Source organism: Lipotes vexillifer, unplaced genomic scaffold (genome assembly GCF_000442215.2).
Source record: "Lipotes vexillifer unplaced genomic scaffold, Lipotes_vexillifer_v1.1 scaffold593, whole genome shotgun sequence".
NCBI classification, from domain to species: Eukaryota; Metazoa; Chordata; class Mammalia; order Artiodactyla; family Lipotidae; genus Lipotes; species Lipotes vexillifer.
In genome coordinates, this window is record NW_006773778.1 from 1,503,051 (window position 1) to 1,575,139 (window position 72,089).

General features: G+C 39.1%; 2 protein-coding genes across 2 annotated transcripts; both read right to left on the minus strand.

Annotated features, from left to right (window-relative positions):
- Nucleotides 1-6,832: 6,832 nt before the first annotated feature.
- MMP27 (matrix metallopeptidase 27) lies at nucleotides 6,833-25,457 on the minus strand. The gene is made up of 10 exons (XM_007448556.1): nucleotides 25,336-25,457; nucleotides 24,276-24,514; nucleotides 23,028-23,176; nucleotides 22,806-22,934; nucleotides 18,518-18,679; nucleotides 18,222-18,342; nucleotides 16,695-16,825; nucleotides 15,710-15,869; nucleotides 8,101-8,204; nucleotides 6,833-7,154 (listed from the first exon to the last, which is right to left on the minus strand). The coding sequence occupies exons 1-10, from the start codon at nucleotides 25,432-25,434 to the stop codon at nucleotides 6,913-6,915; spliced, it is 1,536 nt and encodes a 511-aa protein (XP_007448618.1). The 5' UTR covers nucleotides 25,435-25,457; the 3' UTR covers nucleotides 6,833-6,912.
- Nucleotides 25,458-30,667: 5,210 nt separating this feature from the next.
- MMP8 (matrix metallopeptidase 8) lies at nucleotides 30,668-40,928 on the minus strand. Its single transcript, XM_007448557.1, has 10 exons — nucleotides 40,818-40,928; nucleotides 38,906-39,150; nucleotides 38,071-38,219; nucleotides 37,858-37,983; nucleotides 34,992-35,153; nucleotides 33,376-33,493; nucleotides 32,480-32,613; nucleotides 31,757-31,910; nucleotides 30,933-31,036; nucleotides 30,668-30,771 (listed from the first exon to the last, which is right to left on the minus strand). The coding sequence occupies exons 1-10, from the start codon at nucleotides 40,926-40,928 to the stop codon at nucleotides 30,668-30,670; spliced, it is 1,407 nt and encodes a 468-aa protein (XP_007448619.1).
- Nucleotides 40,929-72,089: the final 31,161 nt, after the last annotated feature.

The following is a 72,089-nucleotide window of genomic DNA, read 5'->3' on the forward strand; positions in this document are numbered from 1 at the left end:
TCTATCCTGTTCCATTCATCTATATTTCTGTTTTTGTGCCAGTACCATACTGTCTTGATTACTGTAGCTTATAGTATAGTCTAAAGTCAGGGAGCCTGATGCCTCCAGCTCTGTTTAGCTTTCTCAAGATTGCTTTTGCTATTCGGGTTCTTTTGTGTTTCCATGCAAATTGTGAAGTTTTTTGTTCTAGTTCTGTGAAAAATGCCACTGGTAGTTTGATAGGGATTGCATTGAACCTGTAGATTGCTTTTGGTAGTATAATCATTTTCACAATATTGATTCTTCCAATCCAAGAACATGGTATATCTCTCCATCTGTTTTCTTTCATCAGTGTCTTATAGTTTTCTGCATACAGGTCTTTTGTCTCCTTAGGTAGGTTTACTCCTAGGTATTTTATTCTTTTTGTTGCAATGGTAAATGGGAGTGTTTCCTTCATTTCACTTTCCTATTTTTCATCCTTAGTGTATAGGAATTCAAGAGATTACTGTGCATTAATTTTGTATCCAGCTACTTTACCAAATTCATTGATTAGCTCTAGTAGTTTACTGGTAGCATCTGTAGGATTCTCTATGTATAGTATCATGGCATCTGCAAACAATGACCATTTTATATCTTCATTTCCAATTTGTGTTCCTTTTATTTCTTTTTCTTCTCTGATTGCTGTGGCTAAAACTTCCAAAACAATGTTGAATAATAGTGGTGAGAGTGGGCAACCTTGTCTTGTTCCTGATCTTAGTGGAAATGGTTTCAGCTTTTTACAATTGAGGACAATGTTGGCTGTGGGTTTGTCATATACGGCCTTTATTATGTTGAGGTCAGTTACCTCTATGCCTACTTACTGGAGGGTTTTATCATAATTGGGTGTTGAATTTTGTTAAAAAGTTTTTTCTACATCTATTGAGATGATCATATGGTTTTTATTCTTCAATTGTTAATATGGTGTATCACATTGATTGATTTGCATATGTTGAAGAATCATTGTGTTCCTGGGCTAAACCCCACTTGATCATGGTGTATGATCCTTTTAATGTGCTCTTGGATTCTGTTTGCAAGTATTTTGTTGAGAATTTTTGCATCTATGTTCATCAGTGATATTGGCCTGTAGTTTTCTTTCCTTGTGACATCTTTGTCTAATTTTGGTATCAGGCTGATGGTGGCCTCATAGAATGAACTTGGGAGTGCTGCTTCTCTGCTACTTAGAAGAGTTAGAGAGGATAGGTGTCAGTTCTTCTCTAAATGTTTGATAGGATTCACCTATGAAGCCATCTGGTCCTGGGATTTTGTTTGTTGGAAGATTTTTAGTCACAGTCTCAACTTCAGTGTCTGTGATTGGTCTGTTCATATGTTCTATTTATTCCTGGTTCAGTCTCAGAAGGTTGTGCTTTTCTAAGAATTTGTCCATTTCTTCCAGGTTGTCCATTTTATTGGCATAGAGTTGCTTGTAGTAATCTCTCATGATCCTTTGTATTTCTGCAGTGTCAGTTGTTACTCCTCCTTTCTCATTTCTACTTCTATTGATTTTAGTCTTCTCTCTTTTTTTCTAGATGAGTCTGGTTTATCAATTTTGTTTATCTTCTCAAAGAACCAACTTTTAGTTTTATTGATCTTTGTTATCATTTCCTTCATTTCTTTTTCTTTTATTTCTGACTGATCTTTATGATTTCTTTCCTTCTGCTAACTTTGGGGTATTTTTGTTCTTCTTTCTCTAATTGCTTTAGTTTTAAAGTTAGGTTGTTCATTTGAGATGTTTCTTGTATCTTAAGGTAGGATTGTATTGCTATAAACTTCCCTCTTAGAACTGCTTTTGCTGCATCCCATAGGTTTTTGGGTTGTGTTTTCACTGTCATTTGTTTCTAGGTATTTTTTGATTTCCTCTTTGATTTCTTCAATGATCTCTTGGTTATTAGGTAGTGTATTGTTTAGCCTCCATGTGTTTGTATTTTTTACAGATTTTTTTTCCTGTAATGGATATCTAGTCTCATAGCGTTGTGGTCAGAAAAGATACTTGATATGATTTCAATTTTCTTAAATTTACCAAGGCTTGATTTGTGACCCAAGATATGATTTATCCTGGAGGATGTTCCATGAGCACTTGAGAAGAAAGTGTATTCTTTTATTTTTGGATGGAATGTCCTATAAATATCAATTAAGTCTATCTTGTTTAATGTATCATTTAAAGCTTAAGTTTCCTTGTTTATTTCATTTTGGTTGATGTGTCCATTGGTGAAAATTGAGTGTTGAAATCCTCTACTATTTATTACTGTCAATTTCCCCTTTGAAGGCTGTTAGAATTTGCCTTATGTATTGAGTTGCTCCTATACTGGATGCATAAATATTTACAATTATTATATCTTCTTCTTGGATTTATCCCTTGATCATTATGTAGTGTCCTTCTTTTTCTCTTGTAATAGACTTTGTTTTAAAGTCTATTTTGTCTGATATGAGAGTTGCTGTTCCAGCTTTATTTTGATTTCCATTTGCATGGAATATATTTTTCCATCCCTTCAATTTCAGTCTGTATGTGTCTCTTGGTCTGAAGTGGGTCTTTTGTAGACAGTGTATATACAGGTCTTGTTTTTGTATCCATTCAGCTAATCTCTGTCTTTTGGTTGGAGCATTTAAACCATTTACATTTAAGGTAATTTTCTATATGTATGTTCCTATTACCATCTTTGTAATTGTTTTGGATTTGTTATTGTAGGTCTTTTCCTTCTCTGTGTTTCCTGCCTAGAGAGATTCCTTTAGCATTTGTTGTAAAGCTGGTTTGGTGGTGCTGAATTCTCTTAGCTTTTGCTTGTCTGTAAAGGTTTTAGTTTCTCCATCAAATCTGAATGAGATCCTTGCTGGGTAGTGTAATCTTGGTTGTAGGTTTTTCCCTTTCATCACTTTAAATATGTCCTGGCATTCCCTTCTGGCTTGCAGAGTTTCTGCTGAAAGACCAGCTGTTAACCTTATGGGGATTCCCTTGTATGTTATTTTCTGTTTTCCCCTTGCTGCTTTTAATATTTTTTCTTTGTATTTTATTTTTGATTGTTTGATTAATATGTGTCCTGGTGTGTTTCTCCTTGGATTTATCCTGTATGGGACTCTCTGTATTTCTTGGACTTGATTGACTATTTCCTTTCCCATATTAGGGAAATTTTTAACTATAATCTCTTCAAATATTTTCTCAGTGCCTTTTTTCTCTCTTCTTCTTCTGGGACCCCTATAATTGGAATGTTGGTGCATTTAGTGTGTCCCAGAGGTCTCTGAGACTGTCCTCAATTCTTTTCACTCTTTTTCTTTATTCTTCTCTGCAGTAGTGATTTCCACTGTTTTATCTTCCAGGTCACTTATCCATTCTTCTGTCTCAGTTATTCTGCTACTGATTTTTTCTAGAGAATTTTTAATTTCATTTATTGTGTTGTTCCTCATTTTTATTTTTTTTTGCTCTTTAGTTCTTCTAGGTCCTTGTTAAACGTTTCTTGTATTTTCTCCATTCTATTTCCTAGATTTTGTATAATCTGTACCATTATTGCTCTGAATTCTTTTTCAGATAGACATCCTATTTCCTCTTCATTTGTTTGGTCTGGTGGGTTTTTACTTTGCTCCTTCATCTGCTGTGTGTTTCTCTGTCTTCTCATTTTGCTTAACTTACTGTGTTTGGTGTCTCCTTTTTTCAGGCTGCAGGTTCGTAGTTCCCGTTGTTTTTGGTGTCTGCCCCCAGTGGCTAAGGTTGTTTCAGTGGGTTGTGTAGGCTTCCTGGTTGAGGGGAATAGTGCTGGTCTTCTGCTGGATGAGGCTGGATCTTGTCTTTCTGGTGGGCAGGTCTGCATCTGGTGGTGTGTTTTGGGTTGTCTGTGACCTTATTTTAGGCAGCCTTTCTGCTTGTGGGTGGGGTTGTGTTCCTGTCTTGCTCATTGTTTGGCATAGGGTGTCCAGCAATGTAGCTTGCTGGTCTTTGAATGGAGCTGGGTCTTAACGTTGAGATGGAGATCTCTGGGAGATTTTTGCCATTTGATATTACTTGGAGCTGGGAGGTCTCTGGTGAACCAATGTCCTGAACTCAGCTCTCCACCTCAGAGGCACAGGCCTGACACCTGGTTGGAACACCATGACCCTGTCATCCACATGGCTCAGACTGAAAGGGAGAAAGAAAGAAAGAAAGAGAGAAAAAATAAAATAAAATGAAGTTATTAAAATAAAAAATAAAATTATTAAAAATTTTAAAAATTTAAAAGTAATAAAAAAAGAAAGAAAGAAGAGAGCAACCAAACCAAAAAACAAATCCACCAATGATAACAAGCACTAAAAACTATACTGAAACAAACAAACAAAAACAACAACAACAATAACAAAAATAAATACAAAACAAAAAAAAGACAGAACCCTAGGACAGATGGTAAAAGCTAAGCTATACAGACAAAGCATACACATACACACTCACTGATAGAAAAAAAGGAATATATATATATATATATATATATATATATATATAGTTGCTCCCAAAGTCCTCCACCTCATTTTGGGATGATTAATTGTCTATTCAGGTATTCCACAGATGCAGGGTACATCAAGTTGATTGTTCCACAGATCAGGGTACATCAAGTTGATTGTGGAGATTTAATCCACTACTCCTGAGGCTGCTGGGAGAAATTTCCCTTTCTCTTCTTTGTTCACACAGCTCCTGGTGTTCAGCTTTGGATTTGGCCTCGCCTCTGCATGTAGGTCGCCTGAGGACATCTGTTCCCACTCAGACAGGATGGGGTTATAGTAGCAGTTGATTAGGGTGCTCTGGCTCACTCAAGCTGGGGGGATGGAGGGGTATGGAATGTGGGGTGAGCCTGCAGTGGCAGGGGCCAGTGTGAAGTTGCAACAGCCTAAGGTGTGCTGTTTGTTCTCCCGTGGAAGTTGTACCTGGATTATGGGACCCTGGACGTGGCAGGCTGCCTAGGCTCCCAGGAGGGGATGTGTAGATAGTGATCTGTGCTTGCTCACATGCTTCTTGGTGGTGCAGCAGCAGCCTTAGCGTCTCATGCCCGTCTCTGGGGTCTGTGCTGATAGCCGCGGCTCACACCCATCTCTGGAGCTTGTTTAGATGACACTTTTAATCCCCTCTCCTTGCACACCATGAAACAAAGAGGCAAGAAAAAGTCTTGCCTCTCAGGCAGTTCCAGACTTTTCCCTGGACTCCCTCCCAGCTAGCTGTGGCGCACTAGTCCCTTTCAAGCTGTGTTCACGCAGCCAACCCCAGTTATCTCCCTGGGATCTGACCTCCGAAACCGGAGCCTCAGCTCCCAGCCCCACCTGCCCTTGTGCGTGAGCAGACAAGCCTCTCGGGCTGGTGAGTGCTGGTCGGCACCGACCCTCTGTGCGGGAATCTCACTGCTTTGCCCTCTGCAGCCCTGTTGCTGTGCTCTCCTCTGTGGCTCCGAAGCTTCCCCCTCCTCCATCTCCAGCTGTGGAGGGGTTTCCTAGTGTGTGGAAACCTTTCCTCCTTCACAGCTCCCTCCCACTGGTGCCGCTCCCATCCCGAGTCTTTTGTCTCTGTTTTTTCTTTTACCCTACCCAGGTACGTGGGGAGTTTCTTGCCTTTTGGGAGGTCTGAGTTCTTCTGCCAGGATTCAGTAGGTGTTCTGTAGGAGTTGTTCCACATATAGATGTATTTCTGATGTATTTGTGGGGAGGAAGATGATGTCCACTTCTTACTCTTCCTCCATCTTAAAGCTCCTCCTATATCCCTTTCTTTTAGGAATCTGGTAATACTTAACCCAAGGAAAAAAATGTGTGATTTGGAGGACTAGCTGTAGGAATTCCTGAGATATTCTGTGCTTATTTTCTATCAGTTGACACTACTCAATCCATCACCTAGTCAGAATCAAGTTCAACTGACAACCTCCCATCTTTTGGGTAGAGCTTTGCTAAGCATTTAGCTTTGAGGGTGTAAAGGTAAAACTTAACCAACAGATACATTGTTGGGTTTCTAAACATACAACAGATACATATAAAGATGACAGGAAATTTCTACCAATAGGTTTAAGCCCAGTTGACCCATATACACAGGAAACACAAGAAATCTCTACATTTCTTTTATACGAGATCAGTGTGCACACAACTTGCTTTTAAACTTTCTAAGGAATGGTTCATTGTATTGGTCTATGCTTGGGGTGGGGTTGGGAGGGTTGGAAGGAAGACTACTTTCCTACTCCTGCTAGTTTCTTAACTGTTGGGGGATCATCTTTAGTGTAACACTTCCTGCATCTCTCTAGGCTCTCACTCCTCTCTTTGGTAGGTAGAATAACTTATTTGAATGGTGAATTTGGGAGCAGAAACTAGGCACATGTAGTTCCATCCTTGTTTCTTTCTCTTTGGGCTCCACGTAGTCTGTAGGCAGCTCACTTTTTCTTGGGGAGGCATGGTGCTTTCCAGTTCTTCTCATGACTTATAAGTATAGCTCACTCTAGGATTTGATATTAGGAAGCTTGCTTGTCCACAGATACATTCTCCAATATAAGCTTTTCAGTAATAAAGGTGGTATTTTACTCTCCCAACTGTATGTTATTTCTCAGTGGGTTCAGAACATGCGTAGGGATGAGGTATGCAGTTTATCAAGCTTCTCCAACTCCGAAGGTCCAGACAAAATAGAATGCTAAAGATTGGTTTAATAAATGTCTTCAGTATTTTGTTATTATAACAAACATCTTACTTCTTCAAGTCTACAAAGCATAAAATATATTTAAAGTCCAGTGAGAGTTTTGTTTATACATAACTTCCTGTAAAAAGAATCAGGAAGCTCAAAAAGCTATTTGACGCTTAACTAGATAGATATTTAGAACTAGGACTGGCAACTTGATGTTAAAGAATAGTTCTATTCTCCTTTGAAGCAGAGTTCAGATTAAAAGACCCCTTGAGGTTTATTTTAGGTCTATGAATTTATTGATAACTGTAGTTTTTCAGCACATGAACAATACTGAAAATAAGCAAGTTTAAATTCTTATGATAAAACATCTCCACTCCCCCTGAATGTACGTTTTCCTCGCTGATAGTAAAATCAGGTGATGAATTTAACGGTTCTCTGCATTGAAACCAAGTATTGGTTTTCATTATTCTGGTAACGTTCTTTGCCTTAGGGTCATATTCAAATTGCTTTGATCTACGGAAGAAATAGAAGAATCCTAGAGAGAGAGAATCATGATGAGTTACTTTGCACCACTATACAATGATTCCACACTTTAAAATTTTATGAATATAGAATAAAATAACTGAACATTATATGGAGAGAAAAGAAATGTGTAACTATATAGATACATTTTACTCTGCTCAGTCACATGAGAAATATTATTTTTATTTCCCTGAAAAAAAAGCCAAGGTATGAAACATGAGTTTCAAGGGCTTACTACCTTTCTAGTCAGACTGTCGTTTATGCCTGAGGTTCTTAAACTAGGTTTCAAAAAAGTGTCTCAGAGAGGGGGAGAAAGAGGCACCTGTGAGTATGGCCTTGGTCCCTACATCCTCATTTTCCTAGTGTTGCTCTGGTTAATCTGTTTTAGTTTTTGAGGTTCCATGTTAGATTTCACTAGAATAACAGATGGTGTTACTCAAAAACATGTTTAGCCTCCTGCTTACTGCATGGTCTTGTTTGTTGTCTCTGAAGATATAGAAGCTGAACTGATGCATTAAATTGCTTGAGTTTCTTTTAAAACTATAGATTCCTGGATCTTACTCACAATCCTACTGCCTCAGAAACTCTAAGGAACTTGTAGTTTCATAACCCCAAGCTGTGTATATTAAACTATGTACATTAAGATTGAGAATCACTGCTCACTTCACGTGCTTAGTCATTTTTCACACTTAAACCTCTTCGGGGGTATCTTTAGAAGGTATCTTGGATCAGTGATAGTTAATTTTGGTACTTTTTGCAGTTTTGAAATAGTATGACAGAGAATATAATTCAGAACTTACTATTCCGTTTTTGATAAGGCCCTCAGGTTAAAGTTTATTATTATTTACATGTACTCTAGAGTAATAAAATGATGTTGAAATGGAAACATTTAAGATTTCATGCTGTCTTATTTCACAGTCAGCTAAGTCTTCCAAGTATCCTTATAGTCAGGCACTTACCTTTATGTTGGAAAGCAGCATCCACTTGGAGACCAATTCCTGGAAAGTATTTTACCACCCTGTGTGGATACCCTTTGTCCATGGTTTGGGTAACTTCATCATACCTGGAGACATGGATTTGAAAGGTTTTCAGGGGATCTTAGTTTTGGAAGGGAGGGCTTAATTTTTTACTGCCTCCTTGGAGTCAAACAAAGATGTAGGGAAGGAGGGGGAAAGATGGCGGAGTAAGACGCGGAGATCACCTTCCTCCCCACTGATACACCAGAAATACATCTACATGTGGAACAACTCCTACAGAACACCTACTGAATGCTGGCAGAAGACCTCAGACCTCCCAAAAGGCAAGAAACTCCCCACGTACCTGGGTAGGGCAAAAGAAAAAAAAATTAAAAACAGAGACAAAAGAATAGGGACGGCACCTGCACCAGTGGGAGGGAGCTGTGAAGGAGGAAAGGTCTCCACACACTCGGAAGCCCCTTCGCGGGCAGAGATTGCGGGAGGCGGAGCGGGGAGCTTCGGAGCCGCGGAGGAGAGCGCAGCCACAGGGGTGCGGAGGGCAAAGCGGAGAGATTCCCGCACAGAGGATCGGTGCCGACCGGCGCTCACCAGCCCGAGAGGCTTGTCTGCTCACCCGCCGGGGCGGGCGGGGCTGGGAGCTGAGGCTCGGGCTTCGGTCGGAGCGCAGGGAGAGGACTGGGGTTGGCGGCGTGAACACAGCCTGCAGGGGGTTAGTGCGCCACGGCTGGCCGGGAGGGAGTCCGGGGAAAAGTCTGGACCTGCCCAAGAGGCAAGAGACTTTTTCTTGCCTCTGTGTTTCCTGGTGCGCGAGGAGAGGGGTTTTAAGAGCGCTGCCTAAAGGAGCTCCAGAGACGGGCGCGAGCCGCGGCTAAAAGCTCGGAAACCAGAGACGGGCGGGAGACGCTAAGGCTGCTGCTGCCGCCACCAAGGGGCCTGTGTGCGAGCACAGGTCACTGCCCCCACCCCTCTTCCGGGGAGCCTGTGCAGCCCGCCACTGCCAGGTTCCCGGGATCCAGGGACAACTTCTCAGGGAGAACACACGGCGGGCCTCAGGCTGGTGCAACGTCACGCCGGCCTCTGCCACCGCAGGCCTGCCCCGCACTCCGTGCCCCTCCCTCCCCCCGGCCAGAGTGTTCCAGAGCCCCCGAGTCAGTGGCTCCTTTAACCCCGTCCTGCCTGAGCAAAAAACAGACGCCCTCCAGTGACCTACATGCAGAGGCAGGGCCAAATCGAAAGCTGAGCCCCTGTGAGCTGTGAGAACAAAGAAGAAAAAGGGAAATCTCTCCCAGCAGCCTCAGAAACAGCGAATTAAAGCTCCACAATCAACTTGATGTACCCTGCATCTGTGGAATACATGAATAGGCAGCGAATCATCCCAAATTGAGGAGGTGGACTTCTAGAGCAAGATCTATGATTTTTTCCCCTTTTCCTCTTTTTGTGAATGTGTATGTGTATGCTTCTGTGTGAGATCTTGTCTGTATAGGTTTGCTTCCACCATTTGTCCTAGCGTTCTATCCGTCCATTGTTTTTTTTTTTTAAATTTTTTTCTTAATAATTAATTTTAATTTAAATAACTCTATTATACTTTACCTTCTTTCTATCTTTCTTTCCTTCCTTCCCTACTTTAGACAACGAATCATCCCAAATTGAGGAGGTGGACTTGGAGAGCAAGTTGTATGATTTTTCCCCCTTTACCTCTTTTTGTGAGGGTGTATGTGTATGCTTCAATGTAAGATTTTATCTGTATAGCTTTGCTTCCACCATTTGTCCTAAGGTTCTATCCGTCCCTTTTCTTTTCTCTAAATAATTATTTTTCTAATTCAATAACTTTATTATACTTTATTTTATTTTACTGTATCTTCCCTCTTTCTGTATTTTTTCCTTCCTTCCCTCCTTCCTTCCTTCCTCCCTCCCTCCCTCCCTCATTTCTTTCCTTCTTGCCTTCTTTCCTTCTTTTCTTCTTCCTTTCTTTCTTTCTTCCTTCCACCCTTCCGTCCTTCTTCCTTCCCTCCTTTCTTTCTTTCTTTCTTTCTTTCTTTCTTTCTTTCTTTCTTTCTTTCTCTTTCTTTCTTTCTTCTACTAATTCTCTCTACTTTCTCTCCCTTTTATTCTGAGCTGAGTGGATGAAAGGTTCTTGCTGCTCCAGCCAGGAGTCAGGACTCTGCCTCTGAGGTGGGAGAGCCAACTTCAGGACACTGGTCAGTAAGAGACCTCCCAGCCCCACATAATATCAAACGGCGAAAATCTCCCAGAGATCTCCATCTCAACACCAGCACCCAGCTTCACTCAACGACCAGCAAGCTACACTGCTGGACAACCTATGCCAACCAAATAGCAAGACAGGAACACAACCCCACCCACTAGCAGAGAGGCTGCCTAAAATCATAATAAGTCCACAGACACCCCAAAACACACCACCAGACGTGGACCTGCCCACTAGAGAGACAAGATCTAGCCTCATACACCACAACACAGGCACTAGTCCCCTCCACCAGGAAGCCTACACAACCCACTGAACCAACCTTAGCCACTGGAGACAGACATCAAAAACAACGGGAGCTACGAACTTGCAGCCTGCAAAAAGGTGAACCCAATCACAGTAAGATAAGCAAAATGAGAAGACAGAAAAACACACAGCAGATGAAGGAGCAAGATAAAAACCCACCAGACCTAACAAATGAAGAGGAAATAGGCAGTCTACCTGAAAAAGAGTTCAGAATAATGATAGTAAAGATGATCCAAAATCTTGGAAATAGAATGGACAAAATGCAAGAAGCAGTTAACAAGGACCTAGAAGAAATAAAGATGAAACAGACAATGATGAACAACACAATAAATGAAATGAAAAATACTCTAGATGGGATCAATAGCAGAATAAATGAGGCAGAAGAACGGATAAGTGACCTGGAAGATAAAATAGTGGAAATAACTACTGCAGAGCAGAATAAAGAAAAAAGAATGAAAAGAACTGAGGACAGTCTCAGAGACCTCTGGGACAACATTAAACGCACCAACATTCGAATTATAGGGGTTCCAGAAGAAGAAGAGAAAAAGAAAGGGACTGAGAAAATATTTGAAGAGATTATAGTTGAAAACTTCCCTAGTATGGGAAAGGAAATAGTTAATGAAGTCCAGGAAGCACACAGAGTCCCATACAGGATAAATTCAAGGAGAAATATGCCAAGACACATATTAATCAAACTCTCAAAAACTAAATACAAAGAAAGCATATTAAGAGCAGCAAGGGGAAAACAACAAATAACACACAAGGGAATCCCCATAAGGTTAACAGCTGATCTCTCAGCAGAAACTCTACAAGCCAGAAGGGAGTGGCAGGACATACTGAAAGTGATGAAGGAGAAAAACCTGCAACCAAAATTACTCTACCCAGCAAGGATCTCATTCAGATTTGATGGAGAAATTAAAACCTTTACAGACAAGCAAAAGCTGAGAGAGTTCAGCACCACCAAACCAGCTTTACAAAAAATGCTAAAGGAACTTCTCTAGACAAAAACACAAGAGAAGGAAAATTCCTATTATAACAAACCCAAAACAATTTAGAAAATGGGAATAGGAACATACATCTCGATAATTACCTTAAATGTAAATGGACTAATGCTCCCACCAAAAGACACAGATTGGCTGAATGGATACAAAAACAAGATCCATATATATGCTGTCTACAAGAGACCCACTTCAGACCTAGAGACACATACAGACTGAAAGTAAGGGGATGGAAAAAGATATTCCATGAAAATGGAAACCAAAAGAAAGCTGGAGTAGCAATTCTCATATCAGACAAAATAGACTTTAAAATAAAGACTATCAGAAGAGATAAAGAAGGACACTACATAATAATCAAGGGATCGATCCAAGAGGAAGATATAACAACTGTAGATATTTATGCACCCAACATAGGAGCACCTCAATACATAAGGCAGAAATTGGCAGCCATTAAGGGGAAATTGACAGTAACACATTCATAGCAGGGGACTTCAACACCCCACTTTCACCAATGGACAGATCATCCAAAATGAAAATAAATAAGGAAACACAAGCTTTAAATGATACATTAAACAGGATGGACTTAATTGATATTTATAGGACACTCCATCCAAAAACAACAGAATACACATTTTTCTCAAGTGCTCATGGAACATTCTCCAGGATAGATCATATCTTGGGTCACAAATCAAGCCTTGGTAAATTTAAGAAAATTGAAATTGTATCAAGTATCTTTTCTGACCACAACGCCATGAGACTAGATATCAATTATAGGAAAGGATCTGTAAAAAATACAAACACATGGAGGCTAAACAATACACTACTTAATAACGAAGTGATCACTGAGGAAATCAAAGAGGAAATTTTAAAAAACCTAGAAACAAACGACAATGGAGACACAACGACCCAAAACCTATGGGATGCAGCAAAAGCAGTTCTAAGAGGGAAGTTTATAGCAATACAAGCCCACCTTAAGAAGCAGGAAACATCTCGAATAAACAACCTAACCTTGCACCTCAAGCAATTAGAGAAAGAAGAACAAAAAAACCCCAGAGTTAGCAGAAGGAAAGAAATCATAAAAATCAGATCAGAAATAAATGAAAAAGAAATGAAGGAAACAATAGCAAAGATCAATAAAACTAAAAGCTGGTTCTTTGAGAAGATAAACAAAATAGATAAACCATTAGCCAGACTCATCAAGAAAAAAAGGGAGAAGACTCAAATCAATAGAATCAGAAATGAAAAAGGAGAAGTAACAACTGACACTGCAGAAATACAAAAAATCATGAGGGATTACTACAAGCAACTCTATGCCAATAAAATGGACAATCTGGAAGAAATGGACAAATTCTTAGAAATGCACAAACTGCCAAGACTGAATCAGGAAGAAATAGAAAATATGAACAGACCAATCACAAACACTGAAATTGAAACTGTGATTAAAAATCTTCCAACAAACAAAAGCCCAGGACCAGATGGCTTCACAGGCGAATTCTATCAAACATTTAGAGAAGAGCTAACACCTATCCTTCTCAAACTCTTCCAAAATATAGCAGAGGGAGGAACACTCCCAAACTCATTCTACGAGGCCACCATCACCTTGATACCAAAACCAGACAAGGATGTCACAAAGAAAGAAAACTACAGGCCAATATCACTGATGAACATAGATGCAAAAATCCTCAACAAAATACTAGCAAACAGAATCCAACAGCACATTAAAAGGATCATACACCATGATCAAGTGGGGTTTATTCCAGGAATGCAAGGATTCTTCAATATACGCAAATCTATCAATGTGATTAACCATATTAACAAATTGAAGGAGAAAAACCATATGATCATCTCAATAGATGCAGAGAAAGCTTTTGACAAAATTCAACACCCATTTATGATAAAAACCCTGCAGAAAGTAGGTGTAGAGGGAACTTTCCTCAATATAATAAAGGCCGTATATGACAAGCCCACAGCCAACATCATCCTCAATGGCGAAAAACTGAAAGCATTTCCACTAAGGTCAGGAACAAGACAAGGTTGCCCACTCTCACCACTCTTATTCAACATAGTTTTGGAAGTTTTAGCCACAGCAATCAGAGAAGAAAAGGAAATAAAAGGAATCCAAATCGGAAAAGAAGAAGTAAAGCTGTCACTGTTTGCAGATGACATGATACTATACATAGAGAATCCTAAAGATGCTACCAGAAAACTACTAGAGCTAATCAATGAATTTGGTAAAGTAGCAGGATACAAAATTAATGCACAGAAATCTCTGGCATTCCTATATACTAACGATGAAAAATCTGAAAGTGAAATCAAGAAAACACTCCCATTTACCATTGCAACAAAAAGAATAAAATATCTAGGAATAAACCTACCTAAGGAGACAAAAGACCTGTATGCAGAAAATTATAAGACACTGATGAAAGAAATTAAAGATGATACAAACAGATGGAGAGATATACCATGTTCTTGGATTGGAAGAATCAACATTGTGAAAATGACTCTACTCCCCAAAGCAATCTATAGATTCAATGCAATCCCTATCAAACTACCACTGGCATTTTTCACAGAACTAGAACAAAAAATTTCACAATTTGTATGGAAACACAAAAGACCCCGAATAGCCAAAGCAATCTTGAGAACAAAAAATGGAGCTGGAGGAATCAGGCTGCCTGACTTCAGACTATACTACAAAGCTACAGTAATCAAGACAGTATGGTACTGGCACAAAAACAGAAAGATAGATCAATGGAATAGGATAGAAAGCCCAGAGATAAACCCATGCACATATGGTCACCTTATCTTTGATAAAGGTGGCAGGAATATACAGTGGAGAAAGGACAGCCCCTTCAATAAGTGGTGCTGGGAAAACTGGACAGGTACATGTAAAAGTATGAGATTAGATCACTCCCTAACACCATACACAAAAATAAGCTCAAAATGGATTAAAGACCTAAATGTAAGGCCAGAAACTATCAAACTCTTAGAGGAAAACATAGGCAGAACACTCTATGACATAAATCACAGCAAGATCCTTCTTGACCCATCTCCTAGAGTAATGGAGATAAAAACAAAAATAAACAAATGGGACCTAATGAAACTTCAAAGCTTTTGCACAGCAAAGGAAACCATAAACAAGACCAAAAGACAGCCCTCAGAATGGGAGAAAATATTTGCAAATGAATCAACTGACAAAGGATTAATCTCTAAAATTTACAGGCAGCTCATGCAGCTCAATAACAAAAAAATAAACAACCCAATCCAAAAATGGGCAGAAGACCTAAATAGACATTTCTCCAAAGAAGATATACAGACTGCCAACAAACACATGAAAGAATGCTCAACATCATTAATCATTAGAGAAATGCAAATCAAAACTACAATGAGATATCATCTCACACCAGTCAGAATGGCCATCATCAAAAAATCTAGAAACAATAAATGCTGGAGAGGGTGTGGAGAAAAGGGAACACTCTTGCACTGCTGGTGGGAATGTGAATTGGTTCAGCCACTATGGAGAACAGTATGGAGGTTCCTTAAAAAACTACAAATAGAACTACCATATGACCCAGCAATCCCACTACTAGGTAAAATAAAATTAAATTAAAAAAAAAGATTTAGGGAAAAAAAAGTAGTCCTACTGGAAGAAAACAATTTGGATCAATAATAAAATAAAAATGGCAAGGATTATGTTTGGTTAAATCACTTATAATGTCTTGAAAGCAAGGAATTATGAGGGGAAAAAGCCACATAATTTGCCAGATTGATGCTATTCTGTGGAACTGTTAAATCAAAGTAAGAGCTCATCCTGGAGTTTCAAAGATTTTGACTAGATATGTTTGTCATTGGTGGTTTGGTTGGCATCACCAGCTTTATAATTTTATCTTTATTTTTTTTAACTTGGGGAAAGATCTTTGAACTGATTGAAACATTCTTTTGTTTGGCGAATGCCATCCACCTGAGATTGCCTTCGAGATAACATTTTAGGAAGACTGTAGGTTAATTTTATTTTTGCCCATGTTAAAGTGAAGTTATCTGGATATTTTTTTCCAGAGTAAAACAAAGAGTCAATTGTCTGTAGACTTGCCTCCAGCACCAAATGCCCACAAAGAAGTAGGTTTTTCTTGTGTTTCGATCACAGACAGCTGCATCAATTTTCTTCACACGTCTTGGAAAGCCAAGTATATGGATGGATTTGGGATAATCTGGCAAGACAGCATATCCTCTGATCATCCAGAAGTTTTCATCTAGGAAGAGAGAAAGTGATTATCTTCTGATTTATTTCCTAAAGGGAGAAATAGCTGTCTTAAGAAGTTTGAAAGTAATTAGATGCTTAGCTCCTTTCAGGTTCAATACTTAGAGATTTAGTAATCTTATGTCTCCATTTATTCTTACTGCTTTCTTTAGCTGCTTATGTCATTAACATTACACAAATAATATATACCTATAGTTAGTAGTGTGCATACCCATGTCAATTGAATTCGTTGTATTAATTCTTTCCAACTCTGACAAAACAGTCAAGTATATTTGGACATGTTCTCCTAAATTTCAGCACCCAAGTGTTCTCAAAGGCAAGTAATCTGGTGAAACCCATATAAAAAGTAGGTTGCTAATTTGAATATTAGATACTAATTGAATCTGAATTTCAAATAAACAATGACTAATTTTTGGTGTAAGTATATCCAAAATATTGCAAAGGACATACTTATACTAAAAAATTATTTTGTTGTTTGTCCAAAATTCAAAGCATCTTTTATTTTTATTTGCCACATCTAGCAACCCTAGTAAAAAGGGAACATAGAAGAGAAATGGGTTACCTTTATTTTTCAGAAAAAAACACTTTTTAGTTTTTGTTGTACAGTTTTATTTTCTCCTGTGCTGTTGGGATGGTGTTTATCTTCACAACCACCAAGAATCCTTGGATAGTTATTCTTTATGATAGGAACATAAGGTCAGGGCAGAAGCCCTGTCTATTTTGCTCATTCATGAAGATTATATTCCTTGCACTAAAATACCCACTGAACAGTTCAGGCATCCAGAGGGAGAAGAGGAATAATGATGGGTAAAATTACCTTTAAAAACCAGAATCTTGTCTTTGGGGTTCTCATATGCAGCTTGAATATCAGCTGGCAGAGATGGCCAGAATGAAGAGATTAATTCAAATTCAACGTCAGTGATATCATAGTAGATCCTCCATAGATGCCTGTGTTAGACAGAAAACCATACTGTATACACAGTGTGTATATATATATATATATATATATATATATATATATATATATATGTATGTATGTATATTTCAATGAAAATGCTGCAAACTGACACTTGTCCCTTATCTATATATATATATATATATATATATATATATATATATATATATGTATGTATGTATATTTCAATGAAAATGCTGCAAACTGACACTTGTCCCTTATCTAATTGGTTGATATTTTCCTCAAACAATTTATGGCATTAATACAAATTTCCTCAGCAAATTTAGGCAGTTATGAGTTCAATTCTACCCTTTGGAATACCAAGGTCAGGACATGACTTTGTGCCCACTCTTTTGGGAACGTAGAGTAGCAAAATACCCATGGAAATCTCATAAATAGTTCTCAGTGTGCTCAATCACCTCATGTTTGCCAAAGCAGCAATTCCCAACATTCTAAACCAATACCAAGCAATCTAAGAAGAATTTTTTGGTGCTGATGTTTGCTAGAATAAAGAAATGTTATTATTTGCATGGCTAAATATTTCCTTAGATTTCCCTTCTGGCTGTAAAGTTCTGAGCCTATGAGGAGGACTTGAAAAGTCCATATAGTCTATTTTCCTTCCCATGCTGGCTACCCATCCCTGACAAGTGGTCTCTCAGCCTCGACTATTAAGAGCATGGTAGTGACAGCATGTAATTACAGTGCTACATAGTTGTGGGTGGCAGGAGTCTGATTTCAGATATTCTTTTCTTTTGCCCCTATATCCTTGTCAGATGGTGTATGTCTTGATACTTTGTTCTGAAAATATGGTCATGGTATACGTAATTGATACATCATGTTGCAAGTTAAGTGCAGTAAATTATACAGAGTGAGAGAAGAGATTTCCTACCAAAGCTAACACTGTTGATTCAGCTTCAAGGAAAGCTCTGCCGATGTGTAACAATTGGCTCTCCAGGTAGGAAAAAACACTAATTTTTATAATTTTATGATTTCCAGGGTGTAAATACTCCAACCATGTCCAGTTTCAAGCTACCAAAGTGATGTGAACTAGTTTACAAAATTCTTGAAAATTTAACAGTTGGATCCTGAAATGGTATAAGCCAGCTCCAACACACCACCAGGAGTGGTGTGTTATTTTAGCTAAGAAGTCACTGAAAGTAGACTCTGTTTCAATGGCAATTTAAAAATTTGCTTAAAAACATTTAAAAATTAATTTATCAAACAAGTAAGAGATATGTGCACAGAATAAAACATACAAACAATATGGGCAGTTATAAAAAGAAAAGTAAAGGCACATATTCTTACTACCCCCACAGCTCTCTCATCCCCAAATCTCTTGGAAAGAAAAATCTTCATAGGAAGTTGAGGTGTTTAAGGGAATGGGTTTACCTGCCTTTAAAGAACATTACTTCTCTGCGGAAAGTGGTGATAGCATCAAAAGTCAAATCAGGGTCACAGGCATGGGGTACAGTGGGTCCCTTTGGCTTAGCAGGTGTCTTAGGTGGACTTCCTTTGATGAGAAAAGAAATACCTTAGTGAATTAAGAAGGCATGTAGAAATACCTACAGAAGCATCTTACCCAAGAGAATATTTTCTTCATGATAATATTTCAAGAAGTGATTTTCTCAACTTCCTTCCTGGAAGGCTTTCAATCCAGTTCACATATATTCAGATTTGTTGCTCACCATAGATGGATTGTATTCCATTGATATCGTCCTGAGAAAGTGGGTATTTTCTAGGATCCAGGGAAACATAATTTGGGAACATCAAAGCTGTTTGATCATTGGTGTGAGAGAGCCCCAGTGAATGACCAAATTCATGAGCAGCCACAAGAAACAAGTTGAATCCTTAACAAAAACAGGGAAAACATGAGTACATTAGTCATTCAGGAGAATGATTGCATCTGAGATTAGGAAGTAACTGAGGGGAATGAAGAAAAGGCTTGCCAAAGAGCAGATAATTCTTATAACATATTCACCATCATTTATCTGGGAAATATTTCAAGACTGATAATTGGTATTAGTCACATCATGGAGAAATATAACCCAGATGGCAGGAAACAGGTGTCTCAGAAATGGATAGTAGTAAAAAAAAGAGAGAGAGAGAGAGAGAGAGAGAGAGAGAGAGAGAGAGAGAAGCCGCCAGTCTTTGGTTGTTTTTAGGCTGCTGAATGTGATCATGTTTCTCCTACCTATATTATTCAGAGGTTCTCCATTGGCTGTAGGATCAAGTCCAAATACCTAAACATGGCCTTCCATGAACTAATCCCTGCTTTTTTTCCCAGCCTCATATTTTATTTTCACGTTCCATGAGCTAGCCACATTGAATCATTTGCATTTCTCATCTATGCCATGTTCTTTCTAATCTCTGTGTCTCCATATCTCCATCCCTTCTGCCCAGCGTATTACTTTCTCACCCCCATTTCTCCCCGCTATCCTATGTATTCCTCAGGAATCCCCCTAGAGCCATCTACCTCATGAGGCTTCTCTTATTCCCCAGCGTCTATTCAGGCTGACTTAATTGCACCTCTCTCGGCTTCTGTAGACTCAGTGCTTAATTCTGCCTTTGCAGATAAGTACTGCATTGTCTATTTCTTTCACCAAGCTGTGTACCCTTTCAGTACAAGGACCACGTCTTAATCATATTTTATTCCTGGTGACTGAGAAACTGCTTAGTGATGGTTGCTGGATATCAAGGTTTTTATGTGGATAATAGAATGGTTAGCTGTGCCTCCTATACAAGACCATAGTACTCTGTACTTTACCACACCAGAAGTCGTACCATTCATGGTTGGACTTGCCTTTTTATTTCTCTGTCTCTCCCACAGTCTGTAAGTTTCTAAGTATATAAAAGACTGTCCTTGGACTTGCAACTAAGCCTATGGACACGAAGGAAAAGGCTGAGCCTTGTGTGATGGAGTTTTGTCCAGTGATGTTTACACAAAACAAACATGTAATGGCAAAAAATTATTTCATGGACTTTCATATTTTTCTGCTCTGGCTTTTGCTGCTGGCAATATCACTGCATGTGCTTTTGGACAGGGATGGGACAAGTGACTCTTTAAAAAAATAATTCAAACTCAGATCATCTGAATGAAGTCCAAACATTTATCGTGGCTTTCAAGACCTTCTATATAGGATTCTAATCTGAATCCTATTCACCATTTTAGCCTTCTGTTCCACCACAATTCTAATACTTGGGTTGGTTGGGTTGTTCTGTCTAGAACTGTTTACTCCACTTTGTCTTCAGAGTTCCTGCGGAGCCTTCTGGTCTCAGGTTTGGCATCACTTCCTCCCTGACCTCTGTATATGGATTGGAGTTTATCTTATGTGTTCCTATTACATTGCCATAGTTCTCTTTATCCCACTGTTGATCATACTAATTTTAACTGCCATTTGATAAAGTGTGTCCTCTAGACTGTAAACCCCTGGAGCGCAGGGTCTGTGTCTTGTACACTATTGTATATTCCATTTCTATCACAGAGAGTGGGTCAGAGTAGATGTTGAGTAAAGGATTGTTGTGTGACTTCATTTATCAAATATTTGTAGAGTATCTCTCATGTGCTGACAATATTATAGGCTGTATGATACTGTAGAAAAAAAAGACAACATTGCTGCCCTCTTGGAGATGTGACTAAATAGATAAATATGTACATAATACATCAGTACCTTTGTGAATAGTTTTTCCTTCTCCTAGAAATCACTCTATCTAATCATCATCATTATCATTAATACTAATAATAACCAACATAATCATCAGTGTCAAACACTTTCCGAATGTTTGCTAAAGGCAAGTGCTTTGCAAGGTGTTTTCACCTTTATTACAGATAACATGTGTCATCTTCCTGCAAGTAAGGTCTGCCAAGCCACAGACCACTGCTCTTCTCCATCCCAGCATTGCATCTGTAGCAGTCTCTGAGGTCTGTTTCAGTTGTTTAGTGCATATGTGTGCGTAGAACATTTACATTCACATACAGCCTTGACACTGACCTCACTTTGGGAGATTCTCAGGAAAGCCTCTCTACGTGCACAAATTCCTCTGACATCACCACGCAGTGACTGTCCTCCCCTTAGGAAACAGTGGGATTGCAGATGACGGTTGTCTATTGCTTTTAAGGAAGTTACACTAAGACTTTTGTGCCCTTTCCATAGAGAGAGCTTACATATACGTAAAGAAGGTAATCATATATTATACATTATTGCCAAATTTTCTATTTAAAAAATCTGATTGGAGGTCATGTATGCTTGAGATTTTATGTTTTTATTAGAGAACAGGAAGGCATTTTCCCTTCTACGTCAGTGAGGTAAGAGTTATATGATTGGGCATCCCCCAGGGCCAAACATTTCAAAGCTGAGGGAATGTAGCAAAGTAGTTAGAAGATAACCCATTTTAGTATTATTGCCTGGCTATCCACCCAGAACTTGGTGGAGGGCTATATTTATCCTCTGCTTTGCTCAAGCAAGTTTTGCCAACTTGGGGCCCAGATCATATTGGACTTTTTTGTAATCGACCCCACCCATCCCCTTTGGCAAGGGGCCTGTTGCAGAATGCATAATAGTAATTTTACTACTAAGTATTGGAATTAATAGGGGTAAAATGACAGTGAAACTTTCATATCTACCTCTAGATATGAAAGTAAATCCTGGCTGACAAAGTGGAGTCATTCTGACTTTGGTGAGCACTAAGATATTTCCTATAACTGCCTGATTGGACATATCCGCACTGCCTTTAGGCCAAATCCAGAGAAATATTGGGACATGTTTCAGCAGGAGATACAGACATGGTCCATTCAACTACTCTGTTGTTTGGGTCATGGTGTCACCCTACATCTTTCATTTTCTTGTCTTTGATGTAACTCACGTGGCAGTGGCAGCAACCAATCCCAGACTTCCCCTGTACCTGAAGTTCAGCCAGCACTGAGTTCTTTACCCTCTTTGTTTCCTAGCTCTTGGAAAAACAATTACATCACATGATCAGACTTAGCAAGGAGTGGCCACGCATCATTTTGAGTCACTGGCTTTCAGTTTTGCAGAAACTGTAAAACTGACCCACAGACTGTCTGGAGTTACGTGGTCAGGACTGAATTGTGGCCTTGTGTACCATCCACCAGAGAGACACAGCCTCCACTTTCCTGGGACCTGGGAAACCAGATGCCAGACCCGAGATGACTGTAGTCAATGATAGAAAAAAAGAGTGGGAGAACCCGAGAGTCTACTCAATCTGCTCCTTCATTTGAGGCACATATTTTTACTATAGTAAAGTTTTGTTTTTTGTTTGAAAAGTAATAAAATATCTCTTATTTTACTGCCAGGGAGGCCCATGAAGAGAAATAAAATCAACCCACTTAGTCTGAAGAAATGTCAAATATAAAGACCAGGGTCTAATACCTTGGCAGAAAGGCAAGAGCTAGAATAGGTTCATGCATATAAATGGACTTCCTATGGGCCATGAACCCACGCAGCATCCTTCAATTACTAACTTAGAATCACCACCTCCCCAGAGTCTTCTTTCAATCCACAAGCTAGAGATGACTTCTGCCATGGGTATAACAGACAGCACAGTCTGCCTTGTATGGTGGTGAGTGAGTCTAGGCTTTATACATCACACAAGATCATGAACCTCTGAAGAGCTGGAACTTTTCGAGTAAAACTTTGTGGTCTGTACAACACCTTGCAAAGTTCCAGGCACATAGTGGCCCTTCAGGCATTGTGGTTATATGAGTGAACATCTGAGTAAGGGAAGAATGTTCTGATAATAACAGGATTAACAACTTTATGAAGATGTTGTGTGGATAAGGCTCTGAACTGGACAAACACAATTGTTTGAATAAACATTGGACACTTTCATCAATGTCATCTGGAATATGAAAAATCGTAGGGAAATTGGGAAGTAAAAAGCAACTAGTTGCAAAGCTATTCCTTTAGGAATTTGTATGAATAACAAAATTTTGTTCATAAGGAAAATTGGGCTCACCTGCTCCATCCTTGGTCCAGTTTTCATCCTCATCGAAGTGAGTGTCTCCACCCAGACCCAGACCAGGAGGAAAGGCATGGCCAAGGACTCCCAAGGGGCCATCAAAATAACGAGGACACCAGCCATGGACTGAGATACAATTCATGGGGGAAAAAATGATCAGCGTCTTCAAAGCTCCTGGGATGAAAATAGCCATATAGTTTTCTCTGCTGAAAACCTTACCTCGAGTCCTAAAGGCAATCATGATGTCTGCGATCCCTTTGGAAATCTTGGTGAATATTAGTGGAGTAACTTTGCTCCACACTTCTAAACCTTTTTGGATAGCCTCATCCACATCAGCTCGCGCCATATCTGGAGTGTAGTTTATGATTCTTAGAAATTAACAAAAATATATCAATTGGTGGTTATACATGCATGTAAGCACATACTATGGAAAGAAAATAATTTCTATGTCATCAATTATATGCGGCAGTAACTTTTGGTACGGTGCTATTGCTACATTTGTACACTACTTTACTATTTAAATAAGGTATTTTTATGTATGCTATATAATTCAATCTTTCATTTGCCCTATTCATCAGGTAGTATTATCACACTTTAACAAATGAGGCTCAAAGAGGTTAAATGATTTCCCTAAGATCACATCTTAAGTGGGAGATCATTAATCTCATGTATGTGTTTGCTGTGTATATGACTATATTATAAATATCTTCTAAAAAGAATTGAGATTTATTTTCTCAAATGGCTTGTAGAAATCAGTCTTATGCATGTGTCGTACATTAAGAGTCTCACTTGAGAGCCACGAATAGTTTGTTACTCAGGAAAATATCTTCCTTTAGTTTATATTCCCTATCTTGATAAATGTATTTTTATCTCAATCCCTAAGGCTCAGTAAGATGAAGGAAGAACTATCAGAAAGACTCTTTAGGGCCAGCCAGGAAGGCTCTAGAGCAGTGGTCAAAGTCTCTGACTCTATCTTAGGTCACAGGTGCACTTCATCTTCTTTCTGCCAATAAGCCAGCTCCCTGTCCTTGAGATGTCTGGGGTCCACCTTAGATTTGACAATCTGACTCACACACATCTCTGACATGAACTGGTTGTGCTCCAGGGTCTTCCCATTTTCCCTTAAGCACACTTTATTTGTACCTTTAAGCATCTGCAATCAGAAGGCAGATCCTGGACCTGAGCTTTCATAGAGGTGGCAGAGGCTAGAGATTAGAGCATATCTGCCAGAGCCAGTCTGCTGAGAAGAGCTGTGTAAAACAGCCTATGGTAAATAAGCTTTTGTTTCTCTGTGTTTAAGGTGGTAATAGCAGTGATGCCTATGTCACAAATTTCTTGGGGGGACAGAATAAATAACATCTATCAAGTGCTGTGCACACAGGAAGTGCTCGGTAAAATAAACTATTATTATTTTTGTTCCTTGGAGATTATTTTCATGTTCCTTTAGATTAGGGGCAGTAGCATTACCTGTATGTGAGATTGTATTTCTTCCACCCAGGGAGAGTGTAGCCATAGTGACCCACATCAGGCACCCCACACCTGGGTGTCTTCATGATCTCAAGAGTATTTGAGTCCAGTTTTCCAGTCACTGTCAATCCGAAAAATGCTTGCATTTCACGAATTTTGCTGTCTATGACACTTCTGTTCTTGCTTTGAACAAGATGACTCCCTTCTATTTCAAGAGAGTAGAACTGGTTGAGATATGCCTGACCAAAAAGACAAAAAAAGGCACAGACTACAGGAGAGCAGATCTCCATCTCAGGAGAAAACAAAATTTTCTGAAATCCTTTTTGGCAGTAGGAGGGAAAAAGGAAATAAGTAACAAGGGAAAGGAAGGAGTGAGAGAAGAAAGAAGAGAGGAAGAAAACAAAGAAGAAAGCAGAGTCACCCTGTGTTTTCAGTTTTCAAGAACTCATTGAGCTATGTGTGACCAGAACTGGCTAAACCCATAAAGCCCATGAGACTCCAAACTTCCACAGAAGAGAGAAGCAAGCTTCTTCTGTGTGTTAAATTATCTTGTGTCTTACATATTGTTGCTGTTACTTTCATTTCGGTGTTTCCTTGAAACAAATTCTAGAGGAGATGTGATTATCCATTTTTCAAATGTAAATAATTGCACCAAATATGGCAAATTGGACTGATTTTTACAGGGAATCTCCAAAACAATGTGTTTTTCATACATATAGGGATAAGTGGCTCCAAAATATAGTTGGGTTCTCTTGGTTGGTCTTCAAATGCTTTTATGGAGACCTCCATTCTTTCAGGGCTGACCTTTTCTACTCTCACTATCTCTTCACTTGTAACTATTGCTTAAAGTTGTAGCAAATCCTGCCTGTCCTTCACTCCACCCCTACTCTCTACCCTTCAAAGTTCCTTGATGTCCTTAGAGCCAAGGAAAGGAAAAGCAGCTCCTCACAAGAAAGTTCAGGACTCTTTGGTAGGAACTAGCTGTCTTTTTAAGTCCCAACACAATCAATAAAGTAAAAGTTTTATTGATAGTCATTAATAACATTTATTGAGACAGTACCTGAGCCAGTTGCATATTTTCTTCATATTCCATCTTTCGGTCTGTGGGAAACGCAGAAGAAAATGTTACAAGGACCAAAAATAGAAGAAGGCTCTTCATTCCTCTCTCTCTTCAGTTGAAGCCTTGTCCTGTTTGCATAGAATTTAGAAAATAATAGTGAGACGTGGCATGAGTTGACTTGTATCATCCTTTGATTAAAAACAGAAAAGGACATTTGCCATGGGGTGTGTCATGGTATGCTTTTTTTTTCTTAGGTTGACTTGATTTTGCAATCATGATCTACAGTTGTTTGGTAAGCACAGTCATTGTTCATTATTGAATTCAAAATAATATAAAGTCAGCCTCCAAGTTACTTTTGTCCTTGAAAAGTTGAAGGTTTTCTTATCCATAAATTCTTGAGAGTTTATGAAATAATCTTCCTTTGAATGAAAGCCCAAAATATTTGTATAAAAAGATAATTTTCTTTGTAAAAAAAATTTATCTTTTTTGAAATCACCTGTTGTGCTTGCAAAATTGTAATTTGTTGCTTCTTCTGAGAAATACAATTTCACCTGTTGTCTTGCTCTTGATACAGATACTTTCTGCATTCTAATAAACAAACAATGTCTGTTTCTCAAAAAAAAAAAAAGTATGGTGTCATGAAAAGACAATTGATTCGGGAATCAGATTATCCTAATTAACTGGGTAAACATCAGATGTTTACCAAGCACTTTCTATTTTCCTGTCACACTAAGATACTCTTCCAATCTTGTTGGAGAATTCAGACATATATAGAGACTAATGCCAGATAAAATGAGAAAAGTAGCAAAATGCATGTGAAGATTCTAGAGACTGAGAAGGGTCAAAAGGTAGAGAGATCACTGCAGATGTGTGTGGACTAAAGGCTTCAAGCAAGTGGAGCTTGCACTGGCTCTTGAAGAACGTGTAGGAGATCTGGTTTTCACAGCGGAAAGGAGAAGGCATATGAGTGGAGGGAGGCCACAGGAGACAGGTACCATGGCAGAAATGAGCTGTAGGAAATCTGTCCTGACTGGAGCAAATATATGTGTAGATAGCCATGGGAAATAGGGATGGAGGGTCTAAGAAAGTGTGCAAGGAAAATGCATGTTTCTAATCTTTTTGTATCTAGAATGCCATTCATTCCATCCTCACACTTGACTGAGAGTGTTTCTGGTTATGGAATATCAGGCTGAAATAAATCTCCCTTAGAATTTTGAAGTTACAGTTCCATTGTTTTCTAGAATCTAGTATTGTTGTTGAAAAGGCTTTTATTCTGATTCTTGATATTTTTCTTTTTTCTTCTGAAAAATTTTGAAAGTCTCTTTAACCAGATATTCTGAAGTTTTATAATGATGTCTTTTAATGTGAGTCTTTTGGCATTAACATTGCTTGGCAGTAAGAGAACTCTTTCATTATGAAAATTTCAATTCAATGAAGCTTTCCTCTATTATTTCTTTGATAATTTCTTTCCACCCAGTTTCTTCTTTCTCTTTCTGGAATACATATCTACTGGAACTCTTGGATTAAATCTCTGTGTTTTCAATATATCCTTTACTACTTTCCATCAACTTTATTTCCAGCTCACCTACTGAGTTTCTTATTGCAGTTATATTTTTAATTTCCAAGAGCTCTTTCTAGTTCTCTGAGTATACTTTTTTGTATTTTGTTAATGTTTTTTGGATGTAAAATATGTCTTAATTATAAAGAATGTTGTTTTTGTTTGTTTGTTTGTTTGTTTTGACATTCTCTTTTGCTCCCAGGACTGTCTCTATTTCTTCAAAGTTTCTTTTTTGGTGTCTGTTTTTGACATTAGAAGCTTTTTAAAAAATGTTTGGATATGTTGTACTCTGCAATCTGTTTAAGATTGAGAGAAAGGAAAGCTGACTGGAAACTATGTGTGCACTGGCAGGGCTTGCCAGTTAATGGCCTTTACTGCAGGGAGGTGGGGCGGGTTCCAGACACTTCATGTGATGTATTAGCTGGAATGAGATTTGGTCAAAATGTAAGAGAAAAACCCCAAATAATAGATGATTAATAAACATTGATTTATTCCTCACATAAGAGAAGGCCAGATGTGGCAGTCCATGGCTTGTATGACAACACCACATCATCAGGGATGCAGGCAACAGACACCTTGCTACACGACTCTCTCAGTGCCAGTGCCTTATGGTCCAGGTGGCTTCTGCAATTATACCTGCATTACAGGCAGCAGGAAGGAGGAACATAGAGAAAGTAAGTTCCCAGTCTCTTTCCAGAAGCCCATAGAGTATTCTGCTTACACTTTTTGGCAAGAAATTAAACACATGGCCACATCTAGCTGTAAGCAAGGCTACAAAATGTAGTCTCTTAGCTGGATGCATTGCTACCTCAAATGAAATTGGGTTCTTACTGCAGCAAAGGAAGGGGGGAATCATGTTAGCATAGGTAACTAGCAGTCTCTGTCCCATTGAGATTTCTATAGTGTTGGTATCTGTAAATCTTTTTTCTTGGGTGAGTAAGTTTCTTCAAAGATGTCACCTCCAATTTCCCATAATTTTAATATCCCAACAAAAAAGTTATAGGAGGTGCCTCTGGTGCCCCATGTCACAATCCCCTCAGTACACCGCTGATTTTAGTTGTATGGTGGTGGACAGGCTTGTGTAACTCACCTTACTCTGACAAAGTCCAACCTTAACCACAGATTGGGTGTCTTTCTGCTTTCTACACAGGGGGTTGAGCTGCCATGGAGCCTACAGGCCAATTCCTTAGAGCTACCCAGTGGGGGAAGGAATTGAAGGATTAATGTTGAAGGAGGAAATTGAAGGAGGGAATTGGAGGCTGGATCGGATCCAGCCTCCGATCCACTGGAGATTTGAACAATTGAAAGGTGTTCTGTAAGCTTCTCAGGAGGTCCTGATGGAATTGAGCCCCAGCTGCCCATAGTAGAAACCTCAATAACACATACTTGTATTGACTTTCCCTCTTTCTGCTTCACTCTGCTTGCTACCTCACTCTTGCTTCCTGGGACCATGTCCTGAATAAAGTAACTGCACCGAAGTCTTGTCTTAGTCTTTGCTTTTTAGGAAACTCAACCTAAGATAAAAGTAATATCATTCTTAAAGTTTTAAGCTTAGATTCTTAAATCTCTTGTCCTCACATAAAACTTCAATGTAACATCCAAAAAATACCACATGTTGTCAAGAAGAAAACCAAAAAAAGGGCTAATTTAAAAAATTCTTTACTATACTTTGTATTGCTCTTCACTTTCTATGACTGTGAAATATGGTTAAAGAAATAACATGAACTCAGTTCTTATCTTGAAAATGTACGAATGAGGCTTGGGCCAAGCCTCATAACTAACCAGCGCAACTAGCAGCTGTTCTGAGATGAATCTCCCATCTTCGTGCTTCTAAAAACATTTCATAAGAAGTTTTAGAAAATTCCATAGTTTGGAATTGACTCTTAAGGAAATATCCAGTTCTTACAGGTCCTTTTGCCCTTTGACATCGATACAATGAATTGCTTATACGCCTCTCTCACTTTCCCTAGCACAGCATCTGGAACAGGTAGGTGATTAATTGTTGAATAAATGAATAAATGAAATTATAGTATATACTAGTTTCTATTTTCTTATCTTGTAAAATAAGTTGAGAATAATGTATTGACATACTTGAGGGAATCTTTGAGGACATAGAATATTGATAAAATATTTCATAAACCTGTGAAGTAATATCTAAAAGTTTAATATCAATGTTGTAATATTTCTGATAAAGGAAAATGGCTGCAAATATATTGAAATTTCCTTTTTATACTTTAGATTAACTATGTGGTAGTATCTTAAGAAATTATAGTAGATCACAAGTCGGTCATTTATGAACCAGAAAAAAGTATCAAAGTATACTAAATCAATCATCTGTGGCGGTTAAAAACTTTAACAGGAAAAGAAAAAAGGATGTGCTAGTGATAAATATATTTTACAATTCACATATTTTTATTGTGTAATAAGCTGCACTGCATTACATTCTAACAACTGCAGATATGACATTATAATGATTTTAATGTCTAGACTAGTCATTATGATACTACAAATCTTAAAGTTCTTAACGGAAAAGAGCCATTAGCAAATTTAAGCATCTAAGCTCAGTTTAACTCAATTAAATGAGATTTATTGAATTTTGTGCCCAACACTATACTGTTTGTGCAGTAAACCCTAGTTATCTGTAGAGGGTGTCCTCCTGAGGATCCCAGGGAAAACAGAAATAAGGAACAACAGATTTAACTGGGCCATTTTCTTGAACTCTAGAAGCCAGAAGGGGGAGAGGAAGTGGTACCCCTCCTTTTTGTTGCTCCCCTGGGAAGATGCCAGTAATCTTTACTGGGGTTTCAAGTCTGTATTTCTGTACCGATTCATTTCCATAAGTTCAGGTGTACTGTATCAGCTTCCTAGAGCTGCCTTAACAAAGTATCACAAACTTCGTAGCTTAAAACAACAGAAAATTTTTAAATCACAATTTGGAAGTTACAAATTCAAAATCAAGGTGTCAGGAGGGCCATGTTCTTCTCTCTGAAGGCTCTAGGGAGGATCCTTCCTTGCCTCTTCCAGTTTCTGGCGGTTGCCAGTAATCCTTGGCATGTAGATGCGTTATTCCAATCCTGTCTCTATCTTCAAATGGCCTTCTCCACTGTGTGTCTATGTCTCTCCTCTTATAAGAACATCAGTTTTTAGGCCTACTCTGATCCAGTATAACCTCATGTTAACTAATTACATCCTCAAAGATGCTAGTTCCAAATTAGGTACATCTGTAGGTACCTGGAGTCAGGGCTTCAACATACTTTTTTGGGGGGACACAATTCAATCCACAACAAGTATCAACAACATTTCTTTCCAAGAGTGAAAAATAGCACCACATTTTTGGCAAAAGGCAATGTGTACTATTTATGTTGTTCATAATCCTTACCTATAACCAAATCCAGTGCTAAATTACATGTAGCAGTTACACTTGAGACATATTTAAAAGACTTAAGAATAAATGGGCATTTTAGAAGTCAAATAAGTCAAATAGCAAGTGATGAAATAATGGATATTGAGGTGGCAAAAAAGGCTTAATTTCCTTCTCCTTGTGATGGATTCACTAACCTGAGATGGACTATAGGACAAAATCAGCCTCTGCAAACAGTGGAATACTCCAAAAGTATTTTCAGTGAGGATCAGTGCAATGAATACAGTGAGAGCAAACAATATTACTTATTGTTGAGAAAAGTATAAATAGGACACAATGTAATAGATATGCGTATTAGACCTCCCTTCCATATTCAGAAAATGGACACAAACGCACTTGATTTTGCTTCAGCTTTATCTACAGTTAAGCCATCTATTGCTTCTTTCAACTCTAGTAATCCTACGAGCACTAAGATCAAATGCATAATATCTTGGTCCACTGAAGAAAAAGAAGAAGGCTATAAGAAAAAAAAAGATATAATGTATTGAATTAGCTTATAGCAGATCTTGGATGTTTTCAATTAAAAAGACCCCACTCCTGTCCTAATATAACTTTGCAATGCAATTGAGCTATTTAATTTTTTTTTTAATTTATTAAGTTTTTTTTTTTTCTACTTACAATTCTTCTGGAAAACTGCATCAACTCTACTTTCTATTCCTTGAAAGCTACTTGCTATGCTTTTGGGATAACCTGGTTCCATGGATTGACTTTGATCATCATATCTGATGAGAAAAAAAAAATTGTCCCACATTTAAGACCAATACAGTGTACAGTGATTAATAGTTTTATTTAAATTTTATGTACTTTACATAATGCCTTCACACGTATTTTCTCATTTGTTCTTCACGATGTCCTATTTACTGGGAAACTAACAGTGGTTAACTTCTCTACCTAAGGGTACATACGTATTTATAAAATATATGGGTATCACTAATAGGAAAACAGGCTTCTGATTGTTGGGGCAGTGTTATTTTCAAAAAGCAGAGCTTATATGTTCTAAGGCTTTTACTTAGTTCATAGTCTCTATCTGAATAAATATAAATAATAATTTCAAGTTGGGTATCAAGTTCTGTATAACAGAACTTGACAGAACAGAACAGAACAGAACAGTTCTGTATAACATCAAGTTCTGTATAGTAGAATTTAACTCTTAGAATTTAATGAATAAATGAGAATTAGCCTCTTTCTTTGCATCCCATTTTAGTGTTTTATTAAAGTTTGCTCTGTTTCAGGATATATAATCCTCAATACAATTGTTCAGGCATCTTAACTTTGTAAAATTTTCAAGAGCCAGAGCGACATCAATCATCTTGTGAAAAAGAATGCCTATCAGAGACCACCTAGATATTTTTAACCTTCAGTTGCCTAATCAATGATGGTTTGTAAAGAGGGTAAAGAAACACAGATTTCAATTTCTAATGGAAAAAAATAGTTTATCTTACCTCCAGAATTGGTTGTTTACAAAGAAGTATGTCTTTCCCCTGTAGGAAACAGCTGCATCTATTGCTTGGACACTGCTTGGGAAGCCATAGTTTGCTATATTCTTGGGATAACCTTGCTGAATATCATAGCCACTTACAGCCCAGTACTGATTGCCTGCCAATGATTCAGGTTATATATTAGATAAAGTTTTTCCATTCCTACAAAATGTATACCAATTCTTAATCTTTGCATAAATTCATCATAGAAATAAAAATGGAAAAAATAGTCTTGAAAAGATAGAGGTGGTAAAGTCAAGACCATTGGGCTATGATAACTCTAATGATTTCCTGGAACCTGTAAAACATTTCTGACTTCTTAGCCTGACACTCAGGGCCCCACACTTGAACGTCTTATCTCATGTGACTTCTATACAGAGAACTAGAGCCTTGGGGAATCTTAGAAAATTATATCTGGGATGAGGGTGGAGGAATGCTAAAGGTGGTCTAATAAAGTGTTCTCATTTTGTAGATGAGAAAACTGATACCTGAAGAAGGTACAACATGCTCAAGTTCATACAGCATTTAGTGGTGGAGATTCAACCCAACCCAGGTCTCATGACAAAAGCCCAGCTAGCCTAACACTCTCTCCTTGACTCACCTCCTCGGACCTGGAAGAGACCACAAAGAAGTCCTGCCCTTCCCTTCAGGAAGAACTAAAATAAGATGAAAACCTTAGGCAGTTACCTTTGAATATGAAAATTAGGTCCTTGTCAAAATCCTCATAAGCAGCCTGTATACGATTTACCAGGGATGGCCAGAAGAGAGAAATGAAATTGAGTTCGACTCTTCGTAGGTGAGGATGCTTTCTCCAGAAGTACCTAATGGAACACGAAGGAGAAAACCATACACAATAGTCTAAGCAGGCAGCTTCTGTGAGTCTTGGTCTGGTATTGATCCTATAAGATTGCTGGGAGGATATAACATACAGTGAAGGCAATGCTTCCAGCACAGTGACCAGCATATGGCCAGCACTTTATGGTGATACTGTCCATCTGGTGAGTACTTTACAGTTTTCAGATGAGCTGATAGGAGTGACCTTATTTGATTACATTTTACATTGCTCGTCTCCTCACACATTGACAAGTTTTATTTTGTTAGTCTCTTTCATTATTGTTGCTACAATATGATGAGAATATTTAGAATATTCTAGCAAAAGCAATACAAGTACACTCAGCCTGTGAGTGCACAATCACAGAATGCCAATGGAAAATTGAAAAATTCAGTCAGATGATTTTCCCTGCAGCTTATTAAGTGACAGTTTCCATTCACTTGAATGAATTTGGGTGGAATTGAATGCTATTTTGGTGTTGGGTAAACCCAGCTATAGGTTTCCCAACAGCTACAGTCCATGTCTGTTTAGATCATCACAAACATCTAAATGCTTACAGATGTTTTAGCTTTTATTTTTCTTTCCCTGGATGTTTTGATTTACCCAGAAAGCACTATCACTTCCAACGAGATTCATATGCATAGAATTCAAAGGAAAAGCTGAGTAATGTGTAATATGTGACTTAATTAGAATCCAGTTTTAAGTTATGTCAGTAAAAGAAGTCAAAGGAAGGAATAGTTCATTCTTATACTTGTCTTTAAAGAAAAGTATTTCTCCGCGGAGTGTAGTGATAGCATCAAATGTCAGTCTGGGGTCACAGGCTGTGGGTGTGGTTGGTCCAGTAGGTTGCACAGGGTTGCTTGAAGGTCCTGAAAGTAAAAATCCTTTTTATAAGCATGAGTCCAGGGTGAATTTTGGTGTATTTCAGTTACTTCTCAGGTTGGTGAAGGGTCTTCATATGAAAAATGCTAGCTGACTATCCTATAAGACATTAAAGTAATCACACATTAGGCCCTCTTAAAAGTTTTATTTTTTTAAATTAAAAAATAAAAGAGGGGAGTAAGATGAATTGGGAGATTGGGATTGACATATATACACTAATAAGTATAAAATAGATAACTCATAAGAACCTGAGGTATAGCACAGGGAACTCCACTTCGCTGTACAGTAGAAACTAACACAACATTGCAAAACAACTATTCCCCAATTAAAAAAAAATAAAACAAAACTAAAAGAATAATGGTAGCTTTAGGGAGAGTTCCAAGCTAAGTTGTAAAATAAAGAAATGTGAATTCTTCCCCCTCCCCTCTGCCAGTTTGAAATTAGAATCCCATGCTTCTTTCCCTTCTTGCCTCCTCTTTCTGCATTTTTAGTCACTCAGTATCTACTTTCTCCTTTCTCATTAAAATCCACCTTCTGGAAAGAGGCCCCCACAGCATAAATCTAAATCAAAATGTAGCAATATTTTTTTCTATAAGTATTTAAATTTTAATGTATTTTCCCATTGTAGAATGAAAGGCTGCTAACAGTTCAAATATGGGCGAGTGAGAAAGGGAGGTGTTTCCAGGGGAAAAGGAATTGGGGAGTAGAGGCAGTTAGACTAGGTCTCATCATCCCTGAAAATTCTACTGTCATGAATAAAATTCGTAGTTGTGGGACCCTGGCATGGTTCGTTTTGTACTGCTGTCCCACCAGAGAGGGAGAATGTTTTACACAATTCGACTCCACGACACTCCCTTCCAATCAACAAAACATTTAAAAATATTTTTTACTTTTAGAGAGCTGCAAACCTCTTCTCTGGTTTCTTGTTATTACAGCCACTAGGGGGCAGGATGGCAAGAGGAAGGAGAGATGCAATAGTCTTATCAGACAATACTTAGATAGAGGCAAAGGCCTCTATATCCCTCCTTGAAAAGTATCAGTCCTGTCTTTAAAAGATGTTTCTTTCTCTCCGTACTCCATCCCCACTCCCCTCTTTCCCCCACAGACAACAATCTTGATATGTTCAATATATATGTATATATGTTTGTTAGCATGTTTCTTGAAAATGCCTTGCTTTGTCTATATACATATTTAATTTGTATAGATCCATGTATTATGTAATTTATACACTGAGTAACATGTATCATTCTCTTTCTTTTCCAGGAAGCACAATGTTTTAAAGACTCATCTATGTACATCTGATTCAGTGCTTCTCAGTGCTGTACATTACTCTATGGCAGGCATTCACCATATTTTACCCATATATTCTCCTCCCGATGGACTCCCAGGTGCCCTCTAACTTCAATCACCATAGCCAAGACTGCAAAGAACATCCCTGACATGGCCAGGTCTCACCAGGTACTGCTGCTCTTCAGATGACCTTACCATAGATGGCCTGAATGCCACTGATGTCATCTTGAGGGAGTGAGTAGGTGCTGGGCTCACTGAAAGCGTAGTTGGGATACATCAAGGCACCAGGGTCAGAGGAATGAGCCAGCCCCAAGGAATGGCCAAATTCATGGGCAGCAACAAGAAACAAGTTGTAATCTGAAATGCAAGCATGTGTGGTGAATGGCTCCAAGTAGATTGAAGGGTGGTGGAAATAGGATCTCAAGGAATGCAGCTTCTGAGCCAAAACTCCCTGGAGAAACAGCCTTTCTCATGCCTGACTTTTTCCTTTTCTCTTCAGGTACCTGAAGAAATGGAGATTGGAAGGAATCAAGGTAGGGGCTATAGGTTAAGATTAGGTGAGTATGAGCTCCTCACCAAATCTTAGAACCAAGAAAGACTGCTGCTTTTATTCCAATTCCCATATTTCATGGGCCTGAGGCTCAGGGAAATGATGGCAGGGCCATCACAGGTCTCATGACTCCCAAAAGCCCTCTCCTCCCATGCACCCACCCCTACCCCTCTCCAGTCTCCCAGGCCCACAGCCCCATGAGGAGAGTCTCAGTCTGCCAGGCAGCAAGAGTGGCCTCAGATGCAGAGCTGACTCACTTTGGCTCCCTGACCACTCAGCACCAGCTATTCCTTGATTCTGAGATCTCCAGGAAGCTTCAGGAATTTTCCACCAGAAAGAGACAAACGCTGCTTCTTATTGCTTCCTACCCTTATCTTTTAACTTCCATGAGCATAGTGTCTTTCATTACTGGGAGCTTAAAAACTTTCAAAGCTTGCACTTCCTGTCAAATAAAGCCCGAGATCCTTTACCAAGTTCAAGACTACTCCATTTGGCTCCAGCAGACATCTGAGGACTCGATTTCTGATGTGAATCCTTCACTCCAGCTAGTCTATGTGCCATTTTACAAACACACTGTGCATTTTTTTACATATCTACTTAAAAGACAGTCATAGTTGTACAGCACTTTATTATATGCTAGGAATTGTAATAATATTTAATCTTAACAACATTTTTATGAAGAATTGTTAGATTACTTTTATGGCAAAGGAACTGAAGCCCAGAGATTTTTGAATACCTTGTTATATTGGCCTTGCAACTAATAAGTGGTAGAGCTGGGGTTGAACCTAGGTATGATGGCAAGAGCTGTGTTCTTATCACCATGTTCAACTTCCTGATGATAATTAGCCTTGTAATATTCTACCTATGCTCCAAGACTTTCTTTCTTGATCATCACATCCTTCCATTTTGCATTCGTAAATGCTTTAAAAAACATCTTTGAGTGTCTGGAGTACTGGGCAAGGGGCTCTGGGAGATTTGTCATGATGCATAGACTAAAAGGGGAGATGTGTGGAAACAAATAGAATGCACAGAATAATGAGGAGGGCAGTTAGAGAAGAAAAAATCAAGGCTGTTGTTATTCTAAGAGGAAGTCTTCATTTCCAGCTGAAAGACAGGATGGGGGTGGCATTTGACGTAGCATGGAAAAGAGGGATTTTGAAAGGTGGGGCTTAAGGTGTGGGGAAAGGCGTTTCAGGAAGAGGAAGCAATGTGAGCAAATGTAGGGCAGTTGGAAAGCACGTGGTGTGAGTCAGAAACAGTGAATGTGCCATGTGGCTGCTGTGTGTGAAATATGAAGACAAGCCATGAAAGATGAGTTTGGAAGATCTCCAAGAGCTTTCAGTGTCAAGTGAAGGTATGTGGACACATTTGGCCTGGAAAATGTAAACACTGGGCTTTTCAAATGTAAAGATGGGCTTTCCAAGGACAAAACTTCTTACAGCGCTGGGGAAAATTAGAGGGAGCCGAGATCGGATGTGAACAGTCCAGGTCGGAATCTGGACCAGTTAATTCAGATAAGAGGTAATGACCATCTGAACTAGTGGGGAGGGCAATAGGAATGCAAAGTCTTGGGGAGTGTTTATTATCTTTGGGCACTCACAGCTCCTAGCACAGGAACTTAGGTAGAATAAACACTCAGAACATTTATGTTGAGAAAATGGTGGGAGGAACAGGTCCCAAGCAATGGTAAAAGGCTCCTTTCCTATTATTTTCTAAAAAGTGTTCTTTGGCCTCTTGTTACCCTGTAGCCTTGTAAAGTACCATATGGTATGAATATACCTCTCCTTATTCTCAGTTCTTCCCTTCAGGTGGTCTTCTTCTTACTCTGAGTCTTCTCCTGAAAGGGGTAGTTTGCTATATGGAAACGTATCATTGAAAAAGAGCTCCATGAAGATGAAATCACCAGATGAACGAGAATAACTAGATGGCTGCTCTTTATTAAATAGGTCAGTTTTCTAAATAAACCAATTATTTCTGAATTTCCAAAAATAGGAATCTTTTTCAAACATCATTAAATTTCACAATATTAAAATATATACCCTAAAGCAGTGGTAAGCAAACTTTTTCTATAAGAGTCCAGATAGTAAATATTTTAGATTTTTATGAGCTGTATGGTCTCTGTGTCAACAACTCAGCTTTGTTATTGTGGTATGAAAGCGGTCATAGATGATACATAAACAAAAGAGTATGTGGCTCTGTTCCAATAAAACTTTATTTATACAAATAGGACCAGGAAGGACTTAGCCATGATCTGTTGTTTTCTGATTCCTGCCTTAGGAAACAAGGTCAGAATTTAGCTTCAGGATTTTTTCTAAACCTAAATTAACTTAGTATCTTGAGGTAGCAAGAATTTTAAATGATCAGTTTGTGTGAGTGTGAAATGTTACAATAACTTGGCTGTGTGTGTGTGTGTGTGTGTGTGTGTGTGTGTGTGTGTGTGTAGGAGGGCAAATTCTAATGTGGAAATGTTCATTTAGAAGCTGCATGTGGACATAACCTTGGTTAACTTACTTCTGGAGGTATTGGTCCATGTTTCTTCTGCATCAAAATGAACATCTCCTCCAATACCTGGGCCTGGCTGAAAGGCATGAGCAAGGATTCCATTGGGTCCATCAAATGGAGAATTGTCCCCATGATCTGGAATAAAACGATTTGTATTAGGTATTTGCCAAATCTCAGTTTAGTCAGGGAAAGCAAAATCGAGCATGACTGCTTTGAGCCTACCTCCTTGGAGAAAGGCAATCTTGATATCTGCTTCTTCCTGTGAGGTCTTGGTGAAGTTCAGGGGTGACACGAGACTCCAGAGTTTAAAGGCTTTCTCAAGAGCTGTTTCCACTTCAGCCTCTGACAAGTCTGGGGTATAGTTAATAATCCTTCAAAATGAGAAGGTGTGTGAAGGTTCATTATTGTTTAGAACAGCAGTCCATCAGTAGATTGAATTGCTCTGGTTTGGAGTTTGTGCATATGTGATGTGTTACCACTGAAGAGGGTGCAAGAGGGGTGCAGGACTTAAGGTTGAAGACAGACGTAGGTTCTGGACCAGTTACTACATGTCTTTAAACTCAGTTTCCTTATTCATAAAATGAGGATAATAAAATAGTACCCCTCTCATAAGGTTGTTGTGGGATTAAATGTATGTAAAGCATTTAGTTCACTACTTGGCAAATAGTAGTATTCAACAAACATTGGGTATCATTATTATTGTTATTATCATCAAGATGCATGAATGGTAAGGCTAGATTCTCCCCAACAATGATTAAGCCTTTTTTGGGTCCTAAAGTGAATTCTTAGAGAGACAGCCTAACATTGCCATAGTCCTCTTTAGATTGATAGAGAAAGAAGACAAAAAGGGCAGGCTTTGGGTTGAAAAGAACCCATGGGATCTTTACCCTTTCATTCTCATACTCATTCACTAGAATCTAAACTCTTTAAGAGCAGGGATATTTATTCATTTGTTTGTCTCTAGTGTATTCCGAATCCTAGAACAGTGCCTGACACATCATAAGAGTTCAGTGAACATGGGCTGAATGAGTGAATTCTGAAACTCTAGAAATATTACCTGTAGGTCAGATCAGTTTGTTTCCACTTGGGGTTTCCTGGAGTTATCATAAAATTGCCAGTGTCGGGCACTCCACAGCGAGGCTTTCCCATGATCTCCAAGGTTTCCTCATTTGGCTTCCCTGTTATGTTCAGCCCAAAGAATTGCTGCATTTCTTTAAGCTTCTCAACAATCACACTAGTGCTGTTCTTCCTTTCAGACTGATATTTGTACCTTGGTAATTGGTAGAACTTTTCTAGGTAATTCTGGAAAAAGTCAAACATGTAAGAGATTTGCTGTGAAATTTCCTTCAGTTCTCTGTGCATTTTGCATTCCTTTTCAAGTTATTGCAGAGGTCAAACCAAGACTAATAACCTGATAGTCACAAAGATAAAAGCACAAATTTTCTGGTTGACTTGGAGAGAAAATTGCCTACTGGAAAGAACAGTCCATCCATTCAGTGCTACAGTTAATATTTATGCATAAAAATAGGTATTTCATAATGGATGAGTTCCACATCCTCAAGCAAAATGCTAGTACAAAGTCAGAAGACTGCCTTCTTATTTTTAATAAAAAAACAAAAAACAAAACAGCATCAGCATTTATTGACTCCTTGAAGCATTAGTTGCAGCAATGCAGATTCTCTTTTTTAATCCTCTTTTCACTACTGTAGAGAAGGTTTAATCATACATATTAAGACATGAAGATGCAGAGAAATAAGGAACTTGCCAAGAAGATAATCAGGTCCCAATTCACCATGTTGCTTCTCAAATGAGAATTAACGTCTTCAAAAGAATTCCAAACATGTTTTGGGGCAACAGCAGCATCACTGTCATTAGCATTTTATCCACCACAGTAACTCTTTGGGAGGGGCCAAAACTCATTAAGAAGGTTCTGAGGGGTGTTAACAAGCTAATCATGAAACTTCTTTGTCTCACCTTAAGCATCCTTAAGTGGCACTTTGCAAGTGACACAGGACAGAGCAATTTTGTGCTCACACAGGCTTTGAGATCAGATAGATCTGGGTTCAAATCTTAGCTCTGCCACAGATTAATTTTGTGTCCTTGGACACATCACTTAGATGACTTCAGATTCACATTTGTCTCTAAAGTGGAAATAATAATCCGCTGCCCTCATAGGATTGTTGTAGGATGAAATGAGACAATGTTTGTGAAATGCTGAGCAGGGCGCTTTGTACAGAGTAAGTACTTAATCACTTCTATTAGCCCATGGGTTACTGTTATCATTGTAAGAAATATATTTTTTTAAGTGAAAGAAAAATATCAACAAGAAGAAATGCTTTTCTAAAACTGTAATGCTAAGAAAATTGTGCATGACAAATTTCTGACAGCATTCTCTTGTGTTTCTTTAAAAATTTGGCCTGACTTTCATACTGTGAAACAATGGAGAAAAGTTATCAGTTTTGCTTTTACAGTGCTTTTAAGAGTTTATAAACAGCCCCATAACCTGGTTTTAGGAAATATGATTACACTATGAACTGATTTCTAGTTCCTTAGTGTTTCCCATCCTCGCACTTTATGTACACTTGAGATTTTTGGCTGCAAAGACAAGTCCACGTAGAAAGCACCAGTCATGTAGTAACTGTGTTGCAGATACACTAGAAGGGAAAATCTTAGGTAAGTGAGAAAGAAAATCATTTTATAATTAAAACCATTCCTTCTAAAAGTTTTCTTCAGCTGCAGCAGCTCGGCAGCAGTATTTTGTGAGGGTTTGAAGAGACCAGCTTGTTTGCATGCCTGGCTTTTAGAGGGCCCATCTTGGAACTCTCCAAATCATTGAAACCATATGTTTAACCTCAAACAAATCATTCACATAATTCTTTCAGGCTGCTTTAACTAAAAAGAGAAGACAACCCAAACAATTTCCTCATCACCAGCAAATCAACCGCCCACCTAATTGATAGTTGAGTTACCTGAACAATTTTTGTAGTTTTCTCTTCTAGGAATTCAGAATGTACTAGAAAGGCCTTGGAAAGCTGCACGTGGAGTAACAGCAGAAGTGGAAGCATCTTCAGACCGAACATGGCCTCGTCTTCAAAAACTACCTCTCCTGGCCTTCCTTCTGCCCCTTCTCCTGATGGGTACCCTGAAGTTCAGAGCATCCCATGTCACTCACTGCTTTCATTTGGTCCTTTATAAAGCCCTGTCTTAAACAATTGCCACATCAGGAATGTGAAGCAACACGGGTTAATTACACTCTGACAGTTTTGCAATGTTATAATGTGATCTAGTACCCCCAAATAAGGGAGTCTTTCAATGGAAAAAAAAGTACAATTTGCTGCTCTGTTTTGGGGGTTTTTAGATATTTACTTTTGCAAAATTGTCTGGTCAAGGAAAAGGAATAGGAGACTAATTCTGAAGTTAATGAACCGCAGTTACATTTTCTGGGCATGTCAGATGCTGAGGCTGTATTAATTTATGCAGTAGAATATTGTTTGATTAGTGGTAGGTATCTTGGGGCTAAGGAGTCTAACTAGAGAAGCTCTGCACTTACCCACCCTTGTTGTAGGTGAGGAACATGTGTGCTTGTGTGCGTCGTGACGAAGCTGTATGTATATGGGGGTCCTAAAGCAGTTTCTGGAGGATGTGGTTTTAGCATAAATGTATTTTCTGCAAGCTGGATTTTGCATGGGAAAGACAAAGAAAGCAATACTGATGGTAATGATAATAATGATCATTTGCTAAATATTTATTATGTCCCAGACTTACATGCTGTATGTATATGATCTCAGTCCATCCTCACAAGACCTTGGGAGGTAGATGTTATTATTATCTGCATTTTGCAGATAAAAAGCAAATCCAGAGAAGTGAGATGGCTTATATAAATCATATGCTAACCTTGTGGAGGAGCCAGGATTCAATGGTGGGGGTATGTTTAGAGGCTGAGCTGGCAGCTACTACATCAGGCCCTGTTTTCTAGTCTTCCACTCCAGCACCCGGCTGGCCCACGGTGGAGCAGTAGCTCCAGGGCTGTAACAACTGGGGGGCCTTGGCTTGTGTTCATGGAGAAGACAGGGAAAGTGAGCATGAGATGCCTTGTATACTCCCAAGGGAAAAGACCCTGAGAGGACTTTCAGACAACGTGGCTATGTAGCGGCTGTATTGATCAGAGGCCCTTGGGCCTGCTTTCAAATTGTGTCACCTGGTCTCACTTATTCTGACTCTATGTGCATGTAGATAGTTACCATACACAGTCTTTGTATACATTCATTTACATATATTTATAGATACAGTTGACCCTTAACAAGGGGGGAGGGTTAGGGGTGCTGATCCTCTGTGCAACTGAAAATTTGCATATAGTTTATAGTCAGCCCTGTGTATACTCAGTTCCTCTGTATCCACGATTCCACATCAGCAGATTCAACAGTGCTGATCATGTAGTACTGTGGTATTTACTATTGAAAAAAATCCAGGTATAAGTAGACCCATGAAGTTCAAACCTATGTTGTTCAAGAGCCAACTGTATTCTGTAAGGGCAGGTATTCCTGTGCATAAATGTATATGTCAACATGTATGATGTATAACATGTGTTAATATATTATTTGAGATGCTATGGTAGGTGGTTCAGTTCCCTCCTGGAGTGTCCTAGGAGCTTTTTAGACAATCCAAAGAAATATGTCTTGGGTTAGAACCTATCCGGATAGCAGACAAATGTTTATGATGTAGATTCTTACATTCACTCAAGAAATATTTCCTGACACCTATTGTATGCCAGGTGCTGTGATGGGTACTAGATTATTGGAGATAAGTTAATAGTGGTTCAGATGAAATACTGTGGGAGTCTGAAGGAAAGTGCAATGATTGGGTTAGGTAGAATCAGGGAATGCTTCATGAAGGATGTAGCATATGAACTTGTCCTCAAAGGAAAAGTGGAATGTGGATGTGCAGAGATTTGGGGATCTATTCCTTGTCCTCATGTGCTAGTTTTTCCAATTGGTTCAAGCAGTTCCAAGGTCATGATCATGTTAACCTTCCCTGGGTACACAACTTAGTCATGATGTGGCTTCCTCTGCATTAGATCTTTAGTGAAAAAACCTTTTCTTCCTAAATGAGAATGCCTTAACATTGATCTACCCTATGTTGAGTTATTTTGGTTCACTACCTTGTTTATAATGTTTATAAATGTACTTTCTCCTGAACATAATGGGACACGATTTAGACAAGAATCCCAAACTTTGGTAAACTCAGTTTTCTAGTGTTTGTGTAAATGTTGTGTTAAAAACCAGAACACACCTGGTGGAGAAAGCCACACATGTTTTCAGGGCCTCCGCCTTCCGCTTTCTGAATTCTTTCTCTACACCTGACCTCCCCTCACCTCCACAGTGTCTGCACCTCCCTTCTTCTGGTGCCTGGAACCCAGAGCTCTCTCAGGCTCTCTCTCTTCTGAAAACCTCCTTCTGGGAAAAGACCAGCTATCAGTCATTTCCATTTTATTGTGCACTTAGGGGCCATTTAAGCCAATTTCTTACTAGAAAAAAAAAAAAAGACAAACGAGCTAACATTTTTTTTTTAATGAAGTCTTTGTTCCCCATAATATGAATTTCAGAGCAAGTAAAAAAGACAGTGGAAATTTAGTTTTGGACAGAGACGATGAATGACAATGGAGGACCATTCTGTCTCCATAATGCCACCCCCTGTAGATAGTAACCTTGTCTGATCACCCGATGTGCTGTTCCATAGCAGAGGTAGCAACTTGTAATTTTACAGCTTAGTTTTGCTTTTTCAGCCCAACAAGAAGGAACTGATTGTATAGATATAGTTTTTTTTCTCTTTAGTTTAAAAAAAAGAAAAAAGGAGAAGAATGTGTCTAGCTAGCTGGAGTGGGCATAGGCAGCAGGGAAAGCTACCTGGAGGTGCTCCTGTGTGCTGAATCTTGAAAGCTGAGTGGGAGTTTGCCAATGGGGAATGTGAGCAGTAGAGGAAACAGCACATGTTAAGTACGGAAGTTTACCCAGTGATGCAGGTGGACCTTTGATTCATTCACAGGCAAAATGTCTTCTGCATCAAGCAGTTTTGAACTGTGATGATCAGGATGGACGTCTCTACCCCCTGATCAAATGAACAGATAATTGTTGGGGTCAGTTGTGGTGAAGGTAAAGAGCATCAGATATGAAATTACACTAAATGAGTTCGAATTGTAGTTCTGCCACTTCCTACTTATGTAACTTTTAGCAAATCATCTAAGTTCTTCTGAGCCTCAACTTCCACATCTATAAAACTGGGACATTAACATCTCCCTCGTATGGCCTCAGGAGGATTGGATGAGAGAGTGTATGTGGGAGCTCCGTGTAAACCCTCCTGTGCCCTCTTCCCTGTATTGTGAGTGTGATGAAGTTATGGCCATGATCGTTCTTATGTCCATGCTATAAGTGGAGTTAGCAATGTTGAAAAGCTCCTCTTTTCCAGAAAGAGAAGTGCTTCAAGGTTAAGCCACTGAGTGATGAAGTAACTTCCATACAGCTTCCTTCAGCATCCGGAGCTCAGGGCAGCCAGGGAACATATGTGTGTAAGTTACACACCCTTCACACAGAGTATAAATGGTTAAGTTAAAAATCACACAGCCATCATATAATAAACACTGCACTAAGCTCCAGTCTTTACTGTCAAGTGAGGGAATGTGTGTGGTATCTTCACTCTTAGGACTCAGCCTTAGATTTTGACTATATATTATCTCCCTTTAGGTTCATAATAATGCAAGGAAGAAGGGGTTATTATCCCCATTTTAAAGATAAGGAAAGTGAGGTCCAGAGATCTGATTCCAACATACCTTTCCATTTATCTTTCCTGGTAATCTCCCCTTTGTTCTCTCAGTGAGAAAAAATTCAAAATAAGGCAATTGTTCTCAGTCTTGGCTCTACATCAGAGTCTGTATTAAAAATACAGAGAAGTGTGGGACTTCCCTGGTGGTCCAGTGGCTAAGACTCCGAGCTCCCAATGCAGGGGGCCTTGGTTCAATCCCTGGTTTGGGAACTTGATCCCACATGCATGCTTGCAACTAAATATCCTGTATGCGACAAGGAAGAACCTGTGTGCCGCAACTAACACTGGGCTCAGCCAAATAAATAAATAAATATTAAAAAAAATACAGATAAGTGGGCTCCACTCCAGCCCCCAAGTCTGAATCTCTGGGGTGGGACACAGGCATACATAATTTTTTTTTTTTTTAAGAAGATGTTGGGGATAGGAGTTTATTAATTAATTAATTTATTTTTGCTGTGTTGGGTCTTCGTTTCTGTGCAAGGGCTTTCTCTAGTGGCAAGCAGGGGCCACTCTTCATCGTGGTGCATGGGCCTCTCACTATCGCGGTCTCTCTTGTTGTGGAGCACAGGCTCCAGACGCACAGACTCAGTAGTTGTGGCTCACGGGCCTAGTTGCTCCGAGGTATGTGGGATCCTCCCAGACCAGGGCTCGAACCCATGTCCCCTGCATTAGCAGGCAGATTCTCAACCACTGCGCCACCAGGGAAGCCCCTGGCATACATAATTTTAGGGAGCATCCCAAGTGATTCTGAGAATGAGTTAAGAACCCCTTTGTAAGAGAGTATAGAGAACATACGCAAGCACGTGAACATCCACACCTCAAGTGTTCAAGAGAAGGAACAATCACACTCATTGAAGAGATCAGCAGAGACTTCTTGGAGGGAGTGGCCTTGAGGTAAATTTCAAACAATGGACTGAATTTTGGCATTGATATTCTGGTAATGAGGGTGGAATTAGAAGAAACAAAGAGCAAAGGCAGAGATATGAGAGACTTGGTATTCTGAGATGCAATTTCAATGTGTGTGTATGTGTGTTCGGAGTGGCGGTGGGGTCACCACAAATCTGACAAGGTATTCTTGGACACCAGCAGGGTTTCTGAGAATTCAACTCAGTCCTGACACTACCTGGAGAGAATATCTGATTCCACAGGTTATGGGTTCATTTCTACAAGACTCTCCCAGACCCCACCACTTCAGATGCCAGTCAGAAGCCCAAGTTATCACCTGTACTTCTGACCAACTGGTGATAAATCAGGAGTTCCCACGGCCTTCTCCTTGGGTTTGATTAATTTTCTAGAACAGCTCACTGAACTCAGCAAAACATTTTAGTTAGTAAACCACTCGTTTATTATAAAAGGATATAACTCACAATTAGCCCAATGGAAGAGATGCATAGGGCAAGGTGTGTGGGGAGGGGCACTCATTTCCACAAGGCCACCAACTTGGAAGCTCGCCAAACTCTGTCCTTTTGGGTTTTTATCGAGGCTTCATTGCATAGGCACGATTGATTAAACCATTGGCCATTGGCAGCTGACTCAACCTCCACCTCCCCTCCCCTGCCCCTCTCCCCAGAGGTCAGTGGGTTGTGCTGAGAGTTCCAACATTTAATCACATGGTTGCATCTTTTAGTGACCAGCCTCCATTCTTAGGTATTTTCCAAAAGTCACCTCATTAACAAAAGACAGCTTTATCACTCTCAACACTTAAGAAATCCCATGGGTTTTGTGAGCTGTGACTCAGAAACTGTGGCTCTGAATGACCAAATATATATTTCTTATAAATCACAATATCACAGAAACCTTGGTTTATATGTGGAGACTAACAAGGTACTGGGGTTGTAAGGATAGAATTTATAAAGGGAAACAGGTTGGAAAGGTAGGCTGGAACCAGATGGTAGAAGGCCAGGGACTGAACATCAAAAAGCTCAATAAAAAGCAGTCATTGTTGGTTTCTGGGCCTAGTGGTGATCTGAGCTGAGTTAATAAAGCTAACCCGGTCACAGTGCCTAGGAAAGATTAGGGTGGGGGGGAGAGCAAGTGAAGGGTGGGGTAAAAGTTGTAGTGAAAGGACCTGGCCCTGGGGGTGGCCATGGGTCTTCCTACAAGAAGAGGAGAGATATCTCTCTTTGTTCAAGGATAGGTGGTGAAGAAATGAGGTTGAGGAAGACAGGCTGGAACCTGGGTCCCAACACCCCTCATCTCCGGGGCAACCATTCACATCATAGACATACACTGGGGAATCTGCACTGGATAATATCTATTGTCTGGATAACATAAGAGCTGTTGTCTCGAGGATGGCAGGTGGGAGCCCGGTCAGGCCTTGAGCCTGAAGGAATTGGAGGTGACTTACAAAAGCTGTGGTAGTAAATGCAACTGGCAGCTGAGGCCAGTAAAGCCTGGCTGAGCAGCAGTGATGGCCCAGGCCTATGAGAGGGTGACTACCGTTGGCAACAAGGATCCAATCCCTACCTTGTTTATTAGCTTCAAACATTTCCATTTACCGCCCCCCTCCTTTTCAACTCCCCTCCCAACTGGAGGGTGTTGAGGATAAGACAAAAAGGAGAAAAAAATTGACCCAGCGATAGTCAGTAACTGTACACATACCCGTTTGACAGAGACCCATGAGAACAGACCACGACATGATAGACATTTCCATTCCAAGCTGCTCTGTTTCTGGTGGGAGGAAACTGCTGACTGCATTTGCCCAAATTCTCTTCCCTGCTCAAGCAGTCCAGCTCTGTGGCTGGGATGTCTCATTTTTCGTTTCTCCTGAGGTGTGTGTTTTCTGAATCTTCTCCACTCTCGGTTATTTAGCCTCATGCCCGCCTTGCTATACCAAGAGATACTTCCTCCTACCATAGGCAAGTTACCTCAGTTTCTGTCACAAAAATCTGATTTCCCTCATCCCAGACTCCTGATAACTTCCCTTCCTTGTGTCCATGGATCTCTCTTTGTATTTCTACACCAGAGCCTCTTCTCTTTAAACCTTCTCCCCACTCTTTTTCTTTTCCCTCATTGACGCCTTCCCCTCTGTCTGCAAATGCCGTCAGAGCAAAACAAAACAAAACACACCAATGGCCTTCTCATCACCACTGTCCTCGCACTCTGCCCCTCACACTCAGATTCTTGGAGTCCAGTGTTTCCTCACATTGCACCTCTGCCCCTTGTCCCCTCCTGGCCCAGCCTCCCCACTGCCTGGCACTACTGGAGTGGAGAGCTCATCTGAATAAACTCTGTCTCACATCTTTAGGGACCCCACTTGATACTGTTCTCCCTTGTTTTGATCAATGGTTCTCAACTCTTTAAACCTGGAATATCAGAAAGACACCACATAGGCCTTTTGGTGACTGGCTATCTACATACTGCTGTGTATTAGTTTCCTATGGGTGCTGCAACAAATTATCATAAGTTTAGTGGCTTAAAACAAGGCAGATGTATTCTCTTACAGTTGTATAGCCTGAAGTCTGATATGGGTCTCACTGGGCTAAAATCTATGTGTCAGCACCAGTTTTGTTTCCTTTTGGAGGCTCCAGGGGAGAACTGGATTCCTTGCTGCTTTCAGTCCCTAAAGGCTTCCTGGGTGCCTCAGCTGTGGCCTCTTTCCTCTGTCTTCAAAGCCAGAATGAGTGCTTCTCTCTAACCCTTCTTCTGTCATCACATCTTTCCCTGACCACAGCTGGGAAAGGTTCTCTTGTAATTAGATTGGGCCCACATGGATACTCTCCCCAGTTCAAGGTCTTTAACCTTAGTCACACTTGTAAAGTCTCATTTGCCATGTAAATTAGCATATTCACAGATGTCCAGGGATTTGAGTGTGGACATCTTTGGGGCTGTCACTGTACCTACCACAGGCAATAATTTTCAATGGGAAGAGATGGGGGTGGCCAGTAAATGTGTGGAGTGACTGCACAGAGAATGGCACCTGAGAATCTGTGGGTCTGCATGTGGCTCGAAAGTCCTTTAGGAGATCATGCCCTATAATCCTAGGATAAGCTACACCCAACCTGGTCCCCATTTGAGTACTTACTAAACACCCATTATAAATCAGGGGCTGTAGTAAGTGTCTTTGCAAGATCACTTTCATGGAAATCTCTTAAGTACGGGTTTTTAAAGCAATACAGAAATAGAGGATCAGAGAGGTTAAGTGAATTACCCAAGGTCACATGGCTAGCAGGTGTGTAATGTAAGTGGATTTGGGAATTCAGTTTTTGTTTCATAACTTCGACTCCAAACTCTTTCCATTAAAGCTCAACAAAGTCATACCCTGGAGGTCACCTTTTACCTTAGTAGCTTCTTTAGTTCAAATGTTACACTAAGGGTCCCCATAGGAATATTCTGACCCTTCCTTCCTCCAAATTCTTCAAGTGTGGTTGCCTAGCACGTGAGGACAGAACTTCAGAGGAGCCTGAACCGAAGTCCCAGGGCCCTCACAGGCAGCTAGTTTATCTTTTGTATGTGGAGTGGAAGTCTGGAGACCTGGGTTTGACCCCTTTCTACCATTTACTTGACCTTGGACAAATTCCTTTATCTCTGTGCCTCAATTTCACATCTCTGATTGGCCACTTACAGCTGTGGAACCTTGAACAATTCACTTCACATCCATAAGCCTCAGTTTCCTCCTGTAAAATGGTGGCAATATCAGCTACCCAGTATGAATGTTGTGACGATTGAATATAGATTTACATGGAAAGTGTCTGTACATAGTGCAAAATAATAGATAAGAGTTCTCTGACAACTGAATAGGAAAGTATCTCACAGGATAGCCATGGGTCCTAAGGAGGTAATAGATGAAAAGCAGACTATAAACTACAAAGGGCTATTCAAAAGAGTTATTCTATTTTAAAAGTATTCTAGTAATACAAGAATATGCTGTTTAAAAATAAGAAAACAATTTCAAACACATAGAAGTATGAAAAGTAAATGTGAACTTCCCCAAACCCCCCACCTCACTCCACTCCCGTCCTCTGGAGGTGACCACTGTTAGTATTTTGATATGTCTCCATCCAGACATTTTTGTATGTCTTAATGCTAAAGATTGTTATTAGATATAGAAGAAGTTTCCAGGACTACAGTGTGTCCCGAGTGTAAAATGTCAGATTCTCCAAGGCTAGGCTGGTGTAGAGTAGTAAACAAGGCCTAAATCAAGTCCTGGAAGAGACCTGTCATCCTTAGCCAAGCTAGTGGTGGTCATGACCATGTAAAACCACTAGAGGGCGCCCAGAGTCCATCTGGGCGGTGAGCTGTTTGATCAGGTCAGTGGTCTGAAACAGAAACGTGAACACAGATGGCCGTTATCTCATTTAGCGAGGGTTTGAAAGAGGCAGGTTAGTTGGATAACTGAGCATTGGAGACTCAGCCAAGGCTCATTAAAATGCATAGTTGGCTGTAGGTGAGAATACAGAAAGAGAAACTCCACAGAGTGGCCACACACTTCCTAAGCACACAATTTTGTACTCCATTAACAGAAGAACATCTTAATGTCATGTTGTGGGTAGCAGTTTTAGAAGGTCATTGATAGGGCCATCTATGGTCACACAGTGGCTGTCATACATGTCACAATTTGCTTTGGACAATTTGCACAATTTGCTGGTAGGAGAAAATATTTTAAGTCTGTCAAATAATGGTTGAAGACTTGATGACTACCTACCATCAACAGAAATGAGGTACAGAAGAACCTGCAAGAAAATTGTATCCGTGCAGAGAAGAGAAGGAAGCATGGAAATGATTTCTTTCATGTTTCTGCTCCACTGCTACCTTGGTGTGAACCACCATCATTTCTTGCTAGGTCAATAGGCCTTCTTGTTTCTATTCTGGCTACTCTACAATGTATGCTCAACACAGCAGTCAGCATACATTGCTTTGCTCAAAATGTTGCAAGAGGTCCCAATTTTGATTTTACCCAGAGTGAAAATGAAAGTCCTTCAATGGATTACAAGGACCTTTCTGATCTGGCCCATCTCTTACCTCAATTCCTATTCTTGGCTTACCTTGCTCTGCCAGAGCCTCATAAGCTACTTGTTTTTCCTTGACTCCATCATGCATGTTCTATCTTAGGGTCCTTGCCTTGACTGTTCCCTCTACTTGAACACTCTTCCTCGGGCTTTCACATGCCTAGGTCCTGCTCTTCTTTAAGTCTGCTCTTAAAGGACAACTTGCCAATAAATCCTAACCTGACTATTCTAATTGATCAGTGACTCAGTTGACGCCCCCTCCCCAGCACTCTTCATTCTCCTCTTCCTGTGAACTTTTTCTTATTCCCCCATGACATGTGTCGTCTTCCTATATACTTAAAAAAATTATATTGACTACTTAGTATCTGTTTTCCTTGAACCCCATGAAAACAGCTCTCATTGTTTTGTTTACTGAGGTATCCAAAATGCCTAAAATAGAGCATCCATACAGTATGTGATCAGTAAGTACTTTTTCAGTTAATACATACATAAGGACTACTTAATATCATGATATTTACTATGTGAAGAATTAAGGCTATAAAAGAGTAGGCACAATATATTTTCATATTTATAAAGAAAAGCATAGGCATTAAAAATACCAGAAGTTAATAGCTCAAAGTATTAACAGTGCTTATCATTGGTGGTAAGATTACAAATGATTTGTGTTCTATTTTTGGAATATTTAGTATTTTTCAAGTTTTCTTTCCTTTTCCATTCTCCCATTTCCTTTCCTTCCCTTTCTTTCTCTTCCCTTCTCCTTCCTTTTCCATTTCCCTTCTTTTTTCTTTCTTTTTTTTTAACTCAAATTTTGTTACACATAGCCCTCAGTTCATGACACATTATCCTCATTAGTCTATATAGACTCCTTTTATTATTTTTCTCACCGTTCTTCTCTTTACCATCCACAACAAAAATACCCTCCACTGCCTCAAAGTATTTAATATATTTCCTTCTAGTTTTCCTTCCAAATGTTCTCTGCATATATTGTTGAAAAATATATAGTGTTGTTTTGTATGTGGATCTTATTTTTTTTAAAAATGGCACTGTTCTTTATATTTCATTCTGTTTCTTACATTTTCAATAAACACTTCATCTTTGAGGTCAGTCCTTGCTGCTCTAAAGTTACTTCAGTGTACTGCTTCTCAATGCTGCGTAGTATTCTGATAATACAGATAGACAGATAGATAGATAGAGAGATAGAGAGATAGATAGGTAGATAGATATAGATAGCTCACATACTATTTGTCAGTCGCTAAACAAAGGCCACCCAGGCTGCTACTACCTCCCTGCTGTCAAATAGTTCTTTAATAGTTATCCACCTATATGTCTCCTATGGACCATGGTCAGAATTTATACCCAGGAGTGGAACTGCTGGGGTTAGAGCTTAGGCATTCTTACAATACTAGCAGATATTGCTTCACGATGGTTGTACCAATGAACACTCATACCAGCTGTAAATGAATGTCTATTTTCTCCATCTTTTTTCCAGCACTTAATATTATCAGAATTTCTAATTTCTGCCATTTTAATGGATATAAATTTGTATCTTGTTTACATCCATATTTCCCTGATTGAAAAGTAGGACTGAGAAATATCTTGGGTCACAAATCAAGCCTTGGTAAATTTAAGAAAATTGAAATTTTATCAAGTATCTTTTCTGACCACAATGCTATCAGACTAGATATCAATTACAGGAAAAAATCTGTAAAAAATACAAACACATGGAGGCTAAACAATACACTACTTAACAACCAAGAGTTCACTGAAGACATCAAAGAGGAAATCAAAAAAAACCTAGACACAAATGACAATGAAAACAAAATGATCCAAAACCTATGGGATGCAGCAAAAGCAGTCCTAAGAGGGAATGTTATAGCAGTACAAACCTCCCTCAAGAAACAGGAAATATCTCAAATAAACAACCTAAACTTACACCTAAAGGAATTAGAGAAAGAAGAACAAAAATACCAGAAAGTCAGCAGAAAGAAAGCAAGAAATCATAAAGATCAGGTCACAAAAAATGAAAAAGAATTGAAGGAAACAATAGCAAAGATCAATAAAACTAAAAGCTCGTTCTTTGAAAGATAAACGAAATTGATAAACCAATAGCCAGACTCATCAAGAAAAAAAGGGAGAAGACTCAAACCAATAGAATTAGAAATGAAAACAGAGAAGTAACAACTGACACTGCAGAAATACAAAGGGTCATGAGAGATTACTACAAGCAACTATATGCCAATAAAATGGACAACCTGGAAGAAATGGACAAATTCTTAGAAGAGCACAACCTTCTGAGACTGAACCAGGAAGAAATAGAAAATATAAACAGACCAATCACAAGCACTTAAATTGAAACTGTGATTAAAACTCTTCCAACAAACAAAAGCCCAGAACCAGATGGCTTCATAGGTGAATCCTATCAAACATTTAGAGAAGAGCTAACACCTATCCTTCTCAAACTCTTCCAAAATATAGCAGAGGGAGGAACACTCCCAAACTCATTCTATGAGGCCACCATCACCCTGATACCAAAACCAGACAAAGATGTCACAAAGAAAGAAGACTACAGGCCAATATCACTGATGAACATAGATGCAAAAATCGCCAGCAAAATACTAGCAAACAGAATCCAGCAGCACATTAAAAGGATCATACACCATGATCAAGTGGGGTTTATCCCAGGAATCCAAGGATTCTTCAATACACACAAATCAATTAATGTGATACACCATATTAACTAACCGAAGAATAAGAACCATATGATCATCTCAATAGATGCAAAAAAGCTTTCAACAAAATTCAACACTCATTTATGATAAAAACCCTCAAGAAAGTAAGCATAGAGGGAACGTAACCTCAACATAATAAGGGCCACATATGACAAACCCACAGCCGACATCATTCTCAATAGTGAAAAACTGAAACTATTTCCACTAAGATCAGGAACAAGAGAAGATTGTCCACTTTCACCACTATTATTCAGCATAGTTTTGGAAGTTTTAGCCACAGCAATCAGAGAAGAAAAAGAAATAAGAGGAATCCATGTCAGAAAAAAAGTAAAATTGTCACTGTTTGCAGATGACATGATGCTATAAATAGAGAATACTAAAGCTGCTACCAGAAAACTACTAGAGCTAATCAATGAATCTGGTAAAGTAGCAGGATACAAAATCAATGCACAGAAATCTCTTGCATCCCTATACACTAACAATGAAAAATCAGAAAGAGAAATTAAGGAAACACTCCCATTTACCATTGCAACAAAAACAAGAAAATACCTAGGAATAAACCTACCTAAGGAGACAAAAGACCTGTATGGAGAAAACTATAAGAAACTGATGAAAGAAATTAAAGATGATACAAATAGATGGAGAGATATACCATGTTCGTGGATTGGAAGAATCAACATTGTGAAAATGACTATACTACCCAAAGCAATTTACAGATTCAATGCAGTCCCTATCAAACTACCAATGGCATTTTTCACAGAACTAGAACAAAAAATTTCACAACTTGTATGGAAACACAAAAGTCCCCGAATAGCCAAAGTTATCTTAAGAAAGAAAAATGGAGCTAGAGGAATCACACTCCCTGATTTCAGACTACACTACAAAGCTACAGTAATCAAGACAGTATGGTACTGGCACAAAAACAGAAATATATATTAATGGAGCAGGATAGAAAGCCCAGAGATAAACCCATGCACCTATGGTCAACTTATCTTTGATATAGGAGGCAAGAATGTACAATGGAGAAAAGACAGCCTCTTCAATAAGTGGTGCTGGGAAAACTGGACAGCTACGTGTAAAAGAACGAAATTAGAACACTCCTTCACACCATACACAAAAATAAACTCAAAATGGATTAAAGACCTAAATGTAAGGCCAGAAACTATCAAACTCTTAGAGGAAAACATAGGCAGAACACTCTATGACGTACATCACAGCAAGATCCTTTTTGACCCACCTCCTAGAGAAATGGAAATAAAAACAAAAATAAACAAATGGGACCTAATGAAACTTCAAAGCTTTTCCACAGCAAAAGAAACCATAAACAAGATGAAAAGACCACCCTCATATGGGAGAAAATATTTGCAAATGAATCAACTGACAAAGGATTAATCTCCAAAATTTATAAGCAGCTCATGCAGTTCAATATCAAAAAACAAGCAACCCAGTCCAAAAATGGGCAGAAGACATAAACAGACATTTCTCCAAAGAAGATATACAGATTGCCAACAAATGCATGAAAGGATGCTCAACATCACTAATCATTAGAGAAATGAAAATCAAAACTACAATGACTTATCACTTCACAGCAGTCAGAATGGCCATCATCAAAATATCTACAAACAATAAATGCTGGAGAGGGTTTGGAGAAAAGGGAACCCTCGTGCACTGTTGATGGGAATGTAAATTGATACAGCCACTATGGAGAACAGTATAGAGGTTCCTTAAAAAACTAAAAATAGAACTACCATATGACCCAGCAATCCCACTACTGGGTATATACTCTGGGAAAACAATAATTCAAAAAGAATCATGTAGCACAATTTTCATTGCAGTTCTATTTACAATAGCCAGGACATGGAAGCAACCTAAGTGTCCATCGACAGATGAATGGATAAAGAAGATATGGCACATATATACAATGGAATATTACTCAGCCATAAAAAGAAATGAAATTGAGTTATTTATAGTGAGGTGTATGTGCCTAGAGTCTATCATACAGAGTGAAGTAAGTTAGATAGAGTAAAATAAATACCATATGCTACCACATATAGATGGAATCCAAAAAAAAAAAAAAAAAAGGTTCTGAAATCCTAGGGCCTGGACAGGAATGAAGACGCAGATGTAGAGAATGGACTTGAGGACACAGGGAGGGGGAAGGGTAAGCTGGGATAAAGTGAGAGAATGGCACGGACATATATACACTACCAAATGTAAAATAGATAGCTAGTGGGAAGCAGCCACATAGCACGGGTCGATCAGCTTGGTGCTTTGTGGCCACCTAGAGGGGTGGGATAGGGAGGGTGGGAAGGAGATGCAAGAGGGAGGAGATATGGGGATATGTGTACATGTATAGCTGATTCACTTTGCTATAAAGCAGAAACTAACACACCAATGTAAAGCAATTATACTCCAATAAAAATGTTAATATAAAAGAAAAAGAAAAGTTGGATTGAATATCTCTTCAGATGCTCTTGGTTCCCTAAGTTTCTCCTCCTGTTAATTGCTAGCTTATTTCCTTCACTTGTATTTCTATTGAATTACTTATCTTTTTCACATTGAATTGGAGGAATTTCCTGTATGTACCACATATTAATCCTTCTTTAGTTTCATATGTTGCAAATATCTTCTTTATCTTTCAATGTTTCCTTGCTTTTGTTTTTAATGTCCCTCATTTAATATAATTTTTGAATTTTGATGTAGTCATACTTATCAATTTACCTCTTATAGTTTATGCTTTTTTGGGTGTTGTTTGAGATATTCTTCTCCATCTTAAGGTAATAAAAATATTCTATTGATTTTTTCACTTATTTTTTATAGTTTTTAACTTTGAGATCTTAAATCCATTCAAAGTTTAATTTTGTATGTGGTTTATACCAAAGAGGATAGGTTAAATTTTTCTGTGATTATAAGCTCTGAATTCTTTAATGCTTCTTAAAGCAACAAAACTTTACTTCTTGCTCATGCTATGCATCCATCCTGGTTGGACAGAGGGGCTCTTCTCATGGTAGTAACCTGATTTCCAGAGGAGCCATAGTTTTGAATTCTATCAGTTGTTATGTTGGATGGAAAAAGACGTCTGAAGGTTTCTGTGCAGGCAATTAAATGTTCCAGCCCAGAGGAACGGCATGTCACCACCACTCACAATTCACTGTCTGGAGCTAGTCATGTGGCCCCACCCACTGCCAGTAAGCCAGGAAGTGTAATACTTCCATGTGACCAGTAGGTGGAGAGCTGGAAATATTGTGTTGACCAAAACGTTTGGGAAACCTGAATGAACATTTTGATCAACCCAATAAATACATGGTGAAGAGTATTAATCATGAACACCGAATGGGAGAAAGAATCCACCTTTATTTTTTCCATATAGTATAACAATTTTCTCCAAACATTATTTACTATTCATTCTTTTCCTTCTAACTTGTGATGCCTCCTCTATCATGCCAAGGATATGTTTCTTGACTCATATTTGGTTCCATTAGCTTCTATCTGTGCTCCTGTATTAGTTTTATAATTGTTTTGTGAGAACGTCAGTGTCTGGTGGGACTCTTTCTTTCTTTATGCTTTGTCAAAATTCTTAGCTCTTTGTGTGTATTTATTCTTTCACAAAAACTTCACAATCAGTTTTTTGTTTTCCAAATAATACTGTTTGGATTGAATTGAAGTTTCATTACATTTATAAATTAAGTTTGGGAAAAGATCATCTTTAAAGTATTTCATCTCTTTAGGTCATTCATTCATAAATATGGTATTCAGTTTTTCTTATATATCTCTAATAGCTCTTAAAATTTTAGTTATTAAGGTTAAGGTATATTTTTGCTAGATTATTTCCTAGGTAGATTGTAGATTTTACTGTAGCCCTTAGTGTTTTATTTTCTATATTTTACCGACTTTTTATTGTGAGTATATAGGAATATAAATGATTATGATATGTTAATGTTATATTTGGAAATATTAAAATTTCTCTTCTGTCTAAAGAGTTTTGATTCTTTTGGGTTTTTCTATGTAAATGACCTAATTATCTGAAAATAATGGTAATTTGGACTCTTCCCTTTTAAACTCTATATCCATTATTATTTTTGTTGTCAATTTTTGGCCAGAGTTGCAGGACTATGTTGAACAAATATCAGTGATTGTAGGCATCCTTCCCTTATTCCCAGTTTTAATAGGAAAGTGACTATAGTTTCCCCACATGTACCATATGGTGATAGTAGAATAAAGCAGTTTTGCTTTCTTATCATTTTTGTGTTCACTGGAGTAGCACTTTTACTCTCCTTCAAGAGCTTTTCTTTTGCATTCACAACTTGGCTAAACTTTTGGCACAAAAGGCCTAGCTTTTGGCCTAAGTCAGCTTTTGATGTGCCTTCTTCACTAAGCTGAATCATTTCTAGCTTTTTATTTGAAGTGAGAGACATGCAACTTGAGCACTTAGAGGCCATTGTAGGGTTATTAACTGGCCTAAATTCAATATTGTTGTGTCTAAGGGAATAAAGAGGCCAGAGAAGATGGGGAGATGGGGAACAGCTGGTCATTGGAGCAGTCAGAACACACACAACATTTATCAGTTAAGCTTGCCATCTTATATGGGTGTGGTGTGTGGTGCCCCAAGACAATTACAATAGTAACATCAGAAATCACAGATCACATAACGCATATAATAATACTTTAAAGTTTGAAATATTATGAGAATTATGTTACACAGTGACACAAAGTTAGAAAATGCTGTTGGGAAAATGGTGGCAATAGACTTGCTTGATGCAGGGTTATAAGAAAACTTCAATTTGTAAAAAACACAATATTTGCAAAGTGCAATAAAATGAAGTATGCCAGTAGTAGCAGGTCATTCACTTTCCTTTTTATGTAATACTCATTTTTATGTAATATTCTATTGCATGAATATACCTCTGTTCCCAGACTTGGACTATCATGAATAAAGCTGCTATGAACATTCTTGAACAAGGTTTTTGTGTATTATGTGCTCATTGAGCTTGGGAAAATATGTAGAAAATGTCATAGGTTTAGTACATAATTAACTTTGTGAGCAATTTCCATATTGTATGAGGGCTGTAGATGTTTTGGCTTCTCATCAACATTTGGTGTTGTCAGTCTTACTAATACTAATTATTTTAGTGGTTTTATAGTAGTACCTTATGAGAATATTATTTTCTTGATAACTAATGATGGTAAGTACATTTTTCATGTGTTTATTGATCATTTATATGTCTTTCTTTGTGAAGAATCTAATTTAATACATCTGTGCATTTTTTAACTGGCCTATTTGTCATTTTATTAACAGTTGGTAGGACCTTTTTACATATTCTGGATGAAATGTCATATACATGTATTCCAAGTTCATATTTCTCCTGTGATTTCAAGTTTCCATGGGACTGTAGTTTCCCTGGCCTCTTTAGATGAGTTAAAACCTGGATCCTGGCTTGTTCTCTTTGCCAGTTTGGGGACTAGGATGGAACTGAAGCATCTCAGAACACGGTGTTTGGTGAAAAAGTCTGTACCAAGTTACTCTCACCTCTCACTCTCATCAATGGATCCTCCCATGAGGGACTACACAGAAATTCTCTTTCAGCTTCTAAGCATTCTGGGGGCTGCTGCCATGTTTGTAATTCTCTACTATCTTGGCTGGGAAGGACAGAAAGAAGAGTCCTTCAGGAGTTGGTCAAGCTGACTATATACTTTGTTATTGACTTCCCAGCTTTGCTGGAGTCCAGCATCAATTCTGCACACATTTATTAAAATGTTTTATTGAGCACCTACTTAGTTCTTGAGTTATATCAGTGAAACAAACAAACATGCCAAAGCCAAATCAAACAAAACATTTTTTTGTTAACATAACAATGGCTCTTCCTCTTATGGAACTTCCATTATAGCAGGAAAAACAGGCAATAAACAGTAGATATAATAAGTGATTAAGTTATATAGTATGCTAGAAGGTGATAAGAGATATGGAAAATAAAATTGTAGAGCTGTATAGGACTATTGGGAATATGTGTATGTTTGTGTGGAGGGGAGGTGTAGGTTGTAATATTAAAAAGAGTAAACCAGCAAAGGCCTCACTGAGAAGGCTACATTTCAACAGAGTTGGGAAATAAGTGAGGGAGTCATCCATGAAGATACCTGAGGGAAGAGAATTCCAGTGAAAAGGCACCGAGGTATGGATATACCTCACATGTTAAAAAATAGCAAGGAAGTCCATGCAGCTGGAATGGAGCAAACAAGGGGGAGAATATTAGAGAAGGAGGTGAAGGTGTGCATGTAATGGGGGAAGGGCATGTAGGACCTTGTAGGTCATAGTGGGGACTTGAGCTTTGTCTGTGAATGAAATTGGGTCACTGCCCTGATGTTATCCCCTTGTCACTTGCTTGTCCTGCTGCCTTCCAGGCCTGCCATACAGACACAGGACCTAGAGCAACATGTGAGAAGAAAGGACACGAGTAGAGTGTGCTTCCCAAAGCCTGTCCCCAGTTGGAGGCATTTGGGCCTCTCCCCTGTAGGATATTTCCTCCCCCATGCTGGTTGGGTCTATCTGCTCACTCACAGTTTTCTCACTGTTTGTGTCTGGTTCTCGTATTTCCTGTACTAGAAGTCCCCTGTACTTCTTGGCTTTGGTTCAGAGGAAGGAGCCACAGTGGGATTGGCAACTTGCTCAAATTTCTGAGCATGTATTTATTATGTTGGTAAACAGAAAAACATATTTGAAAATAAACATTATACAAATAATTTGCTATAAAATTGAGGCACTGTTAATCACAGAGCGCCACAGGAAACCTATGGTAAATAATCTGACTGGATAAGCAAAAAAGACAATCTATGTAGTACTGATATTTTTTTAGCAGCAGTAGTTAACTTCTGCATATTTATACCTGCAAAATGTAACGTGTGTCCTGTAAGGAAAGCTACCGGGGGACAAGACCCAACAATAATATTCAGGGATAAGAGCTAACTTTATGAAGATAGCTAGGAGAATAGCTGCGAAATCTAAGCAGTTTACTCATAGTTATGCAGTAAAAGTGAGGGTGCAGAGTTGTGCTGGCATCAATCTCTGACTTTTCTCACTGAGAAATTGGAGATAACTCCCCAAAATGGAGCTGAGGGAACACATAAAACTACCTAATCCAGTGCTCCCTCCAGAACCCCTAACCAAAGCTCAATAAATTCCTTCCTTTATTTGACTTAAGGCTTAATTTGAAGTTCAAATAAGTGAGGAGGATCAATAACTAGTCTTCTTTCCCTTATGTTCTGCATATTCCATGAGAAGGGTGAGTACTTGAAATTCTATACATCCTAAATATTTTCCCACACACTCTAGGTTAGGTAAGTATGCCTAACCTAGAGACAAAATATTTGAGAATGTGGTTACTATGAGAAATGTAATTACTGAAAATATCATAGAATATTGGTAAAAAGCTTTTCTCTATGAAAACCTAAAGGTGAACTATGACCTTGACATCCCCAGCACTCACTCAAAGCTAAATTGTGTAAGTTCATGAAGCAGTACGACATAGTTATACAATATATCCAGATGGAGGTTAAATAAGGTTGTACTTATATGTCTGTGCCTTGTTATTACCTAGAGATTCAAATAAAATACTGAAATACTTGGTTTCTCAGAAAAACATCTTCTTTGGGCTGAGTAGAAATATTTTTTCCAACTCCTTTGTGAGAGTCAACCATCAGTTATTTCTGCACTTGAACCTGCTGTTAGTATTCGGGAGGTCAAAATTTGCTTAGTTTTAGGATCAGATTTGTACTGCCCTTTTCCATGAAAGAAATAGAAAAATCCTGGAAATAAAATGAAAGATAATGATCATGTTAGACAAACAGTGATTTTTCCACATGAACACTTGAAAAAAAATACAAGTTTCCATGAATGTAATTTACTTTCATATCTAAGTAGCAGCACATATGTTATGTCAATGGTAACAAAATGGAGAAACTGGATAGTCTTTATCTCTATCTTGGAAAACAGCATCAACTTTTTTGCCAATTCCAGGGAAGTCATGAATTATCTCTTTGGGATAACCTGCATCCGTGGACTGCGTGTTTTCATCATACCTGGTTAAAAAAACAAATTGGAATGTGTGATAAATACAATAACAAAAAATAACACTTAGCATTCACAAAGAAATTTTCATGTGCCAGTCACTGTTCTAAGTGCTTTGAGTGTACTGATTCATTTAATCTTCACAACAAATCTGGGAGGTAGATGCTATCTTTATCTCCACTTTGCTGAAATCCAAAGGCTGTTTCAAACAGCCTTGTGGATCCATCATTGGTATAAATTAATAGGAACTTTTAACTGGAAAGGGTCCTGTTTCAATAGGGTTATGGGAGACTCAGACAGACTAGACCATCCCTAAAGAGGCATCAGCTCTAAAAATCTGATTCAAATTTTATCTCAACCTCCATCCTTTTAAAAAATCTCCTTTTTGAACTCAATCCTACAGGTCCCTTGCCTTCCAAGGACAGGCGCGGTGTGATGAAAACAGGCAGGGGACTAAGTGACACTCGGCCTGGCTGCATCCATTCACAGAAGGAGGATGGGGTTTCAACACAATTTGAGAATAATTTTAAAAGGCAACTGTCCTTCCACTAAGGAGGGATCCGATGCCCTAAGAGCTCCAAGTGTCTGTCTTTACCTCCAATACTCACTGGGGACAAAGAAATACATCTTTGCAGTTTCCTCCTCATGAATGGCAGCGTCGATGTTCTTTATCCTTCCAGGGAAGCCAAAGGAGCTGTAGATGTCCCTGGGGTATCTGGACAGTATCTCACCCACCTCACAACCCAGTATTTATTGACTGTCAAACAAAAAATGGCTATGAAATGATTTGCCTGGGACTCTGGAAGACACCAGGCAGGGTTTTCTCCAGATGTTCACTTCATGAGAAGTGGATGGGGGCACTTTTCTGGTGGCGCAGTGATTAAGAATCCGCCTGCCAATGCACGGGACACGGGTTCGAGCCCTAGTCTGGGAAGGTCCCACATGCCACGGAGCAACTAAGCCCATGTGCCACAACTACTGAGCCTGCGCTCTAGAGCCCGTGAGCCACAACTACTGAAGGCTGCATGCCTAGAGCCTGTACTCCGCAACAAGAAAAGACACCGGAATGAGAAGACCATGCACCACAATGTAGAGTAACCCCAGCTGGCTGCAACTAAAGAAAGCCCGTGCACAACAACGAAGACCCAATGCAGCCACAAATAAATAAATAAATTTATTTTAAAATAATAAGAAGGGGATGGAGTGTTTTGTTCCAAAGTGAGGTGCACCTGAGTCAGACATTTCTCTCTAGTGTGACTGGCTCACTTCTCCAGCTGCACAGGGAGTGTGGGTGGTCACGAGTGGTCCTGCAGGGGTGGGAGGACTACGCACACTTCTACATCTGACTGGAAGACACCTCCGAGCTCTTGGCTAGGCTGGGTCCTGGCAAAAGATTCTGCATTTGTTCATTTAGTTACCCCCAGAATATTAATTTATCTTACATCATGAAGGCAGAGCATCTCTGCACAAATACACATTACCACGTCACAAAAAGGCAGTTTGAAACTTCATATATATAAATCCTTATTTTCATGATACACACTTCAAACCAATCTTTTTCAAGATTCTTTACTTATTTAAACTATTTTAAATTATTCATGTTACTTTGGGTCAAATGTCTCTATATTTTGTGCCTATAAAAGCCAAACTCCTGAATACTTTTCAAGAGCTGAATGTTTAGCATAAGGAACACAAAGCCAGTGTTGGTTATTGGAATATGATTGGATATGGCAGAATCCAAGCATTTTGTCCATCAATTCACTGTAGCTCATCTATCCATGTGGACAATGGGTGAGGGAGTCACTCTATACCTCCATTAAAGTGGTGATGTATATTTATGGACTCTCTCAGAATACCAAAAAACAAGTATTTGTGTTCTATTTCTTGTAAATGTGGCATCGTATCTATATCTATATAGAGAAATATGTATATAGATCTATAGATATAGATGTGTGTATTGACCCAGGCCAAATTTCCATATATATATATGTTCCACTTGTAAATGTGGCCTGAGTTGATATAGATACAGGTATATATAGACATTCATATAGATATGGAAACTTGGCCTGGGTTGGTAGATAGATAGATACAGAAATAGAGGTATTGACACATACATATAGATATACTGACCCACTGACCCAGGCCAAGCATCCATCTAGATATATGTTTTACTTCTTGTAAATGTGTCCTGAGTTGGTACCACTCACACTCTCTTTTTCTCTCTCTCTCTCACTATATATATAGGCCGTTTACCTACATTATATCCTGTCTCACAGAAGTCCTACATGGAAGTGGATGAGAAATTGAGGTCAGGTTGATTTCAGGAAGGTAGAGGTGGTGTTAAAGGCTAGTAAGAGGCAAAGGCTGCTCAGAATAAGCTCTTCATTTTTATGATCTTTCAGCTGGGAGTTTTGTTGTGTTCTTTTCACAATCATAGATACTGGAATAACAGCGCAGCAGAGACTTCCACGTGGGCTGATGGAAGTGTTTCCAAAACTACAGAAACCAAATGTAAGCATCATAGCAAGCCAGCCTCAGGCAATAATAAAGGATTCTACAAAGAGTGATGCATGGAAAGAACCATCCTTGTCAGTCTCTGTAGCAGACACCATTGATGTCCAAATCCCTGGACCCACCACCAAAGTTACAGGCAGCTTCAGCAGATGGTCCCCATAAATCCCTCTCAGCCTTGAGCTTTCCCCCACCCCAGGAGCAGGCTGGGCCTGTGCAGCACCAGCCAAGGTGCTGACTAGTTGACACTTTCAGGAACATTCTCAAACAGAGAGGGAAAATGTTGGTGAAAACACCTCAGGTCCCTTGCTGTTTGGTGGGACAGTTCTGAAGTATGCCCTGTGAGGACTTTGAAGGGTCTGAAGTGGGACTGGGCCCCTGCTGGCCACAGTGGTAACCCACTCATGGGCACACCCCTGTTGTCTCTGCTCCCTTATCTGTCTCAATTCCTTACTCTTTGACTATGCCTCAGGGATCACCTCCAGACCAACTATGTGCTCCCAAATCCTGTGTCAGTACCTGCTTCAATCTTCCCCCAAATGGCTAAGGACCTTGTGCAAATCTGTGACCATGTCCAGGTTTCAGTTCCCTCAAGGGTAAATGTCAAGGTCACGGGGAATGTTCTGAGGGATCCCTTTCATTGCCATATTCCAACTGTACCTGAACTCTTCCTGCCAAATGGAACTTTTCCTTCACACAATTTTTTAGAGAGGATTTTCATGACAAATTAAGATCTTGCTATTAAAACAAAAGATGAAGGAAGAAAGGAAAGAAGAAAGGAAGGGAGATAGGGAGGAAGGGTGAAAAAAGGAAGGAGGGAAGAAAAATTTAACATCTGCCAGTATTGATCCATGCATATCTATATTTACGAATACAAATAAAAATGTATTATAGCAATATCTGTCATTATCTTGCATTTCTTTCTTGTGTAGGTACTGATACACAATAGTAAAAATTATCAAACATTTTATAGGATCACGGAGACTTGCTGACTCCCTTCAAATTCCTAGTAATTTTCATCTTTTGGAGGACCAAAATTATGAGAAAGCATAATTTGCTTCTCAATCCTTCAAGGTATCAGTTTGGTGGGAAGAGGAGTCCAGATCCACAGGTGTGAGGGGGAACCTCAGCCTTTTTGAGTCCACACACTTCAGAAGGAGTCCCAGGATCTCTGTTCCTTTCTGGAGGAAAGCATGATATGTGACTGCCCATATGTGCCTGAACTCAGGGGGATTCTCCTTGCAATCGCTTCTTCCCTTCTCTGGGGACAGAGGCCTTTCAGGATCACAGGCTTTGGGATAGTCATCTTTTCCAGGTTGGAAGGGAAGATACATAAATGGTGTCCTTCCTGTCTGGGCTCCAGGTACATTGCCCTCAGCACATTGTAGAGATCTGATTTAAGTAGTGTTATTCAGAACAACCTATTTTCTTTTTTCCTTTTAAAATCTTTATTGGAGTATAATTGCTTTACAATGGTGTGTTAGTTTCTGCTTTATAACAAAGTAATTCAGTTATACATATACATATGTTCCCATATCTCCACCCTCTTGCATCTCCCTCCCTCCCACACTCCCTATCCCACCCCTCTAGGTGGTCACAAAGCACCGAGCTGATCTCCCTGTGCTATGCGGCTGCTTCCCACTAGCTATCTATTTTACGTTTGGTAGTGTATATATGTCCATGCCACTCTCTTTCTTTGTCACAGCTTACCCTTCCCACTCACCATATCCTCAAGTCCATTCTCTAGTAGGTCTGTGTCTCTATTCCCGTCTTACCTCTAGGTTCTTCATGACAATTTTTTTTTCTTATATTCCATATATATGTGTTAGCATACGGTATTTGTTTTTCTCTTTCTGACTTACTTCCCTCTGTATGACAGACTCTAGGTCTATCCACCTCATTACAAATAGATCAATTTCATTTCTTTTTATGGCTGAGTAATATTCCATTGTATATATGTGTCATATCTTCTTTATCCATTCATCCGATGATGGACACTTAGGTTGTTTCCATCTCCGGGCTATTGTAAATAGAGCTGCAATGAACATTTTGGTACGTGACTCTTTTTGAATTTTGGTTTCCTCAGGGTATATGCTCAGTAGTGGGATTGCTGGGTCATATGGTAGTTCTATTTGTAGTTTTTTAAGGAACCTCCATACTGTTCTCCACAGTGGCTGTACCAATTCACATTCCCACCAGCAGTGCAAGAGTGTTCCCTTTTCTCCACAACCTCTCCAGCATTTATTCTTTCTAGATTTTTTGATGATAGCCATTCTGAATGGTGTGAGATGGTATATCATTGCAGTTTTGATTTGTATTTCTCTAATGATTAATGATGTTGAGCAGTCTTTCATGTGTTTGTTGGCAATCTGTATATCTTCTTTGGAGAAATGTCTGTTTAGGTCTTCTGCCCATTTTTGGAATGAGTTTGTTTTTTTGGTATTGAGCTGCATGAGCTGCATATAAATTTTGGAGATTAATCCTTTGTCAGCTGCTTCATTTGCAAATATATTCTCCCATTCTGAGGGTTGTATTTTCGTCTTCTTTATGGTTTCCTTTGCTGTGCAAAAGCTTTGAAGTTTCATTCAGTCCCATTTGTTTATTTATGTTTGTATTTCCATTCCTCTCGGAGGTGGGTCAAAAAGGATCTTGCTGTGATTTATGTCATAGAGTGTTCTGCCTATGTTTTCCTCTAAGAGTTTGATAGTTTCTGGCCTTATATTTAGGTCTTTAATCCATTTTGAGCTTATTTTTGTGTATGGTGTTAGGGAATGATCTAATTTCATACTGTTACATTTACTTGTCCAGTTTTCTCAGCACCACTTATTGAAGAGGCTGTCCTTTCTCCACTGTACATTCCTGCCTCCTTTATCAAAGATAAGGTGACTATATGTGAGAGGGTTTATCTCTGTGCTTTCTATCCTATTCCATTGATGTATCTTTCTGTTTTTGTGCCAGTACCATACTGTCTTGATTACTGTAGCTTTGTAGTATAGTCTGAAATTAGGGAGCCTGATTCCTCCAGCTCCGTTTTTCATTCTCAAGATTGCCTTGGCTATTCAGGGTCTTTTGTGTTTCCATACAAATTGTGAAACTTTTTGTTCTAGTTCTGTGAAAAATGCCAGTGGTAGTTTGATAGGGATTGCATTGAATCTGTAGATTGCTTTGGGTAGTAGAGTCATTTTCACAATGTTGATTCTTCCAATCCAAGAACATGGTATATCTCTCCATCTATTTGTATCATCTTTAATTTCTTTCATCAGTGTCTTATAATTTTCTGCATACAGGTCTTTTGTTTCCTTAGGTAGGTTTATTCCTAGATATTTTATTCTTTTTGTTGCAATGGTAAATGGGAGTGTTTTCTTGATTTCACTTTCAGATTTTTCATCATTAGAGTATAGGAATGTCAGAGATTTCTGTGCATTAATTTTGTATCCTGCTACTTTGCCAAATTCATTGATTAGCTCTAGTAGTTTTTGGGTAGCAGCTTTAGGATTCTCTATGTATAGTATCATTTCATCTGCAAACAGTGACAGCTTTACGTCTTTTCCGATTTGGATTCTTTTATTTCCTTTTCTTCTCTGATTGCTGTGGCTAAAACTTCCAAAACTATGTTGAATAAGAGTGGTGAGAGTGGGCAACCTTGTCTTGTTCCTGATCTTAGTGGAAATGCTTTCAGTTTTTCACAATTGAGGACGATGTTGGCTGTGGGTTTGTCATATATGGCCTTTATTATGTTGAGGAAAGTTCCCTCTATGTCTACTTTCTGCAGGGTTTTTATCATAAATGGGTGTTGAATTTTGTGGAAAGCTTTCTCTGCATCTATTGAGATGATCATATGGTTTTTCTCCTTCACTTCATTAATATGGTGTATCACGTTGATTGATTTGTGTACATTGAAGAATCCTTGCATTCCTGGAACAAACCCCACTTGATCATGGTGTATGATCCTTTTAATGTGCTGTTGGATTCTGTTTGCTAGTATTTTGTTGAGGATTTTTGCATCTATGTTCATCAGTGATATTGGCCTGTAGTTTTCTTTCTTTGTGACATCCTCGTCTGGTTTTGGTATCAAGGTGATGGTGGCCTTGTAGAATGAGTTTGGGAGTGTTCCTCCCTCTGCTATATTTTGGAAGAGTTTGAGAAGGATAGATGTTAGCTCTTCTCTAAATGTTTGATAGAATTTTCCTGTGAAGCCATCTGGTCCTGGGCTTTAGTTTGTTGGAAGATTTTTAATCACAGTCTCAATTTCAGTGCTTGTGATTGGTCTGTTTATATTTTCTATTTCTTCCTGATTCAGTCTTGGCAGGTTGTGCATTTCTAAGAATTTGTCCATTTCTTCCAAGCTGTCCATTTTATTGGTATAGAGTTGCTTGTAGTAATCTCACATGATCTTTTGTATTTCTGCAGCATCAGTTGTTACTTCTCCTTTTTCATTTCTAATTCTATTGATTTGAGTCTTCTCCCTTTTTTCTTTGATGAGTCTGGCTAATGGTTTATCGATTTTGTGTATCTTCTCAAAGAACCAGCTTTTAGTTTTATTGATCTTTGCTATCATTTCCTTCATTCTTTTTCATTTATTTCTGATCTGATTTTTATGATTTCTTTCCTTCTGCTAACTTTGGGGTTTTTTTGTTCTTCTTTCTCTAATTGCTTGAGGTGCAAGGTTAGGTTGTTTATTTGAGATGTTTCTTGTTTCTTAAGGTAGGATTGTATTGCTATAAACTTCCCGCTTAGAACTGCTTTTGCTGCATCCCATAGGTTTTGGGTCGTCGTGTCTCCATTGTCATTTGTTTCTAGGTATTTTTTAATTTCTTCTTTGATTTCTTCAGTGATCACTTCGTTTTTAAGTAGTGTATTGTTTTAGCCTCCATGTGTTTGTATTTTGTACAGATCTTTTCCTATAATTGATATCTAGTCTCATAGCGTTGTGGTCAGAAAAGATACTTGATACAATTTCAATTTTCTTAAATTTACCAAGGCTTGATTTGTGACCCAAGATATGATCTATTCTGGAGACTGTTCCATGAGCACTTGAGAAAAATGTGTATTGTGTTGTTTTTGGATGGAATGTCCTATAAATATCAATAAAATCTATCTTGTTTAGTGTATCATTTAAGGCTTGTGTTTCCTTATTTATTTTCATTTTGGATGATCTGTCCATTGGTGAAAGTGGGGTGTTAAAGTCCCCTACTATGAATGTGTTACTGTCAATTTCCCCTTTTATGGCTGTTAGTATTTGCCTTATGTATTGAGGTGCTCCTATGTTGGGTGCATAAATATTTACAATTGTTATATCTTCTTCTTGGATCGATCCCTTAATCATTATGTAGTGTCCTTCTTTGTCTCTTCTCTAATAGTCTATTTTAAAGTCTATTTTGTCTGATATGAGAATTGCTACTCCAGCTTTCTTTTGGTTTCCATTTTCATGGAATATCTTTTTCCATCCCCTTACTTTCAGTCAGTATGTGACTCTAGGCCTGAAGTGGATCTCTTGTAGACAGCATATATATGGGTCTTGTTTTTGTATCCATTCAGCCAATCTGTGTCTTTTGGTGGGAGCATTTAGTCCATTTACATTTAAGGTAATTATCGATATGTATGTTCCTATTCCCATTTTCTTAATTGTTTTGGGTTCGTTATTGTAGGTCTTTTCCTTCTCTTGTGTTTCTTGCCTAGAGAAGTTCCTTTAGGAATTGTTGTAAAGCAGGTTTGGTGGTGCTGAACTCTCTCAGCTTTTGCTTGTCTGTAAAGATTTTAATTTCTCCATCAATCTGAATGAGATCCTTGCTGGGTAGAGTAATCTTGGTTGCAGGTTTTTCTCCTTCATCACTTTCAGTATGTCCTGCCACTCCCTTCTGGCTTGTAGAGTTTCTGCTGAGAGATCAGCTGTTAACCTTATGGGGATTCCCTTGTGTGTTATTTGTTGTTTTTCCCTTGCTGCTTTTAATATGCTTTCTTTGTATTTAGTTTTTGACAGTTTGATTAATATGTGTCTTGGCGTATTTCTCCTTGAATTTATCCTGTATGGGACTCTCTGTGCTTCCTGGACTTGATTAACGATTTCCTTTCCCATATTAGGGAAGTTTTCAACTATAATCTCTTCAAATATTTTCTCAGTCCCTTTCTTTTTCTCTTCTTCTTCTGGAACCCCTATAATTCGAATGTTGGTGCGTTTAATGTTGTCCCAGAGGTCTCTGAGACTGTCCTCAGTTCTTTTCATTCTTTTTTCTTTATTCTGCTCTGCAGTAGTTATTTCCACTATTTTATCTTCCAGGTCACTTATCCGTTCTTCTGCCTCATTTATTCTGCTATTGATCCCATCTAGAGTATTTTTCATTTCATTTATTGTGTTGTTCATCATTGTCTGTTTCATCTTTATTTCTTCTAGGTCCTTGTTAACTGCTTCTTGCATTTTGTCCATTCTATTTCCAAGATTTTGGATCATCTTTACTATCATTATTCTGAACTCTTTTTCAGGTAGACTGCCTATTTCCTCTTCATTTGTTAGGTCTGGTGGGTTTTTATCCTGCTCCTTCATCTGCTGTGTGTTTTTCTGTCTTCTCATTTTGCTTATCTTACTGTGATTGGGTTCACCTTTTTGCAGGCTGCAAGTTCGTAGCTCCCGTTGTTTTTGATGTCTGTCTCCAGTGGCTAAGGTTGGTTCAGTGGGTTGTGTAGGCTTCCTGGTGGAGGGGACTAGTGGCTGTGTTGTGGTGTATGAGGCTAGATCTTGTCTCTCTAGTGGGCAGGTCCACGTCTGGTGGTGTGTTTTGGGGTGTCTGTGGACTTATTATGATTTTAGGCAGCCTCTCTGCTAGTGGGTGGGGTTGTGTTCCTGTCTTGCTTGTTGTTTAGCATAGGGTATCCAGCACTGTAGCTTGCTGGTCGTTGAGTGAAGCTGAGTGCTGGTGTTGAGATGGAGATCTCTGGGAGATTTTCTCTGTTTGATATTATGTGGGGCTGGGAGGTCTCTTGTGGACCAGTGTCCTGAAGTTGGCTCTTCCACCTCAGAGGCACAGCACTGACTCCTGGCTGCAGCACCAAGAGCCTTTCATCCACATGGCTCAGAATAAAATGGAGAAAAAGTAGAAAGAAAGAAAGAAAGAAAGGAAGAAAGAAAGAAAGAAAGAAAGAAAGAAAGAAAGAAAGAAAGTAAGAAGGAATGAAAGAAAGAAAGAAAGAAAAAGAAAGGAAGGAAGGAAGGAAGAAAGAAAGGAGGAAGGGAAAGAAAGAAAGATAAAATAAAATAAAGTAAGATAAAGTTATTAAAATAAAAAATAATTATTAAGAAAAAAAAATTTGTAAAAGAACAAACAAACAAACAAACAAAAAAACTGGACGTATAGAACCCTAGGACAAATGGTGGAAACAAAGCTATACAGAGAAAATCTCACACAGAAGGCTACACATAGACACAAAATGAGGAAAAGAGGAAAAAATCATAAATCTTGCTCTCAAATTCCACCTCCTCAATTTGGGATGATTCGTTGTCTTTTCAGGTATTCCACAGGTGCAGGGTACATCAAGTTGATTGTGGAGCTTTAATCGGCTGCTTCTGAGGCTGCTGGGAGGGATTTCCCTTTCTCTTTGTTCTCACAGCTCCCGGGGCTCAGCTTTGGATTTGGCCCTGCCTCTGCGTGTAGGTCGCCAGAGGGCGTCTGTTCTTCGCTCAGACAGGACGGGGTTAAAGGAGCAGCTGCTTCGGGGACTCTGGCTCACTCAGGCCGGGGGGAGGGAGGGGTACGGAGTGCGGGGCGAGCCTTCGGCAGCAGAGGCCGGAGTGACGTTGCACCAACCTGAGGCGCACCATGCCTTCTCCCGGGGATGCTGTCCCTGGATCCCGGGACCCTGGCAGTGGCGGGCTGCACAGGCTCCCTGGAAGAGGGGCGTGGATAGTGACCTGTGCTCGCACACAGGCTTGTTGGTGGCGGCAGCTGCAGCCTTAGCGTCTCATGCCCGTCTCTGAAGCTCCTTTAAGCAGCGCTCTTAATCCCCTCTCCTCGCACACCAGGAAACAAAGAAGGAAGAAGTCTCTTGCCTCTTCGTCAGGTCCAGATTTTTCCCCAGACTCCGTCCCGGCTAGCCGTGGTGCACTAACCCCTTGCTGGCTCTGTTCACGCTGCCAACCAGAACAACCTATTTTCTCTAACTCACTAACATGTTTATCATCCTAGA

Excerpts from the sequence above, each read along its gene's own strand:
- MMP27 (XM_007448556.1), bottom strand. The coding sequence starts at position 25,434 with ATGAAGAGCCTTCTTCTATTTTTGGTCCTTGTAACATTTTCTTCTGCG. Across the intron at positions 18,343-18,517 it reads TGGAATACAATCCATCTATG|GAAGTCCACCTAAGACACCT; the intron begins GTGAGCAACAAA and ends TTCTCATCAAAG. Across the intron at positions 15,870-16,694 it reads CAAGATTCTGGTTTTTAAAG|ATGAAAACTTCTGGATGATC; the intron begins GTAATTTTACCC and ends CTCTCTTCCTAG.
- MMP8 (XM_007448557.1), bottom strand. The coding sequence starts at position 40,928 with ATGTTCGGTCTGAAGATGCTTCCACTTCTGCTGTTACTCCACGTGCAG. Across the intron at positions 33,494-34,991 it reads TGGCATTCAGGCCATCTATG|GACCTTCAAGCAACCCTGTG; the intron begins GTAAGGTCATCT and ends TTTTACTTTCAG. Across the intron at positions 30,772-30,932 it reads TGCAGTTTTCCAGAAGAATT|CCTTCTTCTTTTTCTTCAGT; the intron begins GTAAGTAGAAAA and ends TTTTTCTTATAG.